At 47.0% G+C, this 55,516-nt stretch overlaps 2 protein-coding genes across 5 annotated transcripts; one reads left to right on the forward strand and one right to left on the reverse strand.

Moving 5' to 3' along the window:
* The first annotated feature begins 4,382 nt into the window (after nucleotides 1-4,382).
* ADAM19 (ADAM metallopeptidase domain 19) lies at nucleotides 4,383-40,533 on the forward strand. Of its 3 annotated transcripts, XM_049829500.1 has the most exons (23): nucleotides 4,383-4,502; nucleotides 4,765-4,844; nucleotides 7,692-7,762; nucleotides 17,747-17,825; nucleotides 18,883-18,959; nucleotides 20,587-20,779; nucleotides 21,255-21,320; nucleotides 22,722-22,793; nucleotides 23,633-23,799; nucleotides 24,916-25,000; nucleotides 25,248-25,387; nucleotides 27,022-27,199; nucleotides 27,865-27,954; nucleotides 29,178-29,373; nucleotides 29,659-29,767; nucleotides 30,294-30,498; nucleotides 31,634-31,714; nucleotides 32,788-32,896; nucleotides 32,999-33,134; nucleotides 33,367-33,433; nucleotides 33,952-34,167; nucleotides 36,656-36,802; nucleotides 37,590-40,533. In XM_049829500.1, the coding sequence occupies exons 1-23, from the start codon at nucleotides 4,442-4,444 to the stop codon at nucleotides 37,662-37,664; spliced, it is 2,700 nt and encodes an 899-aa protein (XP_049685457.1). In that variant the 5' UTR covers nucleotides 4,383-4,441; the 3' UTR covers nucleotides 37,665-40,533. The 3 variants fall into 3 exon arrangements, with proteins under 3 accessions (XP_049685457.1, XP_049685458.1, XP_049685459.1); XM_049829501.1 differs by lacking the exons at nucleotides 4,383-4,502; nucleotides 4,765-4,844 and adding an exon at nucleotides 6,826-7,567; XM_049829502.1 differs by lacking the exons at nucleotides 4,383-4,502; nucleotides 4,765-4,844; nucleotides 7,692-7,762 and adding an exon at nucleotides 11,904-12,002.
* A 39-nt stretch (nucleotides 40,534-40,572) lies between these two features.
* On the reverse strand, nucleotides 40,573-50,162 carry NIPAL4 (NIPA like domain containing 4). 2 transcript variants are annotated; one of them, XM_049829796.1, is made up of 7 exons: nucleotides 50,079-50,162; nucleotides 48,140-48,388; nucleotides 45,367-45,423; nucleotides 44,212-44,302; nucleotides 42,966-43,126; nucleotides 42,284-42,867; nucleotides 40,573-41,860 (listed from the first exon to the last, which is right to left on the reverse strand). In XM_049829796.1, the coding sequence occupies exons 1-7, from the start codon at nucleotides 50,113-50,115 to the stop codon at nucleotides 41,849-41,851; spliced, it is 1,191 nt and encodes a 396-aa protein (XP_049685753.1). In that variant the 5' UTR covers nucleotides 50,116-50,162; the 3' UTR covers nucleotides 40,573-41,848. The 2 variants fall into 2 exon arrangements, with proteins under 2 accessions (XP_049685753.1, XP_049685752.1); XM_049829795.1 differs by lacking the exon at nucleotides 40,573-41,860 and having other exon boundaries at nucleotides 42,263-42,867.
* Between the last annotated feature and the right edge of the window lie 5,354 nt (nucleotides 50,163-55,516).

Genomic DNA, 55,516 nt, shown 5'->3' on the forward strand with positions numbered 1-55,516 from the left:
TGGCTTCCTCTGAATCATTCCTTCACATGCTCTGGCAGCCCCACATGGGGGAATTCTCTTGTGATAGAAGAGGTTTTTAGCTCCCATTTCTAGGTAATTTTCAGCCCACCTTCAAACTTATTTCCTAAATACAGATTTCTGAAGTGCCAAGTATCTGTGCTGTTATTTCTCCTCTTGCAATGTGTGAAGAAGGTCATAGGCAGGGCCAGTCCCTTGGCAAGTGTGTGCCCTTCTGCAAGCCTGCTTCATGGCTGGGCGGAGGGTGCTTGGGACATGAGAGAGACGTATTCTACTCTCTTATAAGATAATTATTTTCTTCTTTCTCTGCTGTTTACCTTAATCTAAACTAAAAATCACCTTGCATGCTTCTCAGCTTGAAAAACAAATCAGATGCAGATTTTCCAAAGTTAAGTTTGTTTTTCTCCTGCTGCTGTAAAAGTCTAAATACATTCAGTAGTGCTTCCCGGTGGATCGCTGCCTGTGGCTATCCATTTGCAGAGAAAACTTTCTCTCCAAATTTACTGGACAGTTTTATGGATTGGATGTTATTAAAAACCCTTGTGCTGTTATACCCATTTCCCTCCCCTTACAAGAATAAACTACTTCAGTATAGTCACTATTGTGTTGGAGAAGTCTGCAGGCAGCATGAAGAGGAGTACAGTGCTTTACATGTACAAATACATTTAAAAAGATGCAATGTGTCTGCATATACAATCTTCTGCTATTAAGTTCACTTGCCTATAGGAATGAAGCAAAAGTAGCAGCAGTGACCCACCCTTTAAAAAAAAGCATAGAGAGTGCTTTGGTATTATTTCACTTACAGCACATCGGGACAAGCCCTTGTCTAGTACCTGATCGTCTTACAGCACTTCTCCCTCTTTGGCAGAACAGCTGCTCTAGGGCTCTTCCAAGTATTCCCGCTGTCCTACATGGGTGGTGGAAACCCAAAGCTAAACAGAATATTCTGGGTCAGCTGAAGCTGTTCTCAACTGTTAAGACTCAGAATAAAGAAGTTCACTGTTAAATCACCAGCTCCCTTCATGGATTCACAGCCTTCCTTTGATCATTTCAAGTGATCTGAAGGAGAAAAACGTTCTGAAAAATGGAAGATTTCGCATTCCACTCAAGTCAGCCAAAGACATAACATTTCTTTCATCAGTGCAAATGTCTGTAATGCAGAGGTGAGGCAGGACAAAAAGTCTTCTACCTTTTCCTGCTAAGACTTTGATTCTTGGTAACATTGTCTCCGGTGTCAGCAGGAGTCTTTTCAGAGCAGTTCATTCAACAAACTTTCCTGTTTCTGCAGAGAAAGTTCCAATGAACTATTACTGAGCTTTTAGTCTGATACATATCCAAGTCATTCTCTGCGTAAGTCTGTTTCTTGAACAGGCATTCTCCTCTCTAGGTCTATCTTTCTATTTCCTTCTAGGTGGCTAACTCCTAATTTACTATGAACGTAATGGGAAAATCATCATCTTTTGCTTTCCAGCTAACAACAACAGTGTTAAATCATCTTACAAACTCAAGTAAGTGCAGAAACCCCACTGCAAAAGCATTCTCATCAGCTTTGCCCTGAGGAAACTGAAACACCTAATTTTCAAGCCTACCGAACAAGGACATGCACTGCCCCTTGCTCTGGGTGCTGCATGGAGGCTGCTGCTAATAGGTCTGTCCATCCCTTGATCACAGGGGATGTAGGAGATACGGGAACAGAGCACAGACTTCCAGATTCCCAGCTGATACTTTTAATCAGGCAGTTGGGATCCTGGAGGAAATGAGTCTGTATAATTCCTAGATAACCGAAAGCCTGTCCCTGCTCTGTGAATCAGTCAAATGTCCCATTGACTTCAGCAAGAGCTTTTTGAAGAGACGGGTACAGGCAGGATCTGACTCACCCTGTGCCAGAGGCAGGTAGTGTTACAGCATCTGAGCGCTGTTAATAAGGCTAGAATATCCTGAATCTTTCCATGCAACAATGTCTCAGTAATGTAAGTGATATATCATATATAGAGAGAGATTAAACTATATATAACAACTGCACAGTCTGGTTATATTTTTACAGAGGGAGTTTCTGGTGATTATAAATTAAGATATCAATTCTCATATTACCAAGATCGAAGATAAAAATATCACTATATAACAAATGCAAATATCGCTTGTATTTTATTTTTATGATACTTGAATGCTGACAACAATCAATCACAAGGTTTTAACAACCTTAAAATAAGGCTCCCTTGCTCCCTTTATTCCATTTTTTGTTGTTGTTCTGTTTTGTTTTGTTTTGGTTTTTTTTTGTGGTGTTGTTTGGGGTTTTTTTTTGGGGGGGGGTGGGGGGTGGTGGTGTTGGTGTTTTTGGGTTTTTTTAACTGATCTTTTTTTAGAGAAATATATGGAGCAGTGCCTGGGAAGATTTGTGACAGTCTTTCAGTGCAAATATACATATACCTCATCAAAGTATTTTTTTTTCCTTTGGGTAGACAGAAATTTTATGCAGGGATGAAAGCAGAACAGCTAAATTTGGCTTGCATTTTCACTTATTTATAATAAAATCACCAACAATAGTGCTGTTGTTTTCTTCTATATTACAGGCAGCTATAAATAAATGGGAGAGTTCACAAAAAATTCAAGGTTTCCCTTCAAGATACTCCACATGATTAGAAAACAGCTGAAATCTGGTCCCTGGATTTTTGCTCGGGGAAAAACATGATTTAGTTGTGTGATGAAAATTTGTGACCTGGCTGTGGGTCAGCTAAAATGTCACTTATAGCCTGCTTACCGTGATGATTCCCTCTAGGTGTCCCCAAGATGTCCTAGCTTTCTTCTGCCAGAGTGGTATCAGGAATAAACTGACCTTCACAAGATCACAAAGGTTCAGCGTGTGAAGTGGTGCGGGAGAGAGGGGACATATATGAAAGTCACAAACCAAAATGGCATCTGCAAATGGAAACAGTCTCATTTCCTTTGGTCACAGGGGCAGGAGTCAGCAAAGACCTTCAGTAAAAGAGAACTCAGTGGTCTCAATAGCATAAATAAACCTCTGGACAAGAGACAAAATCATTACTATTACCTAGCAAACCTTTATTCTAAATAGAGTATTAATTTCCTATCGGCCTGATTTACCAATACGCTCTGAAAAGTAACCAAGTGCAAATTCTCCCCATTTCTTAAGTCGGTTTCCTTGGTGGTTCACCTACACAGGCACTTTAGGTATAGAGATGAATGGAAAGGGTCGTATGGATAATGTGGATCAATGGGTGTCTGAAGAGTATGACTGAGAGGCAATGCCTTTTCCTGCCACTCTGAGCCAAGCCCACAAAAATGCATGTCAGTCCACTCTTGGAGTCCTGCTGGCACGGCTGCAGTTGAGCTGGCCGGGAGTCACAGCAGAAATACACTGACATAAGGGAAGGCGGTCGTTTTTCACGGGCTCAGCATATGCAAGGAGCATCTACAGCACCCCAGAGCTCAGGTGTTTGCAGCTGGTAACCTCAGCATGGCCCCGCTCACTTGTGCTCTCCTCTCCTGGTGCAACCCTGAGCCACGCTGGCTAACTCAGCAGCGAGGCACTGTGTCCGGTGGTCCTCTGGGTGCTCATCTCCCCGGAGGGCAGAGAACCACCAAAGAGGTGATGCACGGACCGCAACCCATGGCTCAGCCTGGAGGATGCAGGAGAAGACAGGGATGTGCCTTTGGGAGCCTCAGGGGAGTGAGTGGATATCCCTGACGGGCAGCACAGGGAACATGAGCCGTGGATGCTCCCAAGCCCTTCCCCAGGCCCGGACCCTCCATCTGCCTTAAGGGGAGAGAGAGAGGCAGTGAACATGATTTTGCTTCTGCCCTTTTATAGAGGCACATAAAAATCTGGCTTATATCCCTTCAGCTGACCAGGGGCAATGCCATTTCCCAGGGGCAGAGGGATTTAGGACGCCTCTGGAACCACGCGTTCAGCTATAGAGGGTTTGACAGGATTACACATAAATATAACAAATAAATAAATAAACTAAAGCCATAGCACATGCTCCTACGGGAGCCCCTTGGCTACTTGCCCCCACCGCGTCCCCCCCTTTTTGCTACCTTTTGAGGAGCAATGGATCTCGGTGCCGGCAAAAGAGCTGGGAGCCGAGGGAGGTTTTGCAGAGGGAGCCCCAGGGAGGTGCTCAGGCTTCTCCCCCTGCCCCGGGGTGCCGGGGGGGGGGGGGGGGGGAACGACAACCCAGCCCCGCACAGCGGAGCAGAGCCGCTCTAACACCCGGGGCGCATCTCCGAGGAGCTGCCCGGCGTGGGGAGGTGGAGGAAGAAGAAGAGAAGGAGGAGACACCCCCACCCCCCCAGGCAGGGGGCTGCAGGGCCGGATTCCGGGCGGCTGGTGGGAGGAGAAGGCGGCGCCGGGAGGTTTTTATACGGCGGGGAGGCGGCGGAGCGGCGTCTCCTGCCCGGAGCCATGCGGGGCCGGGGGCTGCTCTGCGGCATCGCCCTCTCGCTGCTGCTGCGGCCGCCGGGCCGTGAGTGCGGGGTGTCGGACCCGGGGAGGGAAAAGGGTTGGGGGGGGGACGGGACTGCGGCGGCGACCCCTCGCCCTGCACAAATGCATGAATCCCCCGGGAGGGAGGATGGATGGGTGGGTGGGTGGTTTGGGGGGGAATCCTCCTGCTTCCCCTACAACCAGCGCAGAGCTCTCCTCTCCCGCCCCGGCTTCGTGTTGTTTCCCCGCGGGGGGTGCGGAGGGGGTCGGGGTGCTGAGCGGCTCCTCTCGTCTCTCTCCAGCGGGAGCGGCCGGCGCGGAGCTGCGGCCCGAGGCGGGGGCGCCGCGCCGGGCAGCCCCGGGGAGCCCCCGCAGCCAGAAGGTAGGTCGCGCCCAGCGCTTTTCTTTCGGTTTTCAAACCTCCCCATCGTTTCCAGGGGCAGGAACGACGTCGCGGTTAGCACGGAACCTTGCGATGCCCGTTTTGTTTGGGTTTTTTTTGGTTTTTTTTTGTTTTAAACTGAGCTGTGCGACAAGCCGCAGGGACGAGCCAGAAACGGCAGGGATGAGCCAGAAACGGCAGGGACGAGCCAGAAACGGCAGGGACGAGCCAGAAACGGCAGGGATGAGCCAGAAAGCCCACCTGCAGCACGGGGAGCTGCTGCAGCTCCTCCAAATCCCCAAAAAGCTGGGCGAGCCGGCTGGCACATCTCGGGCACTGAGCGGGAGGCTGCTCCGGGCGACTCGCATTCAATCTCTGCAAAGGCTCGTAATCGTTTGCGCTCTGTCGTGCCTTAAAACCTAGATCAAGTCTACCTGATCCGTGTGGCTGTGAAAGGGGAGCGAGGCAATACGATCAGTGGCATTTAGGGCACAGCCCTCCCGAGGCATCTGCTTTAGGAGGAGATGAATCCCAGCGCTGAGGGTGCTTCACTAAGAAAAACCAACCGGCAGCTCAGGTGTGTCTAACTGTGTCTTAGACACCGTATGTGTTGGTATAGATCTCGCCCCCACTTCTCCCATGTGGACGGATGAAGTGGGGCGTCAGTCGTCCACAGCCGTTCTGAGAGCTGCTGGGGTGCCAGACTTGAACACCGACCATAAGCTGCAGGTCAGCTTCCCAGTGTTTGCATTGCCACAATCGAGAAGTTATCGGTTGCATAATGAAATGAAGGGGAAAATCCAGATGGTGTTATTTACGTTGCAAACCATAAAAAAGGGAAGCTGTGGCATTACACTCATGGCATCTCCACACAAGTGTGTTCTTTTGGGGTTTATGTCTTCTCCATATGATGAGACTTTCTAAATTTTTTTCTTGTGTCATATTTTTTTTAAAAAAGCTACGACGACTCTCTCATTATATTAATTCTCTTTAAAATGTCCTTGCAGTGCTGCCTGGAAGTTTTGGTTCTCTCTATTATTGATAGTGATATAAATACATCTGGACAGCATTTCCCCTTACACAAATTTGCTGGGTCTCAGGGGTCGTACTTGGTTTTTTTCAGGCGAGTTCCTGTTGGCTCTAAAACCAGCGTTAGCAAAGCTTACGTACAGCTGGGACATTTCAGTTACACAGCAATTGATGGACTCTGAAGTAGTGGGATTATTGAAGGAGCAGGGAAAGCATTATTAGTAATAATGATGTTTGCACAACCCTTGTGAAGAGGCTTTTATGATGATGGAGACCCTCAGACCCCTCCCAGTTATGGGCAAGGCAATCCCTATTGCTTACTTGTTAGCAAAACAACAGACCTACCCTGAGATGTACTGAGCACCTGTGATTCAGGAAACTAAACTCATCCCTTTGGAATTAGCTGCTGTTGTATATACTAAATCTATTAACTGGTTTTGCATCATCTGCATGGGGCTGGTGCAGTGTCCTGGAAACTGAAACAAAGATGAACAAAATCCAGAATACGACCAGGGAGCTGATGAAAGAAGTTTGTAACTGAGCTTGGAATCGATGAAGTGGCAAGTGAACGTATCTCTGGGCTGACAGATCTTTCATCAGAACATCCGATTCTGTTAGCCTTGCTTTATTTTGCTTTCAAGTTGATCTGTTTTCAAAATCTCTTCCAATGCTGAATTGGGAAATACTATGGGTTAATCATCTCACCAGTTTTTATGATTTATTTTTTTTTTTTCAGCTGAATAGAGAAGTCTATTCTTACCAAATTAGTTATTTCTCTTCTGGGAAATTTATTCTTCCATTTCCTTCACAAGAAAGCACTCAGACCCACAAATCCCCAGCTGACCTTAGCTAGTGGTCCTGCTTTGAGGGAGGTAAAACTGGAGACCTCCAGAGGCCCTTCTAGTTGGACCTCTAGAAAGCATATTCTATACTTTCAGTCTCTTGATTTTTTTTTTTAATTTTTTTTTTTTTTTTTAATGCTGGTTTTAGTGTATGCATTTGCCATTGCACTAAGAAATTAAGGTCCTCTCCGTTAACACCAGTAGTCCCTGGGGAGCTGGCTATCCTGTGTCCTCACTGCGAGCTGCAGGCAGATTGCGAACCAGGGCTGTGCCCACGTACTTGAACACACTAGAAAGTTTCCAGTCCCTTGGCAGCCTGGGACTAATACAAGAGCAGCTGTGAAATACTGTCTGAACAATGGCTAGAGACTAAAGATGTCCAAGGGACCCTGTTGCATGCCTTTTATTGGCATTTTCTGTGAGTAAAGGAACTATGTGAAATTCTCTGGAAGAGGCATGATTCCTCCTGTACTGAAATAGACTCCTAAAAATGTCTTTTTCTGCTGTGACAGCAAAGGAGCTTTGGTTAACTAGCTCACGTATTTCACTTGTAAACCTCTGGGACAAGCTGGGATGTCCTGTGATGTGGTCCCGAGCACAGCATAGAGGAGAAGGGGGTGCAGAGCACCCCTCCCACCCAGCTGCCCCTCCAGCACCACGACTCGTTGCCTCGTCTGCGCCTGGTACTCCTCCTGAGAGACCAGGGTCACTAGCTCGGACACAGCATCCCACCAGCGTGCCCGTACTGCTTCCCAGCTCTGCATGGCTGTGCCGCTGGGATGCAGCAGCGTGCCTGGAGCTGGGAGCCCCCATGGCCTGTCCCTTCCCTTCCCCAGCACTCCAGGTCTGAAGGTAGGAGGAAGGCGAAGAGTGGTTTAAGGCCAGCTGCAATTTCCAGGGGAACAATTTGTGTTTCTGGATGTGTTCGTCGTTATGATGGTGTACAAGTAACAGGCATCGTCTTTTTTGCACACAGCATCCACTCAGAGCCGAAGTTAAGGTAAAGGCAGAAGGCCAGGAGCTCATCTTGGAACTGGAGAAAAACAGGTAAGTGTGCTTGTGCCTGGCATTGTGGTCTTACTAAAATAATGAATAAGGATTACAGTAAGGTCAACAGGAAAAACTCCACTGACTTCAACAGGGGTTTGATAAAGACAGGATGAGGAAGTCCTTTTCTGAATTTCAAGGTTATTCCAGGTCTGAGCCCCCACTGAAGTTAATCAGCCGAGCAGCGCCGACTGTAATGGAGCTTTGTCAGCAAAAAGCAGATGGTGACCTGGCCCTCAGTGTGTAAACTTATTTTTGCATCATAATTCCTACTACATTAACTAGAAAATATTGCTGATATGAATTGCACTATTTACCAAATGGCTTGATGCTTTGGAGTCAGTGTGAGTCTAATGAGGATTTCATTTGCTGTGATATGAAGAGGTCCTGCTCCGATTCCTAGGAGAAATGACCTGACAGTTTCAATTCCATTAGTGCCCTTCATGCTAAAGTAGACTGAAAAAAAATGCTTTTGCATTAGCTGAAATGCAGCCTTCTCCCTGGCATGATACAGCGATGCTGTGTGATATCATAGGGCATGATGTGTATTGAATTCAGCTGAAGCTGCAGGAGATTAAGGTAGGTAGAAGGATTCTGGTCTGGAGGCTGCTCCAGAGGCTCTCTGCCCTGTGAGAACATTCATTTCCAGTAGTGGAACAGCAGCTGGAAGTTTAGCTGCAAGAAGCTTGTCTTTGCTAAGCACTCCACTTGCACTGCTGGCGTTTTATTTATTTTTAAATGCGTCTCAAGATTTATCTATGGAAACACAACCAAATGTTTGTATACTAGAATCAGTAGGAATAATAACCTTGGAATAATGACCCTGGTTATATTTTAAATGTACTGTATGGACATCCCAACCACAGAGCTTGGGGGCTCAGCTTTCCTCCTGCAAGAGTGAAGTGTCAGAAGATCTTATTAGTTCTGATGGCAGTGCGTAAACCTAAATGATATTCAGAGTGTTTTGGAGGAAAACCAGATTTTTCTTGGCATTGTCTGCAGTAAAGACTGAAATCTGATGGCTGTTGAAAGCTGAGTACATCCTACAAGGTGTTTTCCGTAATAAGCCACATAAGCTACTGGGAGTTTCAGTGCTGCAAAAGCTGGGCATGTTTCCCAGGCAGTCATGGACCTGTGCTGAACTAAACAGAAACTGTTACAAATTCTGTGTATTTTGGCATCTCTCAGTTGGGAAAATAGACAAGTAGTAGAAGAGACCAGGCACCATAAGGGCCTGCTAACTCAGGTCTGCCTAATGCAGAAAAATAGCAGTCGCTGACGGCAGTGGTCAGCAGTGCCAGTTTCTGAACTGAACCTGGAAGCAATGTGACTGCTAATGCTGCTGGGGGCCTCCTTCCTGGTGCAAGGACTGTCAGGTCTTGCATATTCTGCAGTCGCTGTGCAAAGGTGAATTTATTGCTGGCACAGTAGAAGCTGGCAAGAGCAAGGATCCTTGCTGAATTCATCCATTTGTGCTCCGAGCATGACGTAACCTCCAGGTGCCTCGCGGGAGCGGTGCTGTGCTATTTCCAGTGCAGACAAACTCATTACTGGTGTTAGTAAACAGAATTACAATAATAGAAGGTTTCTATTGTGTTTATTTCCTGAAATGCATTTTCATTCATTGAGGTGTATACACGCAGGCTTAAGTGTGCGCACACACTTCCACTGTGGCATGAATTGCCTTACTAGGACTGATGAAATACAGCAAGTGGTTTGGAGTTTTTTATTTCCTGTGGAAAATGCAAGTAGTTCATAGACAGCAGGGCTTCACATGGGAGTCTTGCCAGGCCTCAAGTCCTTGTTCGAGAAAGGTGATGGTACAATCCCAAAATGCAAGTCTGAACTTGATTAGATGAGAGGCTCTGGAGAGCCGCCACTTTTCAGAGACTTGTGAAGGTGCAGAAGTAGTTTAGAGACACTCAAGTGAAAAGACAAATGATGCAGCAAACAAAAACCATGAAGTCCCTGGGAGCCCTGTGGATGCTGTAATTACCAGCATCCATCGAGCACTTCTGAGAGGAGGCAAACTGCTTCTCCTTGTCAACGCATGCAGCAAGGCAGAGTCCAGCCTGGCTCCTCAGGTTCCCAGCCTGGGGTTGGTCCCCAGCGCCCGGGAGCTCATCACTGCTATTGCTTATCTTATAGGGGAACCAGAGGCTCTAGCTGAGGTTTGGGGTACTGAGTAGTTGCAGCATCAGGCCCTTCTCTGAAGGGTTTGTTGGGCACCCAGACAGCGGGAGAGAAGGTGAAATCCCCCAGGTGGGAAGTGTCCCTTCCAAGCTGTCTGAAATCTGGCTGCTCCTGGTTTGAGGTCACACAAAAGTGGGTATAATGGAACTGCAACTTTAGGAAGGTACTTGGGGCTTTTTAAATCTAAATAAGCCCAAGATTCCTGGGTCATTTAATTGATCCAGTTTAGAGGAGCCTCTGGAAACCAGCTTTGCTGCCGAGGTTGGTGCTCTGCTCCTTCTCTGTCCCTGGACTTAGCACAGGGGTGCGAGTGCACCCCCCGGCTCCTGTTTTACTCTCATACCCACATCCCAGACTCCCACCACTCAAAGAAAGAGTGAAATGATTGGCATAATTCAGGTCTGGTTGGGATATGATTTATCCAATGGTTTCCAAAGCTAGAAAGGAGGTATGCCAAGCTAGTGAAGCTGTTGTAAGTGATGTTCTTGGTGGATTAGGCAGCCTCATTACACATTCACCACTCTCCTTATGGAGAGACAAAGCTGATGTGAATATGAGATTGCTTTGAGAGGCGGGGGGAAGTCATAATCTGTATGGCTTTGGTAGGGATGTGCTAGCTTTGAAAAATGTGCTGCTTTCAGTATGTGGAAGAGATGTTCCCACCAAGCCTGCGATTTCATATTCCATATCAAAAGGACATTGTGTTCATCTGCAGAGGTGAAACACAGACATTATCGCGTATCTTTCTTCAGAACTGTGCACAACTCTATTTTGTAATAAGCTCAGCTCACATCTGAGTTTGGGTTTTGTATATCTATGAATACAATTATTGCATTAGCAGTTAACATAATATTGCATTATTTCCTGTTCAGGAGTTTGATAAGAAGGCGGAACCACACTGTAGTTCCAAGCAGAGTTCACAACACTAGTCAACATTTCTGAATAACAACAAAAATATATCCCCAAAACGACTCAGTCTTGTTTTAAATGACCCCAAACCATGTCCTGCAGCTGCAGGATTAGAAAGCTCAAAGCTGCACAAACAACAAATATATGGAGAGATGCCTATAAAGCAGCTTTAAATTTGGCTGGGGCTTAGGAATGGAAGAATCTGAGTTGCAAACCTTGGATGAAAAGTGACTTTTTAAAAAGGCATTTGCATTTGTTAATGAAAAGCAGCTTTGAGCCAAGCAGGGAGGGGATGCAGAGATGCTCTGAATGTGTGTGGTGGCACTGCCTGGAGTGAGCCTTTTCTTTCTACTGAAGAGGAGAGCTCATATTTGCACAGCAGAAACCTGCATGGAATTTGTCTTCTCACCTCAGTGCAGGAAAAGTATCAACGAGGCTTTCCTCCCTCTTCTCCTCTTCCTCTTTGTGTCTTTTACGGGGAGAGCAGACTTGGGAAGGTCCACTCAGCTGCAAGGGGCAGTGGAGGCTTCTCCAGGAGAAGTCACCTTCTCTAGGGGATGTCCCTGCCTGCGGGTGAATCCTGTGGGCAGTGCGGGGCACGGCTGCCTACTTTGGCTGCACGTTTCAGCTGCGTACTTTGGCTGCACGTTTCAGCTGCGTATTTTGGCTGCATGTTTCAGCTGCGTATTTTGGCTGCCACCCACCTGCAGCAGCCACGATGGCATGGGACACTTGGTGGCAGAGCCACGGTGGAGGGACACGTGCAGCAACTGGCTGAGGACACCGCAAAGAAAGTCCAGAGCTCATCTGGTCTGACCTTGGGAGCAATCCAGATAGTTATTTTTAGGCAACTGGTTCTGATAGGGCGCAGTATCGCTTCCAATCTCTTCTGGCCCCACCTGGGTAGGCGACGAGCACTCCAGCCCTGCCCGATGCTGTCAGTGGTGCAATGAGAGACGTGTATGTCACTTGTTTTTCACCATTTCCTGCTTTTGCTGATTTCCAGGGTCTCTTCTACCAACTGAGCGAGGAAGAGGGGAGGTTGCTGCCTGCCTCCAAGCAGGAAGGATATATGAGATTATTCCACTGATGGGCTATACATCATCAGTGTCTAATGGGCTTCCTGCATGGGGAGGAGGTAAGGGTTATGTAAAGGAGGGAAATTGAATTTATCCTGCTCTACTGTCTCTTAGAGTCATCAGAAATACAGGGCTGGGACCTGGAAAGCCATAGCTGCCTTTCAGCCTCCTGATTCCCTTGGGATATTCAGTCATTTCTCTGTGGGGCAGAGAGGAAGAGAAAAAGGAAATGGACTCCTTTAAATCTTTTGCTCCCTGACTCATTATCAGCCAGTTTTCCATTTATTTTATTTCCTTTTCCTCTCCAGGCAACTTCTATGGTTCCCATTGGTAAGCCAAGGGGCTATGTGACAAATTTTGCTTGGATCATGTAATATGATTTACTAAGTGAATGTCACAGATGATGTGGATGGTAAAAGGGGATGGAGAGTTTTTAGTCTGTGATATTTTCCCAGGCATTACAAATAGGTAGTTTAGTTCCACTTTAATAGCTGGGAAGCTACTTTTTCCTTCCAAACTGCTGCTGTTCACGCAATGAACATGTTCTCAGACGCATCAGCAAAGGCTCTTGAGGAAGGGAGCTTAAGAGCTCCAGGCTTTGTCTGGATGAAAATCACCAAGAAAAAAATTTTGGTTTCCATTGATTTTTATGAAGTGCCAGGTTTGGGCTGGAGGATTCCAGAGAGGTGAAATATCTGATTTCCCACTAGTGGTAGATAGGGAAAGCAGGCCTGCCTGCTTGTGTTGTCATGGGTCATGTGTTGGTGGTGTTCAAGACGAGGTCACCTCAGGATTTGATAATAAATTCTGACTTTAGGGAACATTTAAGTGACTGAGAGGTAAGGGGTCAAATTCCCCTTTTTACCCTACTTGGATCCTGTTGAGAGGCAATGGAGTGGGACCACAAATTGGAGATGGGAATCTGATGTCTAAACTTTCTCGGGAGAATCAAATCCCTCCACCCCCAGATGCTGGCAGACTGGCTGGACTGATTTATTGTGATTTGAGGAAAGGGACAGGGAAAGACATGTAAGAGATTGCAGGCTTCACTTTTCTTGGTCCCACAACTGAAAAATTAAGAGTTGATGTTTCTCATGAGAGCTTCATGGACTGTTTGGCTTTTGTTTTTTGGGAGGAAATAAAAAAATATGTCTGTCTACTAGATGGTGTTTTTAAATTGGCAGCTGACCATGCAGACTAGCCCCTCTGTAAAATGAACCCAAACAAAGTAGCTAATGGGACTGAATTATAAAAAAATCCTTCTTGCTCCAATTAGCAAGAGCACCAGCATGTCACCGGGGCCCTCTCAGTGCCCGTGGGTGATCTCTGGCTGGTGGAGCTGAGCACGTTAACGGCGGTCCCCTGGGATGGAGGGCTCTGAGCCCTTAGGCTTGTGCTAACAAGTGATGTTGCACAGGCAAGAGAAAACTGCTCCTGTTTATCAGGAAAAATAGGGGTGAGGTTTTCCAGAGCAGCTGGGAAACGTGCACTCCCTCAAATGAATGTGGTCATGCGAGAAAGGCCCCGGCTTTCCTTCCGCTGTTTTTGGGAGCGTTTGGGTGTGCCACGCAGCCCCTCTGCCCCAGCAGTCTCTCTGCTCCTCTGCAGCGGCTGGAGGAGCTGGAGCTCATGCTCTTGCACTGTCCCCAAGTGCCACAGAGGCAGCTGCCTGCTGAGAAGGCTGGGGTTTGCCCCACGCCCTCAGCCTGCCTCTCCTGTTGGATACCATCAGCTTACGTGCGAAGTACGCGACCTCCCTGGCACGGCGTCTCGATGTGGCAAAACAGAGCCACGCTGCCTTATAATGGCAGCTCTGCACGGCAGGGCCCTTCCAGGGAGCTGCACAGCGGCACGGGGAGGAGGTTTTGTTTCAGACAATGATATCATTGACAGCCTGGAGTGGGACCAACATCACTCCATGTCGGTCATCAGCAGAAACAGTCTCAAGCCATATGTACATTATGGCACTGAGCCACTCTTCCTTCGTTTGGCTTCCTCGCTTGTATTTAAGCCGGCTCCCAAGGCTTTCTGGGGAACAAATCTTGCCAAGAGCAGGCTATTCCACCCTGAGCTGGATGCTGAGCTGTATCTTGGGGAATGACTGATCTTGCCGAAAGCCGGTTGCTGTTGGAAGGGTGTGAGGGCTTCTCTAGAACATCTTGAGCGCTCTTGTGTAGCTTAGCCTGGCCTCAAACAGCCCCACGTGGCTGCAGCTGTGATCGAGGTTGAGCAAAGGAGAGTGCTCCCATCCAAAAACATCTTTTACTCTGTCTTCATCAATTCTTCATGCTGATAACTCCTCTAATGAAGGACTCCATGCTGCCTTTTAGGAAGATGATGTGTGCTAGCAATCTGCCAGATGCCTGACTGGATCTCAGAAGCCTTTAAATTATGTTGTTTTGCATCCAGACTTTTGCAGCTTCATCTTGAGCTGCTGGAGAGGGAGTCACTGAGACATATAATGTAACAGAAAAGAAAGGATCGAATAGTGCTGTTTTTTCCAGGCTTTCCTTCTCTAGCAAGGAGGCGAGCTCTGTGCTCCTCTGGAAATGGTGAGTCAGGTCTGTCAATGCTTTGCAGGGCTGAGCTCCCCTGGAATCAGCCATTCAGCCTGGCAGTGATCCTGTCCCGAAATGATGGCAGATAAAGGCCACTGCTGAGGTTGGGGTATGTGTATCTCATTAATCTCGCTTGTTTATCCAACAACTGGTACATGTGGAGAAGGGGGATAAGACTGGCTGATAACTTTGGTGCACTCTGAGATGGAAAGAAGGCTTATTTTCTATTTATTTACAGTTTGGTGGAAAGCTTGATGCTAGCTGAGGAAGTAAGCTGTGCTGGGAATGAACTTTCACAGGCCCTGAAATGAGATAGCACCCCAAGGGTGTTGCAAGATGTCCTGTTGTTTTTCCTCTTTCCTCACTGCCCTCCCCACCGCACACCGTGCAATGTGCTGTGATAGCCCTTCTCAGCAGTACTGCAAGAGCCCCAAGGCTCCTCTGTGTTAAGGCAGGAAAGAGTCTTCAAAAAAGGACTGTTTCAGCTCAGAATAAGAGGCTGGACCATTTACAGGTAGCCTACAATGTAGGATAGGTGGAGAGAGGCTTGAAAGGCATCACATGGCACCACTCAGCCAGGTGATGCGTGCTTTCAGTTCAGCAGCTGCGTAAGCATCCCTAAAAATTCAGGCAGACCTCTCAGCTCCTTAATCCACCCTAGAAGAGGATAGAACTTGAGTCCGCAGGCAGGAAGAGATGTGCACACACCATATGCCATGTGGCATCATCCTGTGCCCTGAAACATGGCGTGCCGGGCGCTGGTGCCCGTCATGGTCCAGCTTGGCACCGGCGCCGGGCGGCAGTGCCGTGGGGCTGGGCAGGAGTCGGAGCACTGAGGAGTTCTGTGGTCAATGCTGGAGGAGAGATAAAATAGCTATTCACAGTGAATGCTTTCCAAGAATAAAGGAGCAGGAAGAAAACATAAGCGTGCTTGTTTGGGAATGAAACGAGTAGGCTGTGCAAGCCTCAGCTACTGGAAATCCATGGGCTGGTGTCTAATTTTGGCTTTAGTAGAACTGGGCAGATGCACACTGGTTTACTGTCTACTCTCGAGATGACAGTCTTACACAGACCAGATACCTGCCAGAGCACGTTGCTCAAGGCAATTTCCTGCGAGTTAATGCAATCTGTTGATTAAACATTTGTTTCTTGCAGCCTCATGCTGAGCAAGCTATTGCAGTCGGGGAGATGAAGGGAGTTATTTTCTGTGGGATGGTGCTTCTGTGCTTATCTTCAGTTTACAGACCCAATGTAGCTGAACGCAGCAATCTCGCCTTCTGATCACTGGCAGGATCTAGTGATGAGAATTAACACATCAGAAGGAAACAAAATGAGCTTTCCTGGGCTACAGTGAACTTTGAAAGGGGAGATAAAAGCTGTTGTATTCCCGACATCAAATGATATCAAATACAACAGTGGCACACAGTTTTGTCTGACACTAAGCCATCAGTACTTGTTCAGGTGTCTGAACCTTTGGATGCCGCATGGGGAAAGCACTTTCAAACACTGATAAAAGGTTGTGTTTCCTGTTGCTCTGGCCTAATTTAACTAGGTATCACAAGAACCCAATCCCTTATTTAAACAGAGAGGCTTTCAAGGTAGGTTAGACCTGACTGCCACATATCAAAAACCATGGCAGATGGAAAAATCTTTGGGTTTGCTTCTGATACAGCTTTCTTCATCCAGTCTAAAGAAATCAAGCAAAGACGAAAAGTTTTTCTTCCTTGCAGGTAATTATTCAAAAATCTGGTGCATGAAATGCATTAAACAAGGATGCAGAACTGAACTGCAGCTGCAATGTTGCTAGGCATCGCACTGCCTAGGATGCACGTGGCATCCTTGTGGCAAGGCAAGAGTGGCACTTCGGTGGCCTGACAGCACTGCAGGCTTGCTGCAGAAGTGTGTTTCATAGATGGGGCATGTTCTCTGATCCTTCTCCAAATTTTTGGAAGTGAGGCCATTGTTTTAGAAAACTGTTTTAAACCTACATTTTATGGCTGCTGAGATGGACACAGGATATGACCTTCTTGGTTTGGCCCAGTTTTTGACTTGCTGTACTTTTTTTACATCACTGTTTAGCAAATGCAGATGTTTAAAAAGAAGGGGAAGGCTGTTTCTTCTGGAACAAAATCAAAACGCTTACTATTCAGTGCACAGGAGCTCCTTTTATAGACTTTTGGCCTGATGCTGGGCTGAAGACAGGGAGAATATTGTCTATATGAGGATGACATGAACAAATTCAAATTGGGGAATCAGCATTTTCCTAGGACAAAGATGTGAATCTGCTTCTGGGCAGAAGCTGAAATGTAAATGCAGATTGGTTTATAATTGTACTCAGATTTGGACACTGGAGAGAGTCTGGATTTGAGCTGAGAACTTGCACCAGTGCCCAGATGTGTCCTGAACTGGCCTGCGATGTGCTTGCTACTCTGGACTCTGCTTTGAATCTAATCCCAGTATGTCTGGGGCATAACGTGGCAGTAGTAAAGGAAACTCTGCACAGACTTGTACCCACTAAGGGATGATGATGATGTTGGGTTTCTGGGGTTTTTTTAAGTCCTCACATAAAAACTGAGTTGTTCACTTGCAGCTGTTAGAACTGGATCTTGGTGCCTAATTTAACTCACATCAGGATAGGCTGTCCCTTATTGTTTTAATTTGAAAGAGCACTTAGGAAGACGGCTTGCTGCACCCTTTCTGAACTGGATGTGCTCCATGAGGAGTGCCCAGCTCCTGCCAGGACAGCAGATAGATGGATGTGGCGAGGTCAGCCAGGCTTCCACCTTCCGACCCTCTGCCATCGCAGCGCGCTCTGCACAGGGAAGCACAGCCTGCGGCGCTGGTCCCGCAGCGGCTCCCGTGGCTCCTGTGCCACCGGGAAGCCATTAGCCGCTGCCTCCCTGGGGACAGCATGTTAACAAGTGCCTCGCAGACGGAAAAAGTGATCCAGAGCAGAATGCGGAGATACAGCACAGCTGGTGTCCTGCAAATACCTGTCTCCAGCCTGCCCTCTCTGTGTGTTGCAGTTGGTTTCGCACTACAGGTAGCAAATGGCAACCTCCCCAAGTCCACAGCGGTGCTTCACAGCAACAGGAATATTTACACTGACTTCAGAAAGAGCTGAATCTAGCTGATTTTCTAGCACACCTCAGAAGCAGATATCCATGTCTAAAGAAAGGTCTTACTTTTTTTGTTTGTTTTTTTTTCTTTTCTCTTTTCTTTCACCCCCTCCGCCATGTCTGCAGAAACCTCTTTGCACCAGGCTACACTGAGACTCATTACAGCCAGACTGGACAAACCCAGACGATCTCTCTGACCCACACGGTGAGTGCAGGGAGCGCTTTCCCTCCCGCAGTGTGCGGGGGAGACCAGGCAGGAGGCCCAGAGAAGCGAGTGAGCTTCTTTCTCCAGGCCCTTTCTTTGAGGCCACAGGTCCTCACAGCTTTAAGCTGAAGGGGAGGACAGTCCAGCTCTCTGACCTGGGGGGTTCCAGTGACAAAGTGTCTCCATCCCTGCAAAATGGTAAAAAACATCTTACCGTTCTGCCCGAGCCCTGTATGAGAGCCGAGGTCAGCCGCCAACATTGCTCCGCTCTCTGGGTGCTGGGGAATTGTTTATTCCTCCCGCTGCTCATCTTCTTGCTTTTAGTTTTGCCACCGGGTACTCCACGCTGGGGATGTTCCCAGCCTTTGGGAAAACCAGCCCGTGTAAGCTGGCTCCTGTTCAGTAAAAATCCCATAAATTACTGATCTCACGCAGGCCTTGGCTGACTCTCCACTGCAGTGGCACAAAGATGTGCATTGGTTGCAACGCAAAAATAAGAGATAAAAACCCCATGAGATCATCTTTACTAACGCTGCCCCGGGGCGAGGGCAAGGGATGTGATGAATATGTTGGCGTTTCTGCCCCAAAGCCTCCTTGTCCCTGCCAGAGGCTGCCTTTGTCTTGCCAGGAGCCCCCGGACGGGGACTTCCCCGCTGTCCATGGCATCACCCTCTCTGGCGCTGAAGGCACGTCCTTTGGGGCCTGACCCAGGGCCCGCTGCCATCGATAGGCAGCTCCTGTTACAGGCAGAAAGCGTTGGATCAGCGTTAATGTTGCAGCCATCTGAGTTGCTTCCTTGGGGATTCAAAGCTCTTAATTTTTACTGGCAACAAGGAGCCGTTTGATGCACTTGCCCAGGCTGCACATGGCAGCTGAAAGGCCAAATTTTGATGCAGACTCACAGAGATTTAGTTATGATAGTCAACTGCCAAATGCAGCGGAAAGAGAACAATTACTGCTGTATCGGCGGTACTTGTATGGGAGTCAGTGATGCCTAAATATAGCACGTGTCGATCCTGAAACTGCATTGCCAACCCTTGTTCCCTCTGCCTTCCAGGACCACTGCTTTTACCATGGGGTGGTGCGGGGCTGGGAGCACTCCAGTGTCACGCTCAGCACGTGCCGAGGGCTGCGGTAAGTGCCCGGTGATGCCGGAGCTGCAGGAATGCTTCTGTTCAGCTCTCAGCGTGCTGCTGCACAAGTTCTGCTCCCTAGTACCCTGGTTGCCGTATTTCTTTCTAGGCAGAGAGACCTGTTCTCAAATGCCACTCAGCCAAGGGTCCTGGGCATAAAAGGGAGTGTGTTGGGGGAGGTGCAGAAATTTGGGTGTCATTAGTAACCATGGCCTCCTAGCCAGCTCTTAGACCCCTTCCCCCTTTGTGCTTGGCAATGTGGACTCGTGCCATGAGTGAGTTTAACTCAAGAGTCCACTGGAGCAAAAGACACTCTTGTTAGTGGCTCAGGGCTGCATCGGGACTCGCCATGTCCCAGCCCAATACTCTACACTAATGGAGAAACCAGCTCCTTCTCCCAGTCTTTCACAACTGGCAAGCTTTTGTGTGCGTTTTGGGGCAAAGTCTTCAAGTCTGAACTTCCTCCTGGGTTGTCAGCCCCCTCTCCGCTTTCTCCCTGGGTGGTGCCGGGGTTGCGTGTGTTACGCATTTAAAACCTTCGCTTTGGTAGTAATGGAGTCTTTGGCAGGAAAAGGTGGTCTGTATCCTCAGCAGGAGTAAATGAAACAGCTCATTGCGACCAAGGAGCTGCATTTATTTACACCGGCTCAGAGTTTGTTTCCAAATCACCACATGGGCTTTATTGATATTAGTGGTCATCTGCTCTCGAGGGCTGATTGGAAGCTGTGCTGATGGGACCGGCTCCAGCCAGGAAACAGCCCGTGCCAAAGCAAACCCGAGACATCTTAAGTGAATGTAGCACAGGCCAAAGAGCCCAGAGAGATAAACAGGACAGTTGCAGCCACCTGTGGCTTGCAATAAATAATCCAAAAGCAAAAGTAGTCACAAGTGTGCCTTGCTTCTGTCAGCCTGCATTTTCCTACGCTCTGCCTTCCAGCTGCAGAGGAGACGGAGATGTCTCGGTGTGCACACGCAGTAGGCTTCCCGCACCCCTGAGCTGTCAGTGTGTGCTGGTCACTCCTCGACATTGTTTTCTAATTATTGGGAAGGCATGGGAGCTGAGCACACGCGGCTGTTTTCGCTCTGAGCCTTCACAGGGAAGCGTGCTGCCTGTCGAGCCCCACATCTTCTAGTGGGCATCAAACACAGATTTCCAGCTCTCCTGGCTGTAACATGCTCATTGAGAAACCCAGAACCGTATGGCTATGTGCAAGTCCCAGAGAGAACTGTGTTTTTTCTGTTGACAAACAATGTCTTCACATTTTTTAGGTCAGTTCTGTTAAAGACAAATTTCTTCAATCGGTTGAAAAGCTTCCGCTGCCCCTGAAGAAAAAGCTGTATGTTAAGAAAGTCAGTACTTCTCAGGTTAGCACTGTTGCAGCGCATGCTCCAATAGCCCCTTAATTGAATGTCTGAGGCCCATTGAATAGATTTTAATGTATGCAAGCTCAGGGATTCCCCTCTCTGAACTCAAAATATTTCCATCCATTCTATTAATGAACTGAATGGCCTGGTAAGGATAAGTGCCTTGCCAGGGTCAGACAGGAACTCAGCAGCAGAAGAAGGATTTGTCTCCAGTTGCTGTGGTAGTAATTAACTTTCCCTCTTATTGCTTCCTGTTTCAACAGAGGACTTATCGTCTTGAGCAGCAATTCCAGCTATATCTTAGAGCCGGTTCCCGACAGCCCAAACCAGCACTTGATCTACAAGTTAGACGACCTGAGGTTGCAGAGAGGAACCTGTGGCTACCAGGGCACTGGGAATGCAGCTGAAGACTGGCTCAGGGACTTCACCGCTGGGATGAAAGCACCTAGCCAGAGGGTGAGCAGGGCTCAAAGCCGGTCCCTGCACCACACTCCAAAATTCCCACCTGTTCCAAGCCAGAGGAGCCTGCTGTTCTCCGGGAGCATAGCTCAGAAAGTGAAATGAAGGAGAATATTTAAGGCTTTGTAGCAAGCTGGTTGCCAAATAGTGGCTCCAGCAGGGAAATAAATGAGTGTTGGGGACTATTGTGTGGCATGAGGAATCTGGGCTGTACCTGTTCCTGCACAGATTTGTGCCTCTGATATGTGAACAATCAGGTGGGCTGAGGACAGGCCCATGGGCACTTGCTGTAGCTAGCGGATGCTATAAGTTGGTTGCTATAAGTCAATCACATCTGGAGGTCCCTGTGTGTGATGGGGTGGGGTGAAATGGCCAGCAAAAAACAAACTGGGAAAAATGACCTGTACATATGTTTTATGAAGAGTTTCTTGGGGGGATATCAGGGAAATAACTTATGTTGTTGCTGCCGCAGGTGAAACGGGAGACTCTGCAGGCTACGAAGTACGTGGAGCTTCTGCTCGTGGCTGATTATGCAGAGGTAAGAGATGGGATCATGTGTGTACCAGCTGAGCACCGGGCCCAGAGCGAGCATCCCACCTGCAGCATCTCCTGGAGTGGGGAGGGCAGCTGGAGCTCACCAGGCTTCCTCTTGCTATCCCAACGGTCCTACCCCCGCCAGCAGACAGGGAGACCTGTGTCTTGGTCACTTTTGTCCTAGCAGCCATGACCTCTCTGCCACCACTGTCAGCCACTGTCGGCCGGGGAGAGATGCAGGTTGTGATTTGGATGACGGACTAGAGTTGGAGGTCAGTCCCGACTTCCCAAGGTACCAGTGGTCGGCCCTAGTTATCGATGGGCGAGACTGCCTTCGGCCTGGGGTGACTTGTGGGTTTCCAGGAACGACGTGCTTCTAACTCTGCAGTACACTTAATCTCTAGAGAAGATAACTGTGGTCATCCTCTGCTCTGAGCTGGTAGCAGATGTATAAATAGACATTTTTAAGGGTCCAGATCATAGAATAGGGCTGGAAGAAACCCAGTGAAGTCAGCAATCTCTCCCCCATCCCCAGCCTGGACAGCACACCAGATGCACTTACTGACAGTGCAAACCGTGCGGTGTTTTGCTGATCATTTAATCTCCAGCACAGACGGGAGTCAGACTGGTCCTATTCATAATTTACAACTTGAAACTCCGATAGGGAAAACCACATAGTGCTCCAGGCTATAATTTATTCTGAACAAAACTAGAAGCAGAACCTATTTTGATTTCTCTATTGGGCAGCGGGATACCACGGCAACTATGAGAAAACACACTATACCCAGGAGCTGCCATATGTTGTTCACCATTTGATCAGACAAGCTGGGGTAGACACCCTCACAGTGTTGTCGCTAACTGCCCTTACTTTATTGTCTCCCTTGCTAGAAGAAAAGTCCCAGGTTTTATCCTCTGTTAAACAAAAATCTAAATATTTTGTAACTTTAATTCCTTGAATCAAACATTTTGCTAAATTTAACCCATTAATTGCCAGGTGGTTTAAATAGGCAAATTTGTTGAATGAGATGCATCCCCATTTGTTGGACGAGTGAGGTGATGAGTGGTACGGCAGCCTTGACCTCAGACATGAAGTCACGTTACCATATGTTTTACCTGGCACATTTGTCAGTTCTTTGTCAGTCCCTGGCTCTGGGGTCTTTGGTAAGTTTGGGTTGCACCACTGTGTTACTACCACCACTTGAGTAACATCCCTGCAGTGGGATGCCAGGGATGAATTCTGAATAAACATGTATGGGTGGGCTTATAGTCAGATGTACAGTGAAGGAAGGCTTTCAGGCTTCACTTCGTAGCTACCTTCTTATTGCCAGAGTAATGGGACTTGTTTTAACACATTTCAGATCTTTCTAGTTGCCTTTGTGCTGCCTGACATGTTCATTTTGTTCAGTTTCAGAAGCATCACTTCAACATTGAAGCAACAAGGCTTAAATTAGTGGAGGCTGCTAATTACGTAGATAAGGTGAGATCAGGTGTGCATGAAATGAGGAAAGCAAAGCCCAAATCATGAATTATGAGAATTAATTGCGACAGAGGAAGACCGCCTTCTTGGGAGAGAGAATGATGTTTCAGCAATCCTCCCCAGTGACTTGGGGAGTGGAGAGCACCTGCCAAACAATTCTGTTGTTGGACATCAGGGATGGGGTGGGGCAAACTCCATTCCTTACCTTGGAACCAGCATGAGCATCTCTGTGTTTTTATACATCTCTGTATTAACTGTGTTGCCTGAATAATGCTTTTTGAAAAGAGACTAAGGTATTCACTTCAAATTGTAGGAATCTTGGCAAGTAGAGCTGGGAGGAGCCTTCAGAGGTCATCCTTGCAGTGGTACCCAGTGCTGCTGAAGTAAAATTCTCTACTTTTCGGATCTACTTCCTTCATTCTCCCCTTCTCCCCTTCAACTCCTTCCACCACTCCCTTTACCCTGCTGCCCCTGAAGACTTGTCCTGTTTGTACTTGATGTGGGCAGCAGATTGTTTCCTTCCTCTTTTCAGGAATTTTGACACATCTAAAGATAAACATGATGTCAGTTTCCAGTCTTGGTTTCTCTAGATTATCTGTCATTCATTTAAAAGTGAAAGTTCAGTGTCTCTAGCTCAATCGTGTTTAGGTTTGGGGTTGGTGCACATTTCTCTCTGCAGACGTGTGACACTAAATTGCAATGCATTTCCAGAGGAAGCATCTTCTCTGGATGTGTGTATCTGTAGTAGCATTTAGCAGGGTTTATATTCAAGATTTAAAACACAGTTAAATATATTAGTGGTGCTCATTTTGTCATCTCTTTTCTTTCCTGTATCTTAGTTTTACAGATCCCTGAATATCCGGATTGCCTTGGTGGGGCTGGAGATCTGGAGTAGTTGGAATAAATGCGATGTAACTGAGAATCCCTACTCCACCCTGAAGTCCTTTCTGGCCTGGAGCAGCAAGGAGCGGGTGCACAGAAAACACGATAATGCCCAACTAATCACGTAAGTTTATTTCTCCTGAAATAACCTGTTTCTGACTAGTGGGTTGGGTGGGTGGGAAATGAGTATGTAAGATTATATTGTTTTAAGATTCAGAGTGGCAGATTTATGCAGAGGCTGCTCAGCCAGCATTAAGCTCTGGCGCTCAGAGCACAACCATGTTAGGAAAAGTGGAGGTCCCAGGCTTGTCAGCAGTCTCAACACACACGCATCAAAGTGCATCAACTTTATTGTGTGTGCATATCGCAAGCAGCTGCACATGATCTGTCACAGCTACATGTACAATTTCAAGAAAATCTGAACCATAAGCAAGACCTGTAAAGGGGAGCTAATGGAAGGCATCCATTCCTAACTCATCCCACTGAGACACAGGGGACATGGTGCTGGGAGCTAGCTGATGGTCTGTGATTCATCCTACTGAGCTCATTAGGGCCAGTAGCTATGGCCAGCAATGCAGATATCATTGGAAGAAAAATTTGCAGCAACTGTTAGACCTCCTTACCTCTTCCATAGTAGTTCATCCACCAGTGAATAGTGGTGGATTTCTTGTTTTGTTTGTTTGGTTTTCTTTTTTTCCCCCCTTTAGCATCACTGTATTTCATCTTTACCTGGTCATGTCCTAAGCACAGTTTCCAGGGCTTCCATTTCAGACATGCCGGCAGGGATGGTGCAGAATTCCAGCTCGCCAGGCAGGAGCCGAGCGTGGCTGCACCTCAAAGGTGTTATCTAGTACTCTGTCAAGTCCCTGAATCCCAAGCTGGCAAATATCAGGCTTAAGGTAAATTAAGTATTCACAAAGAGTACCCAATTAAGGATCCAGAAATAGTCTTTTCTGTGCTTGTTGCAAAGCTCAGCGGGAGCACTTTTTTGGCACCAGACCATTACAAAAAAATAGGATTGGCTGGTTGGCCCATAAAACAAAGTACTAGTCCAAGAAAAACAGGTCTTAAGGCTTTGTAGCTCTGCTGTAATGTCATGTAATTGAAGATACTCCAAAAGAAAATGCATTCACCTGACACTGTGTATATGTATAAAGCTGTGGACTGCAGGATGCATTTCTCTGTCTTGCCTTCTCAGGTGCCTCAGTGCTATTTCATGGTCTTTCTGGGTTGATTTTAGGGGTGTGCCCTTCCAAGGTACCACAGTGGGCTTGGCTCCCGTGATGGCCATGTGCTCTGATTTCCAGTCAGGAGGAGTAAACATGGTAAGTAATTGCTAAGAACTAATATGATGTTTCTTGCCAGCAGCGAACACATAGGAGAGATGCCTTCGAAAGCTCAGGAAGAAAATATTTCCCATGAAGGCCTCTAGCTCACCTGCTCGTAGGCAGGAATACCTTCAGTAGATATTTTCTACATGTAGTAACGAGAAGTGCCACTTACCCCGTTGACTCAAAGGTGCACAGGACCGGCAGAGGTAAAATGCTGACGTGCCTCTTTCACCTTGCTCAGGATCACTCTGATAATGCCATTGGTGTTGCTGCTACCATTGCCCATGAGATGGGACACAATTTTGGCATGAATCATGATTCAGCTGGCTGCTGTACTACCCCGGCAGAAGATGGAGGCTGTATCATGGCTTCTGCAACTGGGTGAGTTCATCTTATGGGGTCTCATGGGGAAATGCAAAGGGCTTCATTACAAGAGCCTTGGTGGAGTAAGAGCTAGAAATGCAGACTGAAGGTGGGTCTGTTGCTGCCTGTTGGAGCCAGTGTGTTTATAGAGAAAATACTGCTGGGCAAACTCTGGCTCATCTATCAGTACCAATTTGCTAAATTCCAAATGAACTTATTGCTGCCTGAGATTGGCCTTAGGTAATGTAAGGACCTGGAAGCATTTAGAAGTGGAGCTCTAAACTGTCTGGTAAAAAGGAAAATTTTCCTATCTTCTGTCCTGAGAGACTGTCTCAGGACCCCTCTAATGCCTCATCTCTGAGTTTGTGCTTCCCACTGTGTCCTACCAAATGATCCATCACTTCAAAGCAAGTTCAATGCACATACACACATATCCTTCTGCAAAACCTGGACTGCCTATTACCAGCAAGTACAGGGAAATGAGGGGTGACCAGAACATGGGTGACCTTGGCATGTAGAGGTTTACATGGGTTTTATTTGTGTTGCACACGAGATGCATAGATAGACAGTTGATAGTGTTTCTAAAGCATCTCATGCACAAGCTAATGTGCGTTATAATGTGGTAATGAGCAGAAAAAGGATTGCTTCAGGAAATAACTGATTTTTATTAAAAGGCACAGTAATAGGGCTATATTTCTAAATCAGAAGACGTGAAAACAGATCGACTGCATGTTGTCTTAAGAATACTACTTGGTTTCAGTGAGCCACAGAAAGCCTGTGCTTAAAAGGGAAGAAATAGTTGACTTTAAGAGAAAGGGGAAGTGAGAGTGACTCTGGAAACCCACAGGGATTCTAAAGCTCATTTTGGATGAGGAACCACAACAGCTTCTATATTTCAGTCACGTAAAAACATTGGACAAACCCATTCACTTGAAGCCATGTTCCCTCTTTCCTCAAGCCTTACTCATTGGGGTTTAGCAGGTTTTAACAAAATTTTCTCCATAGATATCTTCTTTTATGTGCATGATTTCCTCCGAATAAGGAAGAACATTTAGGTGAGAAGTGAAAACATAGTGGCATGCAAGTAGAACACACAACATGAATGCACACATGTACGGTCATATATAGAGTGCATAGATTCTGGCATTGTAGCAACAGAAATTAATAATTCATGTAACAGCAAATATTCACGTCCTTTGCAATGAGGCAGTAGATAGGAAAAAGGAAATATTATTTTAGCAGTTAGATTTACAAGAGTTATTCACCGTCTGAGTGCTGGATTTGCAGGCTTGTTCAAGCAGCTGGGAATAAGCCACAGCTTCAGTATTGAGCAAGTAAGGACAGCCATACTTGTCAGCTATCAAAGTCGAATCTAACTCAACATATTTCATTTCCATAAAGTTTATTTTTTAAGGCCATTATATTACTAGATAGTCTTGCAGTGCAATCTCACCTTATCTTCAAATGTAATCCAGATGGATCTGATTTTGAACATGCACACAAAATCACGATCCGCTTTAGCACATTTTCATAGATTGCAGAGAGAGACCTGGGTCCTTTGGCACTTGTCAGGATTTGCATGTGCTCATTTTTGGTTCTCTGAACCATTGCCCGGATCTGTCTTGATGTTTTTCTACATTGTCCATATTCAGGCACCCATTCCCCAAGGTGTTCAACCAGTGCAATAGAAAAGAGCTGGAGAAGTACCTGCAGTCTGGTGGAGGGATGTGTCTCTCCAATATGCCGGATACCAAAAAAATGTATGGTGGGAAGAAATGTGGAAATGGCTACTTGGAAGAGGGGGAGGAGTGTGACTGTGGAGAGGTGGAGGTAACAATTGTTCAGATCCAACCATTTGGGGTCTAGTGGGACGCAATGATTTTATTATCTATTTTGCAAATACAGTTATGTGATATGTAAACAGCTCTTGTTTGTGCAGGAGATATGCATGCCTTCCCTGTATGTAAGTGTATACGCAATGTAAATCAAGGCTGTAAAGTATCACATCTGTCTAAATTCAGTGTGTGTAGTACAATGCATCCCAGAACTCGGGGGTGGTGTAATCCATGGCTGAATAGAGGTGATGAAAACTGCATCAGAAAAAGTAACCTTAGATGTTGCAGTTTCATATATAAGTTCAGTTTATCTATGGCTCCATTCCTGATAAAAATGGGACTTCTCTTAGTGCTGCATCTCATTTCTCCAAACCCATATTTTGAGTAATAAGACAAAAGGGAACTGGAACCAGCAGCCCAGACTCACCAGATGTAAGGAGCACAACCTATAGTATCCAGTCAGTCCAACAGAGGATACAACTATGCAGTATTGTAATTCAGCACGTGCTGGGTATCAGGAACGTACTGCTGTTACTTTGTTTGCATGTAATTCATCACGTACGAGAACTGATTAGCGTCAGCCTCACATTTTGATGCTCTGGCACGTTCTTGTCTTGAACATCTGCCTTGTAAACTCTGCTGCATCTCGCTGTCTTGCAGGAATGCAACAACCCCTGCTGCGACGCCAGCACCTGCTCCCTGAAGCCGGGTGCCGACTGTGCCCATGGCAGCTGCTGTCATCAGTGCAAGGTGGGATGTCTGGGTTTTCCTAAGAGAGGAGAGGGAATAACGATGGTGGAAGTGTGAGGCTGAAAAATGGAGGGGAAAGGGGAGGAAACACAGCCAAACATGGAGTTCAGGTCCCCACCTGCAAGCAACGTAGTCTGATTTTTAGGTACAACAGGGTCCTTTCTTCTAGCTGGCTGATTTAAATGGCTCCCGTGATAACTTAAGATAAGCTGTGAATGCTGCTGGAATGAAGTCATACTGCCTCTCTTAAACACTTAGGGGTGGGATGAATCAGAATGAATATTTCTCTCCTTTGGCTCTAGAAGAAATCTAGGCAGAGCTCTTAGAGCAAACACTTCCTCCGGGGATTAGGCTGGATGCTGTATTTGCTCTTTTCTGGGATGCAGTTGAATTCCTTTAGCCCAGGTGCTTGCTGAAGAAACACTAGCAAAGAGAATTGTGTGTGTGACCACTATAATTTTATATCTCAGCTCTCCTTATAGAGGCTGGTTAAAATGTGTTTCTGATTTTGGAGCCAAAGAGCTCGAGCTTTGACAACCAATTACCTCAAAAATGAACACAGGCAAACATTTCTCTTAAGCTCATTTTTGTGTTTGCACATTGACTACGTACTCTTACTGACCTATCCTGAGCATGTGAAAAACAATTTTCCAGGGATCCATGTGGACTCACTCCTTTCACAAGACACTTTGAAAAACCTTCCAGATGTAACTGTGTATGCCCTTCCGTTCTCCATGTCCATGGTGGACAGGACAAGAATGAACTGGGTAAACTCATAAGCAAGGGAGACATAAGTTACATTAGGAAAAGGTCTCCAGCAGAAATGACAGCCAAACACTGAAACAAACTTCCCAAACAGGGAGGGTTTTGTGAACAGATTACACAAACATCTGTCAGAAATGGTTTAGGTAAATCAGACCGCACCCTAGGGTAGGTGGAGTTGGATTGATGTCCCCTTGAGATCTAGCAGCCTTATTTTCTGTGCATGATTTCATTGCTACCTGGGGAAGGCATCTAGTCGTTAATTTGATTCTACACAGCTCACCCAGCTAATGAAGTTACAGAGTCATTTGGATCACTGCTGACCTCAAAAAAAACTAAGACAGGGTGGATGAAGAGGCACATGCAAGATTTTTTCTTATCTACAGGGAGACATTGTGCAGACATGAAACCACAAAGGTGCCAAGCAATAATTCAATTTTTTTCCCTTTGTATCTTTTTAGCTGATGTCCCCGGGAACTCTCTGCAGGGAAAGATCAGGACTCTGTGACCTCCCAGAATACTGCACTGGCGAGTCACCGTTTTGCCCCCCCAACTCTTACCAAATCGATGGGGCTTCCTGCGACGGAGGAAAGGCGTATTGCTACAGTGGCATGTGTCTCACATATAAAGATCAGTGCTTGCAGCTGTGGGGGCCTGGTAAGGGTGCTACTTGCAGCGAAATACGTTGTCCTTTGAACAGGCAATATTATGTGGCATCCTACTATTATTCACCCTGCGTAAGGCAGTAGTACCTTCCACACCCGTTATCAGTAGTGAAGTCTGAGGAGCCTTTTCTCCTGCCTTGCTTGCTTGGAGGAGGCAGCAAAAATTTCCCACGCTCAAACCATCCCAGAAAAGGAGCAACTAACTGACTGGTTGGCGTGGGGTGAGATGGGCTGCCAGGCTCCACAGGAATCAGCCACCTGAGTCTCTTCCACGCAGGAGCAAGGCCGGCACCAGACGCCTGCTTTGAGAAGGTTAATGCCGCTGGAGACATCTACGGGAACTGTGGGAAGGACATCTACGGCAACTACAGGAAGTGCGAGATGAGGTAGGAAGCAGAGTGGCAGCCAAGAGTTGCTTGTTGGAGATGTTTTTCTATATTACAAAATTACAGGCCAGTAGATAAAACTGATCCATGCTTTGGTTTCACTCCCTCCCTCTGCCTCCTGGGAAACCAGCTGCATCCTCATCAGACTTAGAGCCCTTATGACTGCAGCTTTAAGTTTACCATTTTCCCTGCCTTTTGCGTTTTAAAACATCTAGTTGGTATTTTTCCAAAGCAACAGAGGAGGGGATTTTCAAATCCATAGGTTAAATGTACCTTTTTAACTGAGACAAAAACTTCTCTAGTCTTATCTGTGATTTTGTTGAGGCTGGCCTACCCATGGGGACAGTGAAATGGTACCATCAGAACCCATCAGACACCATTGCTTGGGTGAGCTCTTGGGAGGTGCTTGCTCTTTTGCCACTGAACAGTGCCTCAACATTGCTGCTTTAATTTACGTGTAGAGCTGATGCCTGCAAAACATGCAGCAAGCCAGAAATAATCACTTTAGCCTTTCCTTTGAAATCAGAGATGCTAAATGTGGGAAGATCCAGTGCCAGAGCTCTGCTTCCAAACCCCTGCAGTCCAACGCGGTGGCCATAGACACAACTATCCGCACACAGAGGACGCAGCTGAGGTGCCGAGGGACCCATGTATACAGATCTGAGAGTGAAGAAAAGGAGATGCTCGATCCTGGCTTGGTGCTGACAGGAACAAAATGTGGGAGTCATCATGTAGGTACAGTCCTGCCTGTAATGGTTTTGGGGAGGTTCAAGGTATCACTTTTCCATCTGGAAAGTGCTTTGTGGTTATCAAGCCATTCATTGAGCAAAGCAAGAGAAAAATAATTTCTCAGAGGCTTGTGAGAAGTAATAGAAGAATACAAACCAAAGGCCATACCTTAAATCATTGCCACATGAAGGCCAGGGCCAGTGCTATATCTGGGATTTGCTAGTTGGTTGAGGTTGTTTTGCTTAGAGGTGACACACAATTAGAAATCAAGACAGGTGAGAGCTCCTCCACAGACTTGCCACACGGGCATGGCCAAGCTATCAACCTCTGAGTTCTCTGATGTGTGTTAGCTGTGATTCGGGGTAGTGATTAAATGTTTCCTTGGGAACCGGGTTACCTTCACGGCCTGTTGTCCTGCCTAGGGGTCGTGGTTTAACCCCAGCCAGCAATTAAGCACCACACAGCCGCTCACTCACTTCCTTCCCACCCAGTGGAATGGGGGAGAGAATCAGAAGGAAAAAGGTAAAATTTGTGGATTGAGATAAGTACAGTTTAATAGAATAGAAAGGAAGAAACTAATAATGATAATAATAACAATAATAAAATGACAATAATAATAAAAAGAGTGGAATATACAAAACAAGTGATGCACAATGTAATTGCTCAGCACTCGCTGACTCATGCCCAGATAGTTTCCGAGCAGTGACCCCCACCCCAGGCCAACTCCCCCCAGTTTATGTACTGGTCATGACGTCACATGGTCTGGAATACCCCTTTGGCCAGTTTGGGTCAGCTGTCCTGGCTGTGTCCCCTCCCAACTTCTTGTGCCCCTCCAGCCTTCTTGCTGGCTGGGCATCAGAAGCTGAAAGAAAAATCCTTGACTTGTTGCTAAGTAGTGTTTATACTAACTGAAAACATCAGTGTGTTATCAACATTCTTCTCATACTGAATCCAAAACATAACACTCTACCAGCTCCTAGAAAGAAAATTAACTCTTTTCCAGCCAAAACCAGGACACCATGGTATTACTTGTATTGCCAAGGTGTCTGGGACCCTGCAAGTCACAAAATAGGAAGGCAGTAATATGGTATATGACCCAAAGAGCTAGCGCTAAGTTTTTGGATCCTTTCTCTGCAGGTTTGCTTTGAGGGACGCTGCCAGAACACATCCATCATCTTCGAGTCGGAAAGCTGTAGCAAGAAGTGCCATGGGCATGGAGTAGGTGTCTTCCTTTTCATCTCCATTTCATACTGAAGCAAGATGAGCTGCCATTCATCTGTGGATGGTTGTTCAACTCAGTTCCGATACCATGCTTAGGTTTGCTCCAGACTTCGGCTTCTTGATTATTAATTTGTACATTCCTTTCATGTTTGATGCATTTTCTGGTCTGTGAGTTTCCTTTTGACATAGGATTTAAGGAGGTCCACAAGAGGGATATGAATTGCAATAAATGGAAAACAAGAAGGGGTAATCTTACAGAAGAAACTTCTGGGCCCAGTTTAGATTGAATTAAAAAAAATAATAATCAGACTTACTGAGGGAAAACCAGTAAAAAGTCATGTTTAGAACAGTTTATCCCAAACTGTGCTCTGCTGTGCCCCCAGGGGATGGAAAGAAAAGGCTGGTGAGAATTTTTTATACCTTTTGTAGATGTTTCTGGCACAAAACATCAGCATCTCTCCATCCCTATAATCCAGTTAGGCAATGGAGAGGAGTGATAAATGCAGCAGTGTGTGCCTCCCCGAGCAGCTTGGGAGGCCCCGTGATGTACCTGACAAGGAGAGGGACTCAACCCGCTCTTTCATTCCCTGTCTGCTTCCTCTCTTACAGTCTGTGAAGCTGTAGGAAATAGTTGTCAGCTATTCCACAGAATCAAATGAAATGTTACAATTAGCACGGGACATCCCTAATCAGAGGGATCAGCCCCCCTCCAGGGGCTGCCTAGACAATAAACCAAATAGCAACGGGCCAAGCAAAAAAAGAAACCTTCAGGGGATGGAAGTCCTTCAGTTTTGAGATAAGAACAAGAGAAAGGAACTTTTAAATGCTGCTTTTGTCCTGAATCCAGGTTAGTGGAGCTTCAGCCACTTGTCTTTTGGAGAAAGGGACAATTTCTGAGGAAATAAAAGGCACTGTCACTCCTGGAAAGAAAATGTTTCCCAGCACTTAACTCCCTATTTATGCCAATAAGAGTTTCTTCTGTAGTGCTTTATCCAGCAAGGGCTTCATTTTTTTTAGCTTGCAGATTCTTTAGGAGCTGGCACTAAAGTCTCTGAGTCTTCCTGCTCCAGGTCTGCAATAACAACAAGAACTGCCACTGCAACCAGGGGTGGGCCCCCCCGTTTTGCAACAAGCAGGGGAGGGGAGGAAGCTTGGACAGTGGTCCCCCCACGCCTGAAGGTGAGCGGGTCCAACTCTGCTGTGGTGGCACTTCAGAAGGACTTGAGTTAGACTGGGAGCAGAGACTTTTCCGTTTAACTAACTCTACTTTCTTGCCCTCAGGCCCTTCAGCAGTTGTGATAACTCTCGCAATCCTGGCTCCCATTCTTCTTCTCATTGGGATCATGTTTTTATTCTATTATATGAAATGCTGGAATAGATTTGCCATCTGTTCTCTAAAGAAGACCCCGCAGTTCAGGTAAATTGTCAGTGCTGTGCCTTGTCTGCTTGCCTCCACCCCCTTTCAGTGTCAGGACAGAAGAGAAATTGCAAAGGCTGTGAGGAATATAACTAAATGGGTTTGTTGGTATAGTCCGTATTTGCTTCTTATTTTTTCACTTCAGTTAAAACATGATGGAAAATACAGCAAAGAAAAAGGAGAAAACATATCAAGTAAATAACACTTACTCTTTTCTTTCTCCCATTTTCAGCGACACCTCTGGAAATGGGCATGCAAACCCTGCCTTCAAGCTGAAAACCCCCCAGGAGCAGAGGAAGGTAAGGGCAAGGTCACCTTCCACCTCCCTCGGGAGAGATGCAGTTGCCCTAAGATGTGGAATGTGGTTCCAGCTCACACTGCAATTGGGTAGTGGTTTTATCAAAGGATCCCGTGCAAAACTAGCAGGCATCACCCATGGCTGAAAGTCAGTGGGAGCTGTATGTAGTATCTATTTCTAGTGATTTCCTTAAAGGCAAGAGCTGGGATTTGACCAGGCCTGTGTGGCCGCTTGTTGCCTCTGATAGATCCTCTTCTGTCACATCCCCCTCTCAGAAGTGCAGAAATTGCAGACCCTGGGCTTATTTGCAAGTCACTTGTAACGTTAATGCCTGAATTACCCTGTTTTCTTGATTCCAATTTCTGCCTCATGATCCCAGATTGTCCCAATGTTGCAGGCAATATTTTCTACTATGTGGTTCATAGACCTCATGTAGATCCTCAAAAGCGTAACAGAGAGTAAAAAGGTGGTTTGAAGTGGAAATACCTAACTCCAGGGATTTCTGGGTCTTCTGCGCAGGTGATTGGCTTCCCTGAAATCCCATCAAAACCTCCTCCCCAGCAAGCTCCAGGGCTCCGAATAAACTCGCAGCAGCCACCTGCCTTCTCCACGGGTTACAGCTGCGGCGTGGGGCAGCCCACTGGGCCAGCGCAGCCGGCACCTGCAAAGGACGTTGCCCGGCGGACACCCCCGAGCCGGCCAGCACCCCCTGCTCCCAAACCCCCCCTCTCTCAGGTACGGAGTCGCCCCGCTGTCCTGCAGATGCCGTTTGATGGGAAGTTTGTTCTGAGTGAGGCTGGTGACAGCTCTCTAACCCTTGGGGGGGGGGTGTAGGAGTTACCGTGCTCACTAGTGCGTGCTCCATCTCGCCACAGGACGATTGCTGGTGGTTTTCCTTGCTTTGTAGTGCAGCTGGCAACGACTGCGCTGGATGCCAGCAGGCACAATTACTCTTAATTCAGGTCCCCTGATACCTCTGACCTGGACCTGAAGTCAGGTGGCGTGGATCACAAAGCAGCATTCACCTTACCAAGGTCATCTAAACATTCTTTAGCTGCAAATAAAAGGACTGTATGGATTTTTCCCTGAGCAAGCCTAGCATAGCTCCTCTTACCATTTGCATGTATTTTATCTCCTGGAAACAGCCCTTCTGAGATTACCAGTCAGTGATAAGTCTGAGGTTCAGTACGGACTACAGAATCTCCATTCCTTGGGAAGATCCCCCGGCTATCTTGCATTTGGCCATTCCTGGACTAAAGCCTCGGGAGCCTCAAAAAAATTTTGATGTGGAGCAGAAATGGGACCTTTAGCATGTTGCCTAGGAAACATTAGGCTTAACCCAGACCGACCCCATCTTATGTGAGGATCCTAGCCAAGAGGTTATTTTGAGGGTTATAAGAAAAGGGTATTGATTTACTTCTTTTGCTGGCAATTTTGTTCTGAGCTTAGTACAGACCCCACATTCTTATGGGAAAGATAGCAAATCACTCAGATGGGCTTAAGTCCATTTTACCAAAGTATTTCCTTACTAGCTTTATCAGGTTATGTCTAACAAAGAAGCAAAGGGCTCAGTTACAGGGGATAGCATGAGGCTGGCTCCCAGGCAGTCTCTCTCTGAAAGATATAGAGGAAAACAAGCCCAAAATATTTTAGTGAATGGGATTTGTTTCTAGCTCTGTTGTTCCTGTGAACAGCTGGCACTTCAGCAGGAAAGAAAACTAAAACAAAAGCAGGAAGCTGACTGTAGTCAATAAGGAATAGGTATCCTTCCCAGCTGGTTGTTGACAAGCTCCCCACAATCTCCATTGTGTTCCCTTCTCAATGCATCCAGTCTCTTTATCTCAGTCAGACCTACTAGTTGGAACCCTTTTTCTAGGATTTCCAAAAGAAACTTTGCCATTTCTCGGTTGGAGGAGTGACACAAAATGTAGAAGGTACAGGGGAAATCATTAATTTCACTGTTTGCTAGTGTCAGCGTCCTTCCTAGACATTTGTAGTATCTGCCAGATTTGCTCTCTTGCTATTCCTACAGGAGCTCTTTGGACCCGGCAGTCGGTGGGATTTAGTCTGCCTTGTCCTTCCTGCATTCACAGGGCAGGGTCCTTGGAGAGCAATAGATCCCCAAGCATCGGCTGATGTGGCCATCGAGCACCACATTTATGCACAGTCTAAGGAGACTGCAGGGTTTTTGGGTGCCCTCCAAGTTGTGAGTGCAGCTGTGTTTATTAAATCAACACCTGTAAGCCAGCGAAAGCACAGAGACTAAGCAACAGCAGGCAGTTAGATCTTGTGTGGGTAACTTCTCCCCAGGGGCATGCTTTACACTGAAAGTCATTAGACAAATGGAAAATATAATGCTCTGAGCATCCTATTAGGGACAGCTGTGCGCACAAACAAAGTAATAACTGGCTGTAGGTGGGTACAGGGCTGCGTGTGTTTGTACGGGCACATGTACATAGGGTTTACAGGCATTGTATGGCCAATCATATAGTGAGGGTATGTGTGTGAAAACCAACCTTAAGTGCATCAATAACATGGCTAATTAAAAGGCTCTGGAACATAGCTTCCCTATTGCTTGCAAAATTCAAGGCTTAAAACTTCTGGATCATCTAGGAGCCAGAACATGACGTGCTTTTAGCTGCAGCTCCATTTAGGAGGCAGAGCAAGGTAACCCCGTTACCCCGTTTGGTTGTCCTCAGCTCGAAGCCAGCTGCCCAGCAGTTTAAGGCCATCCGGTCTTCACGAAACTGGGTAGGTGAAAAACTTGTACGTGTTGAAAACCACTAAGCACCTGCATAATACAATAAGCCATAGCGGCAGCCACCTGCGCTCCCTCTTTGCTTCAGAGAGGGAGAGGTCTTTGCCAGCATGGTTTTACCCGTGTCCCTTCAGTCCTTTGTCCCAGGCAGAGACACTACAGGCTGAGTTGTGATGGGGACTTCTGCCCAGTCTGTAAGGTTTCTCCTGGTTTTCATCATGCAGCCATTAGATGGTAATATCCCTGGGGTTAACTCCAAACCAGAGACCTCAAGGTGGGCAGCTGCATACCCAGTCTGCTGTCTCAGACCTACAAAAAAAGAAAAAAAACAACCCAAAAGGTCTGGAGGACTTGTGGCCATACCCAGAAATTCAGGCCATGTAAAGTGAATGCAAATACTATCTCTGTTTTCAGGCTGGGCATCTGTCCAGGCTGAGAATTCAAAATTGTTTCTTTCTTGCATAGGATATTTCTAGGCCCCAGCCACCCCAAAGAGCTTTGCCAGCTAATCCCGTCCCAGCCAGACCCAGAGCCTGGCCGGGGAACAGCCCTGCCATCTCGCTGCCTCCTGCACACCCCAGGACCCCAGGACGACTCCAGCCTGCTGCAGAGGTAGGCACCGAGTGCGGTGATGGGGAGCACAGCAGCATCCCCTCACCGCTTGGCAATAAAAGTACGCTGAAGGGAGTAACCTTGCTATCATACTGCAAAACACCCTCATGCACAGCCCCGGCGGGTGGAAATGGAGAGGCTGTTGGGTTGGTTGCCTTTATTTCAGGGGTCTCTGTTTTTACCTGTTCCTTACTAAGCATTTACTGGGTTAAGCGAAACAGTTAATTCAGTCCTCCACATCCCTGAGTACTTCCTCAGATAAGACGTCGGTGTGAGTGGGGCTGAGCAATGGTGGGGGCAAGCTGTGCGTGACCCAGAATGGTTAGTGAAGAGCAGCAAAACACCAAGGTCCACACAAGACTTGAGGACCCCAGTCAGGAACAGAAATTCTCTCCAGCCTCTCTAGCCACAGCTGAGGAGGTGCTTTCTCTGAAGGGAGTGTTTCCCCAAATTGTCCTTAATAAGGGACTTCTAATCACTGAGTTCAGCTCCCTGCAAACTGGACCCCTTAACACAAAACACCTCCACTCCATGCACCACGGGTGCCGCCTCTAGCCTGCAATCTACTTGAGGCCGGCCGTGAAAAATGGAGAAAACTGCATGAACTTTATTGTGCGTCTGGTGGTAGGGTTTCCTATGTGATGCATTAGGGCGTGAATGCGTATGAACAGAGACAGGCTTCCCCTGGCCAGCTTGTAACATCAGCCGCAGGAGAGGGAGATGGCAGCGTTTGCTCTTTCATCAGTGCTCACTCCTCTCCCTTTTCCCCATTTTCCACCTCGCCCAGAATACTGGTGCCGGGACGGCTGGAGCAGTGAACGTCTTGAAAGCGGGACAGGCGGGCTCTCGTGGGCGCTCATGAAGCAGTCCGTTCCTGACCTGCGCTGACCTTCACAGGGGACTGGATGCCCTTCATCACCCAAAAAACCATTCGCGGCCACAGACACCGTCTCGGTTCCTCTCCTCTAGCCTCACCTGTTTCCTATGTGACTCAACAAGCTGCAGTCGGGCTTGGCAGGAGTGCCCCCGGGAACTGCGCTGGGACATGCCAAGCTGAACTCAACCCTCTCTACTGATAGCCTTTTCCATATCGGGATGACTTGTTTATACGGTATTTACATGTTATTGTGCAATATCCAATGCAGGGATGGGGTGATTGGGGCTTCACATATTTTTAATCAGTTATTTAGGTGTTACCAGGGTGAACAAGCTGTGCGTGCAGGTGCTGGCCCTGATGGGCTTTCATGTAAGACCTAGCCCTGTTGGTTTCCTCGGCTCATCCACACAGCTGCAGGAGCAAACGCTGGTGCTATACAGAACCCGCTGCCCCTTGGGAGAGCGGAAGGCAGCCATTGATAACTTTCTTCAGCTTATTCTCAGTTTACATTGGGTGGCAAGTGGGGCCACAACAGGGAGCAAACCATGGAAATATTCCTGGTTAAAATAATTTGTGGGTCACTGTGGATTTTGATTCGTTTTAATAGGGCAGATTAATTATTTTCCCCACATAGCCATCTTCAGCAAGTGTTGCAACCTGGCTGTCCTCCAGCACTCGCTTGTCTTGCCCCAGTGCTGTAAGACCCGACAGCATCCCCAGCGTGGCCCGTGCGCTCTCATCCATGTCGTTGGGACACAGTCAAGGTACGACAGGGAAAAACCCTCTGACCAAGACAGAGAGCAAATGGCCAGAAGGAAGCTCAGCAAAAGCCAGTGCTGAAACCTCCTCTCCAGCATACGGTACCATGGATCATCAGTAGACACTTTTGCACGTGTCTCCTCAGGCTTCCGTCTGTGGTGAGCAGTAATTCAGCGTGGGCTGTCTGCTCCCCATACTAGTAAGAAACCTACCTTAAAATTGCCCAGGTGGTAAAATAGCAGAAATCTTAATGCGACACGTGGTGCTTTTGTAGGGCAGCTCATTTACTCCAGGTTTTTTCTCCAGGACGTGGATGGAGAGAGCTGTCTGTGTGCACTTTAAGCAGCTGATGGTTCTGACCCTGAGGACCTTCCCTTATGAATTTGGGGTTTTTTTCTCCTAATCATTTGGGCTTTTGTATGTTTTTTCTCAGGATTTTAAATTAAGACCTTTTGTTATGCCAAATTTTTTTCTTTTTTTTCCCTTGAAATGATTTCCTAGGAGAGCACAGGGAATTCTGGAGCTATGGTTACAACAGTTCTGTCATGTCTGATTTATTATGGACAAATCCTCAGTGTGATTGCTGCTGCACATGTGAGAAGCTATTATTGGCATAAAGAAAGAGTGTCTTGTCTGATAGTTCTCTTTCCCTAAGCTCTACTGATTGAAAAAAAGAACAACAAAAAACCAACAGATAAAGCCTAAGCACTCATTAAATTTGTAGTTATATGTAGCAGTATATCTGTAGGATGACTTAAACCACACTAGTTTTCACAACTTTACTACCTCTTTCTCCACAAGGAAACAGTACACAGGGTGTGTCTTGAATTTCTGGTTGATTATTCCTTATCTTGATCATTTTGGACCTTTTCTTACCTTCTATATGCCTGGAAAACAAACCAACCTGAAATACTTCTCTCTGAAATAAGGGATGGCAAGTGAAAGACATAGCTTTCTAATCTTTATATGTCTTTTTCTATAGTTGGGGTATATTATATTACATATAAACAACCTATATTCAAACATCCCATATTCAAACAACCCCCAGACTTGTTGTTTCTTGGGGTGCAGCTAATGGGGCTATGTAATGGCATGTTTTACTGCTCACAGCTGGAACAGTAAGCTGGGCACATACTGTACATACATTGCAGTAGTACAGATTCAACCGCAAAAAGTTGATCTTATATCTGAGCCCTTGCTAAAGACAGCAGCATACTTCTGCTACAGGCCCTGATCTTTATTAAATGGCCAACAAAAATCATGAAGAATATTTTCACTGCATTTCATGGAACATGACATCAAGCTTTTAGAAAATTCTACCCGACACACAAATCTCAGAGAACTGGACATGCCCAAAGCCTAATGGAAAACTATTGCTGGAATATCATAAAATCTCAAAAATGTAGTTTTAAGTAAGTCCTTTTAATTTCTGATATGTGTCCAAGTTGAGTGAATAAGAATAGGGGAACTGCAGGAGTAAAAGATGGTAAAATGTGATTTTTTTTTAAAAAAAAGATATTTGGGAGAACATATACCAAAATACATCTCACTTTCTCCTGTGTCCACATATTAATGGTTTACAATAATGCTCTCTGTGTATCTATGCAAATACTTGAAGAATGCAATTCATTGTGCCTTTTGCCTAGTTTTAATAAATTTGTTAGTTGTCATTAACAAATATTCTGTCACCGTGTACTATTTTGGTTCAAATCTTGATTTTACACGTGGCATTTGTCCAGAGATGGCAGGATAGCTGGGGGAATGGCTTTTATGAAATGCAGTTCTACGCAGTGAGAAGGATGAGTCTCGTTTACAATCTATTTCTGAAATAAAACCGCATAAAACATTACACCAATTAGGATGCCAAAACCAAAGCCAGTGAATTACTTGGATTATTTTCTGCTACCAAAGGAGGGCGCTGCTGTTTTACTCTCTGCCCCAGATGCTCTTTCTGCTGTAAACTGTCCTTCAGACCGTTTATCCTTTACGGCTACGCCAGTAAGATCAGAGATAACATTAAAAACTTTCAGATACAGCTGCAAGGGTTGTTTGGGTTGGTGTTTTTTTGGGTTGGTGGGGGTTTTTTGGTTGGTTTTTTTTTGTTTGTTTGGGGTAGGTTTTTTTGGTGTTTTTTTGTTTTGTTTTTTTTTTTTTTTTTTAGAAAAAGCCTTTATTTCCCTTTCCACATTCAAAAAAAAAAAAAGTACTGAAATGTTATTAGAATAAGAGATTGCATATTCCTCTCCCCCCCAACCCCAAGTTGCATTTGCTCAGCGATGCTCAGACCCAGGTATAATCAGGTCAGCACCTCAGCATCAGTGTGTGCCGTGGTCCAGGGCAACCCAGCCAGAGCTTCCTCTGGACTGAGCCAGCTTGGCAAAACCCGCTTAGGCTTCGCTGCTCCCAGTTTGGGATTTGCTGTGAGAAAAATGAGCTCCAGACTCCTTGTGCTATAAGACCTAGCAGCAAGATGGGAGAAATGTTTAACTGCGGTAATACCTTCTCTTTTCACCTCCCAGCTCAAAATGTTATTTCTCCCATCCCTTCATCCTCCTCACCATTGATATACAACCAAGGGGGTTGTGAAGGTGAGCTGTGAGCACGAGTCACGGTAACATCCATACTAGATTGAGAAAGATGGAGAGGGGTGAACAGGACCGCTCTGGGATAAACTGCATCCTTACAGCTCTGCAGAGGATCACCCGCTTATGCCTGTTTGGCTTTTAACGTGCAGCTCAGACCTCCCTCTAAACAAACAAACAAAAGAAAGAAAAGCTTCTGGGCTTAAATAATAGCAGGACAGGTCATGGGGCTCAGAGTTGGGGGCCTCTCCAAGGTCAAGACATTTCCTAAGAAAAAAAATACCTAAAATTTACAGCCACTTGGACTTTCAGGCTGAAAAGACTTTCACAGACCACAAAAAAATCTTGAAGATGGTGCCAGTGTTTCTCGTGACATGGGGTTTACCCTGCCAGAGCTCCCCAGCCTGAGCAGGGGCTGCCCTTTGCTCGGGTGAGGTCTGGATCAGGCCCAACAGCTTCACCAACAACATCAACATAGCCCGGGCACCATAGCTGCTAAGGAAGAAAACCCAAACCACCCAACCCACCCATAAAACTAGTTAACACTGTACCGCAGGAAAGCTCCTGTACCTCACAAGAAACAAAAGCTGAAAAAGATTTCTCTGCTGTGGTCCTGTAAAAATGCTTCATGGCTTGGGTCCTGCTACTGAGCCTAAGTGAGCATCTATTCCAAAATTCACCATGTTTTGCCCATATTCACCAATATCCTTGTCCCATATCTGCAGAGCAAGTAATTAAACATGGATGAGCGGAGTCTGAATAGCAGGCGTGCACCATTCAGTCCTTGTCTCTCACCTCCGTTTGAGATAGTGGCGTGTACTTTAGAGTTCATGCAAGTGTCTAGAAAGGAAAAAAAAAAAAAGACAAAAAACACTAATCAATTACTCAAGCAGGGCCTGGAAATAAACACATCAATGGCCACCCCGGGGAAGAAGTGCAAGAGTAAACATTAGCCCTGCCAAGAATAAGAAGGGGCCTCAGAGAGGAGCTTTGTCCCAGGAATATCGTATTTCAAGAGGATTTTCATTTTCAGTGGCTGCAGGTATTAAAGCCCAGTGAGGATTAAACATACCCCTTGCTGCCACACCATGATAAAGATCCAATCCAAAAGACTTGGCTTGACTCCACCAAGCTTTGGGTAAGACACTGTTGGTTTTATTTTCTGCTTTTCCTTTTTTAAATTGCTCACTAGCATCTGCAATATTGACATCAACCCATTCACCCAACCTCGCATGCAACACGCTAGGTATAGATCATGAATACTTTGGGTTTATCCTCTGGGGCGATGCTGGAGTTGTCCACCTCTATCAGGATGTTCTTGTCATCTCGGGTGACCGGCGCTTGCTCTCCGCTCTGGAGTACTTGTCGTAGGCTCCCTAAGCTGACGTCCATGTCTTTGAAGGCATGGAGTAAAAATACCCCCAAAATGATGGTGAGGAAGCCACAAACTGTTCCAATGATGTCAACTACAGTCATGGTGACCCACTCCTTAAAGAGGATGATGGAAGTTGTGATGACGATGGTGGTGAACAGCACATAGTAGATGGGAAACACCAAAGAGGTGTTGAAAATGTCTAGAGACTTATTGAGGTAGTTAATTTGTGTCATGATGGATGCCACCAGAGTGATGACTAGGATCCACGTCAATGGGTGCTGCAGCACAGGCCGGCCAGCAAAGAAGCCCTTGATGGCAATACCCAGGCCCTTGACCGAGGACACGGAGAAGGCACCAATAACGGAGCAGATGGTGAGGTAGACGAGGATGTTGCTCTGGCCATAGCGGGGTCCGAGGTAGAAGACCAGGAGGAAGCAGACAGCCAAGAGGATCGCAGCATAAGCAAGGAAACCTGGAAGAGGGAAGGAAGTAACTCAAAACTGAGCAGCGGGCATGGGGAGCAGTATGTGCTGCCCAGCACCAAGAGAGAAAACACGACCTCCTGCGTACCTGGCTCTTTCAGCTTAGAAGACATTTCATCCAGAGTGGTGACCTCCTCATCCTCTGGGGCGTGTATCACCATCACGGTGCTGCCCACGAGGCTGAGCATGCAGCCCAGCTTTCCCAGCAGGTTGAGCCGTTCTCCAAGCAAGTACGAAGACAGGATGGCACTGCACAGCACAGAAAAGTGTCAGCTGGTGCTTTAAAGTCCTTTACAGAGGGAATAGCAACTAAAATAAGGTAAAGAATGCCTTCACGTGATACAAGGACACAAATTTGGAACAAATGTGTTGGATTCCAATGTGTTAATACACAATCACATTGCATCTACTGACAGCCGAACCTGCAGAGATGCAGGTGTGATCTATAGATCACAGTTCATGTACCAACAAGGTCAAAAAATGCTGAATGTGTTAGCACATCCTCAGAAATATTGTCAGGGTCTACAGATTCACTCATGAGCTGTTAGGTATTACTAAGCCTTTAGTGCCCAAGGAAATTACTTCAAGGACCAGTGTAACAGCGGAAAAAAAACCCCAACCTAACAACGAAAGAGTTACATTAATTTTAACTAAATCATCAGAACTATTAAGCCCCAGAGAAACTCAAGGTACTGGGGCTATAGATACATCTGCAAAAATATCTAGTTATTGTCCATAAAAATTTGGGACCAGACTGGTCCCATTTCACAATAACAGTCCTTCTACAGAACCTTCAGTACCTGGAGTCATGTATTTTGATATGAATCTCCTTTTTAAAAATAAAGAAATAAAATAGGGTTTCAGCCCTTTTGGCAACAGACAGAAGTATAAAAACACAACATCAGAGCACCCTAAAAGCCTAGAAAATAAAAGGCAAACAAAAGACAGTTTAAAAACAAGCCTGATAATTTTGACCCTTTTAGATTTTTAATACTGTTCACTACAAGAACAAAACAAAACAAAAAAAACCAACCTTGAATTGGCTAAAGAGCTAGAACAAGGGAAGAAGTGACACCGATATTTGCAATAATTTAACCTGAAGTGTATGTGGCTGCTATCTACATGCAGCATTTCCAGAAGGGCATCGCTACTTAATTCAGCGGTTTCCAAATGATCCTCCAAAAGGACAACAACTGTTAGAGCGATTTTTAGAAAACACTGAGACATTTTTTTCCTTTAGGCAGAATAAATCATATTAGCATCACTTCAAGTCTTTCCATCTCACAAGACAAACAGGCAAACAAAAAAAGACAGACTATAGACATATAAATCACCTTATGAGCACACTCAGAGCCCCCAGAGGCGTGACAATAGTTGCAGGAGCAAAGGCATAGGCGGCAAAGTTGGCAGCTTCCCCTCCACCCACTGAACAAACACAAGAAAAATAAATACCAGTAAGTTACAATATACCTTTTGTGTTTTCTCTTGTGGGCTTGCAAACTAGTAAGATGTCAGTTAGAGAGTGGATTTTATTACGGGGGTTTCATGCTGCTGCTAAACAGGACCAGATAGCGAGTGAAAACCTCTCTATTACAAATTAATGCAAGCAGAACAGCATCCCTGGAACCCTGCACCCACACAGAGAAGGGCTGGAGGGTACCAGGGCTTGGCCACATCACAGCTGACCCATATTAACTCATTAAATCCCCAAAACCCAGCCAGGCAGCTGCAGTGTGTCTGGGTGATTAATGAGGGGGTGGGCTGTTATGGGAGCTGCTGGGAGGCTGCTCCTTACCTACAAAGTGTGTCCTTGGGGTTGATAGCGTTACTCTCTGGCTGAGCTGTCCTTGTCCCCGAGCAGCGAGTATTGTGTGTTTGCTTATGGGTTGTGCTCTGGTGGTTGTGCAGCAGGAGCTGCAAGGGCAGAGTTGGGTGGGGACACCTTGAACTGTTGCTGCAGCACTAAGAGCTAGAAAAGACCGCTCTGAAAAACCCTCTGCTGCGTTTTGGACAGCTGTAGTCCAATTTGAGAAGAAACTGTAATGTTGCAGTACGAAAAGAAGGATTTAAGGCTTGTTCTAAGGCAAAGCAAGCTTTGCTTGAGAAAGGAGCTGCTACCAGCACCTCCTTGCTATCCCCCTTGTGCTGCAGCAGTAACCTTGCCTGGAGTCCCCAGGCACACATGGGAGGCTGTTTGCCCTGTGCCTGGTATGCAGAGAGACCAGCCAGCTACCTTATTAAAACCTGGCTTTTCATGCTTTTGATCGGGTAAAACTGAGCTAGCAAGTTCTACCAGCCCTGCAGGAGGATGGTGAGGGCGATCCTGCGTGGCTCACTGTCTCCACTCTCCTTGAGGTACCTCTGATGATGATGGGGGAACTTGCCAGAAAAAAGGCTTCAAGCCACCAGATGCTGGGCTCGTTCTACACCTGATTCATGGGGACAGACCCTGGAAAAGCTGCAAACCCAGGGAAACAGCTTCTACTTACTGGTTAACAAGCCAGCCCACCAGAGCCAGTCCTTTAGGTAGCCGTGGCCTCCGTCTCCTGGGGAAGCAAAGCACACAGGTATGCAGGAGTTAACAACCATGTTCTTTGGAGTAAGGGATGAGAAATGTCCCTTTGGAGAGGGATAAATTGCAAGGGGAAGAGCGGGGTAAAGAAAACTGCCTGGAAGGACAGAATATGCAGGTATGCCATCGCATGTGGAAATTATGTTGAGTCAAGGGATTAACAGAAACTGGCACTTAGGGCTGGACGATGCACATACAATAAAAGTAGTTGTTTAATCCTGGGTGGCAATGGGAATGGCACTCACTGCCCCAAAGCCACAGAGGTTTTTGGCCTGGGATGAAGCCTCCCCTGCTGCAGCATGGAGCTTGGGGCTGCCCTTCAGCCCTGGGACCTGTGGGCATCCTCGCTGGTTCATCAGGGCACATCAGCCCCTAAACCCAGCGATAAACACCGCAGCTGAGGCCGCATGGACTCGTCATGTTTCATCTTGCGTGTTCCACTTGCCTGTTCGCTATGGGATGCTCCTGGAGCAGAGGGATGAAGGATGGCAGGGCCTGCCCTGTGCTGGGTGCCCCCCACCCAAAAGCTGCTCCCTGGGACACTGCCACCCTGCGTCCTTCCTGCGGAGAGCCTGCGCTTCGCTTCACGTTGCACCGGCTCGCTCTGGAGTCTCTCGTATGGGCCCTAAGGTAAGGCAATGAGTTTTTCCAAACCCAGCTCAAGTGGGGGTTAATAGCTATGAAAGATGAAGGTGGGAAAAACCGGTCGGTTGCTCCGTGCGGACGTGTGGTGCTTTAGTTTGTGTTGCTGTACGGTCATGGTGAAGGCTTTCTGCGTCCTGTGCCAGAAGCTATCTGCTCCTTTTGTACGCTGCTTTGTATCATAGGGCCTCAGCCTGAACTGCCAGAAATCCTAATGTTAACTTCATGTGGAACAGCCGTTATGTGACCGAGCGTTTCTGATGAAAAATGATTCCTGGCATTGGAACAGCTCAAAGAAAGAAAATGTGCATATAAATGAGGGAGAATGGACATACTGTGTTGGGAACTAATGCAGCTCTGGTCTTAACCCACAGGCTGTTAGATGTAAGGAGCTTGAGCCCGCTGACATTGTGAACCCTGATTTTACTGGGTCAGAGACAGCCCATGTTTTTGGCAAGTGTGACCTGACCAGAGCTGTCAGTAACAGCAGTGTTTGACCTGCCTTGGAGAAAAGTGATGTGCTCAGATAGCAGGGGTGAAACACCGGGACTGAGAGATTAAAGGGTGAGATAGGGAAAGGGGGAATGATGAGGCAGACAGGAATTTGCTAGTATTCAGCCTCTTCTGGTTCCTCAGGTTCAAATGTTACATTTTGGTATTCCTTAGAAATTGCTGTGTTGCTTTGGGTTTTGTTTGGTTGGGGTTTTTTTCTCAAGAACTCTTTTTTGTCAGCTGCAATTTTCTGTCATTAATCCCTATTTCCTGGTTAAACACCCTGAAAAATAGGGAGGGGTTTGCTCTTGTTTTATTTGCTTGGCTCTGTTGTGGGAGAAGTTCACGGAGAGAAGGAGGAGAGAGATATCATCTACAATTGAAACAATACTGGTATTTCATTGTGCAAATATAAGGCAAAAAGCAAACCCGTGTGGGTTCAGCAGTTGTATGCAGGCAGCCTAATGGCAGGGGATGGAGACAGACTCGAGACTGGACTCTGGCTCAGGTGCTGGTGGTAGCTTTGCTGCTCACCTGCTGGTTGACTCTGCACAGTTACTTCATTTCATGCCTCTGTGCCCTCAGATGGGGACACAGTAAAATGGGGACAGCGATACTGACTTCCTTTGTAAAATGGTTTAAGAAGCATTTCTAGGCCAGAACTGGGAAGCAGTAGTATTTTAATTATCATTATTTTGTTTTGTAGTTATGCAAGAAGGTCAGCTGCCAGGTAGGACTTACGCTACGGCTAGAGTGAATGTTTGCAATGCTGATGGGATGCGTCCAATTCCACAGTGCAATTCCGCTGTAGGCAGTGCTCCTCCACCATTTCCCATCCATATATATGTGCACATAAACACATGCCTCACCCTAAGAGCTTGATGCTAGAGGAAAGTTATCTACACATTGTTGAGCAACATACCTCAGAAGTATGCTTTCTGAAAACCACAAGCAGAGTTCATACAGATCGCAGGCGTGCAGTCCCGCACTAATAAATGGCTCTTGCTAATGCAGTTAAAGCACATGGGGCTGTATCCTTGTCTCGGTGATTTGGTGGCAAAGCTGTGCATCAATAAGAGCAAGAGTGGGGTCATGGAGCTGTGCTGTTCTGCTCCGGTCTGTGGTGTGGGGTCGACTTGCACCTTTGTGCAAAGGGGCACATTTCAAAGAGCTTTCAACACTCTGCTTCCTCCTGGCCTCACACTTTCCTGTGCAAGAGCTGTGATGGGCGCGTGTTGTTCTTTTGGTGGTTTCACATCTGATCACACAGTGCACGTGACTTGCTATTTGCGGTGCAAGGCAGGGGAATGCTGCTTTTAGCTGACCCCTTCCAATGCAGTGCTCTGTAAATTAGCTCCTCGGCTCCAGCAGAGCACTGCTCTGAGTCTCACACACAAACATACATGCAAAAAGGTCCGTCTTACATTGCTGATGGAAGGCTGACGTGTGTACCCGGAGGTGTTCCCTTGCCATACAAATGCTGGATTTTGGACGACGTGTGTGGTTCTGGGAACAGGTGGACCTCCTCCCTCCGGCCCCCCCTCCAGAACTCTTACCTGCCCTGGTGCCTCCCTTCTCCACCAGCCGTAGCAGCCCCTTCTTCTTGAGGATGACGCTGTTTCCGATGAGGAAGCTGGAGAAGACAGCCAAGCCCAGGCCGATGTAGAACCCATAATTGCTTTCCAGCCGAGTTACCCAGAAGTCATCCGAAGTCCCATTGTCCTGGGCAGAGTCAGCTGGGTCAGCATCGCCGATCACCTGGCACACGACCCGGTGGGAAAGGCACGAAAGGGTGACCAGTGACCCTGTGAGACCACCACGGAATTAAAACAGCAAATTACTGATATGACTATCAACAGTGCCTCTATTGCTCTTTGGACACAGTCAGATGTCCCTCTGAACAGCCACCTGTGCTGTCACCCTGCCAGCGCATACCCAGCAACTCTCAAAACCCCAGGACAGCTCTTTACTCGCACGTGGAAATGGCAGGGTGCTAAGGGACAGACTTATGGAGTGCAGTTCAAGCAGCTCGTTGACACTGAATGTGTCTGTCAGTCTACACGCTAAACTGGAAGGCTGCAAGGAACACTATAATAATGTAATTTGAATTTCCAAATATCTATGCCTGAGTGTCTCCACCAAACACCAGTGTTATGAGTTTGAACCATGCCTTGTCAACACTCAACCTTGTTGATTCAAAGGCTTTGGTGCTTTCCAGCCAATTAAGCCTCGCATCTCCCAGCTTCTCTGCAGCTTACAGCTTTGGGTTTAACGTGGAGTAATGCCAGTACTTTGTGTGTCTGTTCCAGCTCTGTGTACCCAGCAGTGCCATGGGATTACTCCTAAAACAACAACAAACTCGCTCCGACCGAACTTTCATCTGTAAGTTGCTTCTAATGGTTTTATTCTACCTATTTGCAGAGTTCACGAGTGCTCATAAAGCACGCCAAGTCCTGCCAGCGTGGAAGGACTGAAAGCAGACATGGTTTTCCGCTGTTGACACCAAAAGCACTAAGCCCCTGTGTCTCTAGCCAAGGTGTGTTGCTGTGTGTGGGTGGGAAAACTGCCGAGTTTCTTCCTACCCTCCTGCTCCTACCACACCCGGCTCATCTTCTTATTGCAATCTTTACTCCGAGTGTAGTAAAGACAGCGTGACTGCAACTGTGGGAAACAGAGCAGCCTGGTGCAGCGTCACAGAAGTCCCTCTGTAGTAAAAGATTTAATTTTCTGCCTGAAGTCACGTAGGAATTATGGAGCAAGTGTTTGTGTCTCTGCAGGCAGGGGTATGCAATGGCTAAACTGCTCACAGTACTGCCGGCAGCCCGGCACGGGTCCCACCTTTTTCCTGAAGCAAGAGCCTGGATTAGATCTTCTGCCGCTGCACCCCATGTCCCCTGCACATGCAGCTGAGGATTTGGATCCCAAATGGATCTGAACTTGTTCTAATGGAAAAATTTCCAGTGACTTTCTAGATGAGTTTCTCGAGGTTCTCCAAGTTTCTTTTCTCATGGAAAAAACATCCTTGATTGTGGAAGTATTTCCTGGGGAACAGGACTGGACAGGACACCTTGCCTCCTCGGCTGGGTGAAAGTCTCTGCAATGTGCTCCTGGGCACAAGCATAAGGCAGTGGGATGGGGTGAATACCGACTGGATTGAGTAACCTTTAAAGCTAAAAAAGCGACCCTAGCTTCTCTGTGAGGCTGACGGAGCGCAGCGCTAGCTGCTGGCAGAGCAGGCTGCGTGGGGCTTGTGGATCAAGGGAGTTTTCCCATTCCTATACAGACCTCAAAGAAAAAAAAAAAAAAAAAAGGAAAAGAACCCCCAAACGCAGAAAAAACAGCCCCAAAGCCAGCCGGGGGATAAGGCCGAGGGGTGCAGCGACCTCAGCCCCCCCCATCCCGCGACACGGTCCCCCCGGGGCGGGCAGAGCTCGGCCCCGGGGCTTCTCCCGCCCGCCCCCCCCGCACTGCCGGCCCGGCCCGGCCCGCACCCACCGTTGCTGCAGCTGCCGTTCGCCTCCAGCGGCTCCATCTCCTTCGTCCTCCGGCCGGCTCAGAGCATCCCGGGGCAGCAGCCGGTTGGTGGCGGGACTGGGGCAGGGCCGGCCCGGGCTGGCGGCGCACCTGCCCGCCCGGCTCCTCCTCCGGGACGGGGCCGACCCGTCGCTGGGCTCGGGGCGGCGGCGGGGGATGCCGGTGCGGGGTTGGGACGGGGCGAACCGCTTTCCCCTGGGCGAGCCTTGTGGCCCAGCCCCGGGGCCGCGAACCCAGCCTGCTCGGGGGCTGTGGGGGAGAGGAGGAGGAGGAGGAGGAGGAGGGGGGTACGGTGGGTTCAACAGCCTTTGCGCAGATCCTGCCTCAGCCCAGGCAGGAGTTTCTCTCCTCTGGAGCGTGTTTTTCTTACGGCAGCGGTTGGGAGAAGGCGCTGTGTACGCTGAGCGGGTTGCGTGCGCCGCAAAGCTGTGGGCTTTATACGTGCGCTGAGTACGGTGGAACAGAGATGAAAAGTAAATGAGGAATTAAGATATCTTCTCCTACTAAACGAGGCTGTAACTGCAGTTAATACAGCAAGGAAACATCTCAGAAAGCGTCCCGTTGCTTCAAGCATGGGTGTTTGTTGTTCTCCGCTTAGTAGTATGGCTGTGTGCAGCAGGTTGTAGACTGAAGGATGAGGTTGAGGGGCTGAGAAACATGTAGAGGTCTAGGGAAGATCGATATATCCCAATGGAAGTTTTGTGGTGGGTGTGGGGTTCCCTGTACTCTGCTGATGGCCAGGCCAAATTTCCCTAATGGACTTTCCTGACTCTTGAGTTGTACCGGGAAAGGTCAGGCTCCAGGCAAAGGCGCATTTGAAAATGAAATAGCAACAAAAGTTGAGCGTGTAATGACAAAGGCACTCTTGGGCTGTAAAGTGTTGTGCAAAAGGAGATCAGAGATCTAGGACGCAATTTCACCACCAGCAGCAGCTGTGATTTAAGACTTAGGTGCCTCTGCGCTGAATCCCAGCCCCGAGAAAGTCAGCCTCAGCCCGTGGGCTCTTCCATCACTTCAGTTCATTTTGCACCCTTTTATTTTGTGACTACTTGGCTGGCAGGTCTCGCTCAGCGTGACCGTGTGGTTCAGCCTGTACTATCAACTGGGGGCTGTAGCTCCCCCATCAACTCCCCGTCCCACTGCAGCCGAAGCCTCTTTTGCCGATATTAGCATGTGAACATTTCGGAGCGTGTTGCACACCAGCATGTTTTGCCTTCACCCCCACCCTCCTCTGCCGATGTCCTCCCTTCCTGTATTTGTGCGCAGTGGCCGTGTGTACGCAGAAACCTACTGCTGATACAAAAGCCCTTTCCTTGCAGCAGGAGCCGTTAGCCAGATTTCACTGTAGGTCAGCAGAGATAAGGAAAACCGATAGTAAAACCGATAGCTTTTCTTCAGCAAGCCCACATTTATAGCCAGAAATGGTATCTGTCATAAGGCAATATAAAGATGCAAGATCTGCAGGATCTGAACACGTCCGAAAATTTGCTTTTTTTCCCTGCCCCATAAAATATATTACCTGTTACTACAGAAATTGCTCTTAGACCATCAAGCTGCAGCATTGCTAGCACTGCATGGCTCCTTCAGTCAGCACCTGATCCTATCTCTGTACAACTGTTTTCTCCAGCAAATGTAATGTTCAAATGTTTTGTGAGTCATTTGATTTTAATCGGGTCTGTTCATCAGTCACAGACCTCCGGGTCACTGGCTGGGAGAGACTGTGCCAGCCAAATCCCACGTCCTCCCCTTTATCACAGGGGCACTTAATAATCAATCCAAATCGCGTGGCAATGGGTTTTGATGTAGGAAATGAAACGCGCTGGTTTGTCAGTGATCTGGGAGCAACTTCTGCTGCTGTTACATATTATGTAGGCAAAAGGCACCCTGGCGAAGACAATGATGGCGAGATTTGGCCTTTATTTAGTAAGTCTACTCACTGATGCTGGTTACGAGCTATTCATGCAAGGTGTCAATACGAGGCTGATTGCAGAAACCGAGGTGATGGTGGAGTGGGACAAGTGTTTGCTGTGTTTGCGGTGCTGACTGCCTGCGGCTGGCTGGGGGAATTCATGTCCCCTGTCCCCTCGCAGGCTGCTCCGCCTGCTCGCTCTGGTGCTCGAGGGCACTGTGGGGCTCTTCCCTTTGCTGGACCTTCTCCAACACCCCAAGGTCTTGCTCGTAGCTGGGGACTCCTCATGGTGATGTGGTTATTGGCAGTTAAACTGCATCCAAAATAATTTCCAAGCTTTTGTGGGTGAGTGTTGTTGACATCTGTGCAGAGCACGGTCGCCCACTGCGCACAAAGAGGTGTTAGGGAGAGAGCAAATTTTAATGGAAGGGATCTGGGGTTAAAATAATCCTTTTGGTCATCGTGCAACCTCATAAATTACTGCCACAGCAGAGGGGCTGGTGCAGTCAAAAGCAAAAGGTGATTTGGGCCACAGCTTTACCTTCCCCTGGCAGCTTGATTTCCTAAAGGAAAAGGCTAATGTGGCCCCATACACATGCGTTTATGTACCCCCCCTTCATCTCCAAAGATATTTGACCCCATGGGCCACTTTGGTCAGATTTGACAAGGGGTGAGATCTCCAAAGAAAAGCTGTTCTCTGTTCTGGGAAGAGAGGAGACGTGACAGGGAAGAGGTCCCAAAAGGAGGGGGCATCGCCGTGTGAGCTGACTCTATCAGACACCAGGGAAGGAGCACGCCTAGTTGTCACTACCGTGGGCGAAGCTTCAGTCAGATCTTGCAATCAACCGTGGGACAAAAGTGAGTCACGTATTTCTGTCTCTCTGGTGCAGGGGCTGCAGTATATAAAATCACTAAGTCACGGGAGTTGCATTTGATGGATTTAGCAAGGCTGCGTATGGCAACATGGGAGTTAAAACCAGGTAGGATTGGCACAGAATTGCCTACTACGCTCAGTCAAGGGCAAGTTGAGACTGACAACAATAAAGCAGGGATGCAACCAATGCCTCTTTTATTGCTTCATATCCTCATTTTAATGGGAAGGCTGTAATTAAGGGAATTTCAGCTCCAAGCTATGACCTCACTGGTTGATACTCGCATCAGATGTTTCCTTAAAAATACCTCATCAGAAATCAGGGAGTCTCCTTAGCAGCTCATCTTCTAACAATGCAGTTCCTCCTGAAATACTGGTTTCCAGGCCAAAAAACTTGACTAGAATCCAGGGGACAGAGCAAGACAACTTTGCATGCAAATAACCTCTTTAGCAGCATCAAAAGGCTTTTCTTTCCCCTGCTCTTCTCTTCTCTTCTCTTCTCTTCTCTTCTCTTCTCTTCTCTTCTCTTCTCTTCTCTTCTCATCTCTTCTGGTCTGGAAAAAATGATGGAAAAATACTGAGTATCAATTGTCCCATGTTACAAATAATGGTGGAAGTATCCCAGTGGAAACTTTTGCCCTTGGATGTCTGCTAGGCACAGTTCCTGTGGAAATTTTCAGAACAGGGTTGCAATATTCTGCTATGGCTTTGTATAGTTTGAGGGCTCCAAGGAGCTCTTTGCTTCTTCAAAGAGAGGGTAAATCCTCTTTCTGACAGTGACCTGACTGTGTAGGGGTTAAGGGAATTGCCTGGTGTTCAGATGATTGCAGCACTACATGAAAGGATGCTCCAAGCTTGAAAGACTGGACTTCGTTGAGCAGACAGCTTTTAATTCAGCCTATCTTGAGGTAACCCATGTCTGCAGTGGCTGAGGTTGTCATTTCATACTACAAGAGTTTAGACACCACCACCAACACGGAGAGTTCCCAAGCCCGTCACACCCATGGTGGGTTCCCACACTTGCTGTCCTGCCCTCCTTGTGCCAGTGCACATACCTGTGGGTCTGTGCTATGGAGCGGCTGAGTGATCCAGGGTCATTATGCCATAAAAAACACACCAACTCCTTTCTCCCAAGGTTGTTAGATTTTTATTTATTTATTTTTTTTAATCCAGGTCACTGTGGCCCCATAAACCATGTACATTTGTAGGAGTGGTGGGTTGGTAATGGATAGGAGGTAGATGGTCAGCAGGCATCAGAGCAGCAGTGGGTGCCATGAGGTGAAGAGACACGTTATCAGCAGATCGTTTGTTTGCAGACTCGTATCTGCCAGGTGTTTGCATCAGAACTCTAAATCAAGCAAAACTAGATGTGAAAGCACTCCTAGCTTGCAGAATGGGTCACAGAAAGGGTCATTTCCTTATGCTTTCGAAAGAATAAAACAATCATTAATGAGGTGTTCTTCCCATTGGTGAAGTGCCTTTAATCTGAAGATGTAAACATATTTAGAAACATTAGGAAGAAGAAAGATGTGGGCCTGTATCTTTGATGCTGGTCCCTTAGGGTTGGCTTTCCAAAATTCAGTCTTGGACGCTGATACTCAAAGCAAGTATTGCTTCTGACTCCAGGTGAGACCATGCAGCCTGTGAGCTCTTGGCACTTCTTAGGGCTCGTGTTAGTACTGGGGTGTCCATGAGAAAGCAGCTAAAATTAGTTAAAAAATCTTGATGGAGGAAAGGTTGAAAACCACATCACCTGCCTAATATCAGTGGCTGAGTCAGGAAGAAAGTCCTCCTGTCCTCTCTGCCGTTCCCCATTGCAGAACCATGTTGAAATCAGTAAACATTGGGCAACTTTCAGCCATCAGGCAAATAGTCCTCCACAGCAGTACGTTACACACAAAGCTGCAGGCACATCATGTATCCCGTGACTCAAAGCACATTGGAAAGATCAACAGGGCTGCCAGGTCATGGTGTAAAATTCAATTCCAATTTTATGTGAAGAATCATTGCATTTTTATTCCTCTTAAGCTAGGAAGCTGTTCCCATGAGGAAACCTTGGGAGGAAGCTATGAAAGGGAACATCAGTTACCGTATTTTGTCTGGAGGTGATGAAGCATAGGTGCTCCCACTCCCATAGATCCACATCAGTTTTTTCACCCTAATTCCTCACCTCCCAGAAAGTCTTTTCACCTCAGTTCCCGCTGCTCCTTCTGCAGTCAACAACCACGGCTGCTCAGATGCTTTTAACGCAAACCTAAGAATGACTTCAAATGGAAATTTAGAAAAAAATAACAAGGAGAGGCTCCTGGAATAAAAAGGCCTCTGTTGAGTTGACAAGGCTGTGGTAATGAGAGGAAATTAGCTTTGTTTTGAGTAGGGCCTGTCAAATTCTATTAAAAATGATTATATAATTTTCCCTCCTCTAGTCCTCTTACACTAAAACAAGTTTTCAAATGGAAATTTGTTGTGGAAGGATGTTTTTCCTCATAAATTATAGCTTTTTGATAGGAAAACTTGTTTGTTTGTTTTAGTGTTGGCCAAAAAGCTTAATTATTTTTTCTTTGGTTTTGACAAAAAGTTCAACATTGTTATCAACAAAATTATGCTGTTATTCCTCTT

Source organism: Accipiter gentilis, chromosome 26 (assembly GCF_929443795.1).
Source record: "Accipiter gentilis chromosome 26, bAccGen1.1, whole genome shotgun sequence".
Classification (NCBI taxonomy): domain Eukaryota; kingdom Metazoa; phylum Chordata; class Aves; order Accipitriformes; family Accipitridae; genus Astur; species Astur gentilis.

Coding starts and splice junctions, on each gene's coding strand:
- ADAM19 (XM_049829500.1), top strand. CDS start 4,442: ATGCGGGGCCGGGGGCTGCTCTGCGGCATCGCCCTCTCGCTGCTGCTG. Junction 30,499..31,633: donor CAAAATGTGGGAGTCATCAT/GTAGGTACAGTC, acceptor CTTTCTCTGCAG/GTTTGCTTTGAGGGACGCTG. Junction 31,715..32,787: donor AGAAGTGCCATGGGCATGGA/GTAGGTGTCTTC, acceptor TTCCTGCTCCAG/GTCTGCAATAACAACAAGAA.
- NIPAL4 (XM_049829795.1), bottom strand. CDS start 50,115: ATGGAGCCGCTGGAGGCGAACGGCAGCTGCAGCAACG. Junction 48,389..50,078: donor GAACGGCAGCTGCAGCAACG/GTGGGTGCGGGC, acceptor GTGGTCTCACAG/GGTCACTGGTCACCCTTTCG. Junction 43,127..44,211: donor GCTCTGAGTGTGCTCATAAG/GTGATTTATATG, acceptor TGTGCTGTGCAG/TGCCATCCTGTCTTCGTACT.